General features: G+C 29.5%; 3 protein-coding genes across 3 annotated transcripts; 1 reads left to right on the forward strand and 2 right to left on the reverse strand.

Moving 5' to 3' along the window:
- Positions 1–377: 377 nt before the first annotated feature.
- LOC135950506 (uncharacterized) lies at positions 378–36,634 on the reverse strand. Its single transcript, XM_065500042.1, has 4 exons — positions 36,409–36,634; positions 30,474–30,625; positions 4,095–4,311; positions 378–2,331 (listed from the first exon to the last, which is right to left on the reverse strand). The coding sequence occupies exons 1-4, from the start codon at positions 36,495–36,497 to the stop codon at positions 378–380; spliced, it is 2,412 nt and encodes an 803-aa protein (XP_065356114.1). The 5' UTR covers positions 36,498–36,634.
- On the reverse strand, positions 9,315–10,332 carry Elba3 (Early boundary activity 3). Its single transcript, XM_065500860.1, has 3 exons — positions 9,838–10,332; positions 9,483–9,770; positions 9,315–9,380 (listed from the first exon to the last, which is right to left on the reverse strand). The coding sequence occupies exons 1-3, from the start codon at positions 10,330–10,332 to the stop codon at positions 9,315–9,317; spliced, it is 849 nt and encodes a 282-aa protein (XP_065356932.1).
- Positions 28,501–30,146, forward strand: Elba1 (Early boundary activity 1). The gene is made up of 2 exons (XM_065502562.1): positions 28,501–28,527; positions 28,605–30,146. Exons 1-2 carry the CDS (start codon positions 28,501–28,503, stop codon positions 30,144–30,146), a joined length of 1,569 nt encoding a protein of 522 aa, XP_065358634.1.
- Positions 36,635–72,089: the final 35,455 nt, after the last annotated feature.

Raw genomic sequence — 72,089 nt, forward strand, 5'->3', positions numbered from 1 at the left:
GAGCCTGAGAAAATGATCACTTTTTTGCAATAAAGACACCGAGACCCCAAATCTTTTGGGGGCCCATAAAAAAGTACATGACTTTGGGCAAAACTGGGAGACACGGGTATTTTTTGTCTTTTATCACGTACTGGTGTCCGTATATGGTTATATTTCCATGACTTAAAAAATTACACACAGTGTTAAAAGTAAAAGAGGACATTTGTATGGAGACTATGTAAAAATATGGACTGATTTAAAACGGGGCTTTGTCCTTACTAAATTTGTGTATTCTCGTGCATCTGAATATATCACTCTTACTAGTTTTTTATTATTTTCTTTACATTGAATAAATACATTATTTTACAATTATAATTCTATGTTACAAGTAAATATTATCAATCGCTTGTATTAATAAATTCAAACGAATGACCCAAAATTTTATTTCTTTGCTCCAAAGTGTTCTTTGAATTCAATACAAAAAATGTTAAAAACTTTTCAAAGAATCTATTCTTCTTTGCCTCTCTGAAAGCAGCTTCATTAGTATAAATACATTCCAAACATTGACCCGTTTGGGTAATAGAGACATTAATGTAATACAAATTATTCGTTTCCAAAAACACGGTTAATACAATATTTTCACATTCAATATTACCAATAATTTCCCATATGGCTTTACAGAGGTTGTTTGTGATTATTGGCAATTCGGAGTATGAGATTGCATCAGCAGAAGATAATGCAGTCGATGAGATGTCTCTACCAACAGAATTTCTAGTTTTAGTATTATATGATTTCGTTACTGAATGATTTTCTTTATGTAAAGATTTTTTAAGCTGCTTTCGTTTGTAATTATTGATGGAATCTCTCTTAAGTGGTGAAATCGTATTCAATTGTCGTGCATTATTAAAATATCGGACAGGGGAAGTTGCTTGAACAGTTTTAAACTTATTTGATTGTCGTTTTGTCATGTTGGTTTTATTCCATGGCATAGAATTAACTAGGGACGTATTTCCATCATCAAACACATATTTATCAGCTCCTTGTGCTGCTCGTTGAGAAGTCAAATTTCTAGCAAGCCCAATGTTATGAGAGACAGTTCTAGTAATATCAAATTCATTTATTGGCGGTATGGCTAGTGGAGTTTGAAGTCCAGATTGTTCATTAGTAGTTTGATCTGCTGAGGAATATTGTCCTTCACTATTAAATTCTGTATACAACTGACAGTTTTTGCAGCAGCTACACCGAACATTTGTTTGAGGATATTCAAAATCATCTATATTGTTTGGAATGTAGTGCATTGAAGATTCCTTGATATCTGGCATAAAATTATTACAATTCGGTCTTTGTGCACTAGGACGTTTTTTAAGACTATTTACGAGATCATGTTTAATTTTGTCACTTTCATAATAACCCGCTTGGGAGGTCTGGTATATACCACAGTTACATGTTTCCAAATACGGTCGTGAGCAAAGATATTCTTCAGAGTAGTCATTATATGAAATATCCATTAAGGGTTGATTATCATGTAGAGAAAACTCCTCATTTATATTCGGCTCTTTTTCCTCACCTCTTTGCAATTCCATATTTTGTAATTTTAAACAATTCAATTTAAGATCTGCTAACAGAGCATTAACTTCGTTAAATCGTTTTGAGAGAATACTAAATTTGGCTAAATCATCAGATGGCACTAGCTCTTTTTGTAGTTCTTTAAGGTCCAAGTGAATTATTTCTACTTGGTTTTCTAAATTATAAATTCTTTTACAGGTTTCTTCATCGCTTGGTAATATGCAAAATAACTCTGATGCTATTTTTGCATCATTTGAATTTATATCTAACAGATCACAGAGACTTTGAGTTGTAGTGGTTTCTTCACAAATTGGTAACAGATCTTTAAGTTCACATTTTAGAGATGGCGATGGCTGTGTCGATTTTTTGGGAATTTTAACAATTTCTTCAAGTAAATTTTCGACAAAGGATGATGTTACCAATGTTGTTGGGGATATAGCATTAAGTTCAGATTCTTTAGTGGGATTAGTTTGATTGTTATTTTCAAAACTGAATTCTTTATGCTCAAATTCACCTTCAAAATTTGGTAATGGTTTCAATAACTTAGTCCCATTAATAGAATCATTATTTGATGTTTGTTGAAACTCATTGTTGGATTTTGTTTCCTCAATTTTACCATCAACATCTTTTTGTATTTCCTTTAGAATCTTTTCCATTTTGTTATTGCCATTTACACTATTAGGATTCGCATTAGAAGAAGGCTCTACCTGACTTGACTCCTTAGTTAAGGATATTCCAGTGTCTTCTTTAGACATAATAGTTTGTTCAGGTTCTACTGTTGTTAGCCTTAAAGAAATTTTTAATTTGTTAATTGAATTCAGTTTTAAATATATTTACTAGACTTAATTAAACATTAAATAATATGAACAGTATTGCAAGGTTGTAGATACCGTAAGTCCTACAATATCCTTTCATCTCTACTTCCTCTACCACTAAAATATGATTACCGAAATAGCTGAGATTTACCGTTACCGCTAAAATATACGCTAAGAAACCAATTGCGGTTATTCTACAAATAACACAATAATACAAAAGTGAAAGAAAAAGATGGTTCTTATGTAGCAATTTTTTTTTGTACGGAAATTCTTAAAGTTTTTCTCGATCACTTCGCACAGTGCACGGTGGTCAATTCCATCAAATCCATAATTTCTTAATTTCTTCATAAAAATTATTGAAATTTGCTATTTGTATTAAGAATAAGATCGATCGATAAATATTTCGATGTTCAACTACAGGGTTTGAACAAAAATGCATGGACGTTCTAAAAGTATCAAAAAAAAAATAGCATGTAAGAAATCTAAGTGACTGAAATTTAGTCCAAAAATAAAGAATAACACAACTGATCGAAAAAATTGGCCATTAAAATGTCGGATACATATATGGGGTTTGGCCAAACAATAACGTACGATTTAAAAGTATCGTCAAAAATTATTTTATTCATGTAAATGACTGAAATTTTGTTTACACTTAACCTCTAACAGCCTCTTTTAATTTTTTCTAACTTTTCAAACATTTTTTATTTTGTTTAATTTTGCTCGATCCTTTTATGTTTTTTTTTTTTTTTTTTTTAAAAAAGAGAAACTCAGGCAATTAATATGCCTATATATAATTGTGTTACTTTCTTTGGAAAGGGGATAGAGAGTAGAAGAAAAGGTGGTGAAAGGAGAAGAAAAGCTTTTTAATTGACAACTCTGCAATTGCGCGTTATGTTTGTTATTAGTGCAGGTTGTAGCGCCTGTGGTGGTGAGATTGCGCATTAGTCAAGCCAACAACCTTTATTTAATTATTTTACTTCGGTGGCGTTTTAGTGTTATACCACCGAAGGAGGGCGCTGTGATAAATATTATTAGTTATTAGTAAACTAATAATTATTATAAACTGATGTTGTTGATTGGCAGCGGCTGGGAATCGAACCCAGGCCACAAATACCATATCATGCTTAATGATCAAACGCGCTAACCAATTAAGCCACAGCACCCTCTCAATGTATACGTATTTTTTGTAGATCTTCTCTAGGATTATTTATATTTTAAATATCAGCTCATTATAGATAAAGATTTTTTGTGATTTTTTTAAAAATTGTGAGACCCAAGGTGCTCGTTATTGCTAATTAAGCATAACGAGCTTTACAATTTTGGTATCTTTGTTGACCGCCACTGAAATTTTCCGTCAAACATTTTCGTAGAATATATGAATCCTTAAATGTCCTTTTTTGAAAGGACTTTTTTTGATTTCCTCAAATTGACCCCTAAAGAGAGGAGCTAGAGGGTTAAAATCTTCCACAAAAATTATCCCCATAAAATTCCATAATATAACTCTGACCATAAGAATTCTCTCAGATAATAACTTATAACATTTTTTCAGTTAGTATAATGCTCCCTTCGATAAAAAAAAAATTAAAACTTTGACCCACTTTTAAAAAAATTCAGACCAGCTAAGTTTATTCTACAAAAATTATCTACTCAACGTTGTCTTTCAGAATTATAGCGTCACTATTCTGTTCCAATCAAAAAGTCTCAATTTGTTGGACAGTGTTATTTTATACATACTCATTATCACTTTCATTATTGGATTCATTTTCATTAAGAGAGTTTTTCTTGCTGCTCCTTCTGTTAGCCAAACCCCAACCTCCTCTTAAACGATAAATATCTGTTATAGATTGAGTTAGATTTAGATCATAATTTTCAGTTTCTACAGACGATGCACTATTCTCCGATTCTTCTTCGATTTTTTCTAATATTGGTGACCTTGCAATGAAGTTTGTATCTAAAAATAAAATAATAGTAGAAAATATGAAGGTATTGTATAATTTATTAAATCAGGCAAACCAGATATATTCTTCATTAATCCTTTATTTTCTTCTAAATAAATATAGAAATAATATTTAAAATATATCCTGCACATATCTAAGAAATGCAGAAATCTTGGTACTTTTAGGAAACTTTAATTTTAAAGGGCTACAAATGTATAATTTGTTGCAACTTCTTAATAAAAACTTATACTTTCAATAGAAGGACCAAGAAATAATATTGTTACGTTTTAACCTTTTCAAAACGCTGGTTTATTTCCTTTAAATAAACCGGATACTTTTGATTGCAAATAAAATCCGTTTAGTAGTTTGAAAATTGTAACAACTCTTTATTTCTTTAAAATGTACAACAACAACAGAATTAAATAGCCACTCAATGTTTTTTATACACGTTTATAAATTCTCAGAAATACAGACACAATTTATAACATACACGAATTTACTTGAAAAACACAACACACTTTAAGGCACTTAGATGATGTTTATTCGAAAAGCGTCTCTGATAAACTCACTAACGACTGCAACCTCTGCCACTATTTATAACATTGAATTACCATCTAGAAAGCTCTTTAACTGTCTAGAGGTTTCTAATACATACGCCATCTGTGGTGTACTTTCTACAATGTTCTTTAACTGAATATTCGAATTCGAATACAGCGTTGCCAACTTACCATCAAATCAACTGAAAGCTTTTATTTAATAATGCCCACAGATATGTTACAGTTTGCTATTACAGCACTGTTATTTGAAAGCATTATGCTACTTTTAAATCAGCCGTTAAAATCGTTATATTTGAATTCAAGTACAATTTCGTAACAATATTGTCTACTTGTACGTATTACAGATAATTTTATTAAAAGGGGCTATTTAAAATTCAGTTATTATATATTATTTAACATTAAAATAATAGTAAAGACAATATTTGTAATAAAGAACACATAGGAACAAAATTTACATTTTGGTTTGGTGCAGGGAAATATGTTATTGATAAAACATATACACTTCACCTTAAAAACTATCTTTAGTTTTTTTCGCCAGCTCTTGTTTTTAAAATATCTCGGTCTTAATTTTCTTGGTAGCTTTGTTTTTTTTCTTATTGGTTGAATATTGCATAAATGGAGACTAAAATTAAAAAAGCTTTTTTGTACTGGTATTCTTCACAAAGCTATCTTTGCTTTGACATCAATTTTGTTTATCTAAGTTCCAGGATATATTGGTGATAACGCAAGGATGTTGAAAATTACCATTTTTCAGAGATTTATAGTAAAAGGGTTCAACATAATTTTCACGATATATGTATGTATTTTATATAAACTAAGTTACATAATTAGAGCCTTTAAAATTACGAGCTGCTTTTCTGATTGAAGTGTCGATGCTATTCGAAAGAGTTGTTCGGCTTTTTTTTTTGCTGTAAAAATATCTGTTAGACCGTGTTCAAGTTCAAGTCTCCCTTATACTTTTTTTTTTTTAAATTCCATATATTTTTTTGTTTGAAAGTTTTAATTACACTGTACAACACCAAAAAAATTACGAGGTCCCACCAATAAATTTTGATAGAGGAGACTAAAAAAAAAAGGACACGTGTATCGGCGTTTTGAAAGTTTACATCTGAAATTCATTTGAGGGGGGTTAAAGTTTCCCAATTCTGGCACATTCTTATTGTTAGCCGTCATAAGAAACCATGTGATCCTTACATTTTAGGTATAAAATGTGTTTAGCTAAGTTATATAAAATGTTACGGAGAATATTTCTGTAAAATATGTTAACACTCTAAATCCTCAAGGCAAGGGTCTTTTTTGTCCTTCTTTTAAAAATCAGCAAAAAACACCATTACAACAGGGATTTAAGGGGTTAAAATATTCCGCAAAAATATTATCCGTAAAATTTTACTATAAGTCCCTAAATACACCAAAACGGAAAATTCAGCCAGAAAGTCAGAAATAAGGCATAACAAAAGAAAGCCGAGGGTTAATTTCGCATTTATTAAGAATTTTATTTTAAAGAACATTTTAAGTCTAAAATGTATTCAGCAAATTTATGCAAAATGTTACGGAGAACATTTTTGTAGAATAGGTTAACCCTCTAAATCCTCAAGCATGGGTCTTTTTTGTCCTTCTTTTAAAAAAGATCAACAAACTCCATTAAAACAGCGATTTAAGGGGTTAAAATGTTCCGCAAAAATATTATCCGTTTAATTTTACTATAAGTCTCTGCACAGAAAAAAATTACGACAAATCAATTGTCATATTAATTACCATTTTCGTCAATACAATTATTTTTTTAATTGAAAAGGCACCAACAACCGATTTTGAAGATACAAAAAATATTTTTGTTACTTAAAATTGTTAACACTCAACAATATGTTTTAACAACGAGTTTGTCAAATTAAACAAAAAATTTGTTAATAGTCAACAGTAAAATTTTAACAATAGAGTTTGTAACATTGAATAATTATATTGTTACTAGTTAATAATAGATTTTTCTTATATTAATTAAAAATGCATTTGAAGGTTTTAATTGTTGTTTTTACTATTATAAACAAATTTACAATTTATTATAATAATGACATACATATGTATATAAATTTAAAATATAAAGTTAAAGCTTGTTATGTCCATTATCTCACCTTTTGAACTGGTACAAACTACAGGTCAGTATCATCTTCCACGAACGGTTATACAGATTGTTCCTGTAGTATTGTTCTTAAATGCGTTCCTTCAACATTGGATTTTATCATCAGCATTTTATGTTGAAAAGAGTCCACAAAAAAAAAAGTTTTGTATATAAAATCGATGTCCATTTTTTGCCTATTGCAGTTACCATCTGGAATACCATCTGGAATACACCAATTTCTTTATAATCCGCAAAAGAAAACATACATATTTTTTATGAAACAACAAAATGTTTATATTTTTCTTAAATTTTTATTTTTTGACACATTTATTTTTGTTACTTTCAATATAATATTCCTATTGAATTTTAACAACTGAAATTGTTAATAAATATCTAAAAGAAATTGCTGATATGAGTATTAAAAAAACATATTCAATTAAAAAATTATTGAAAATTAAAATCATATTTCAAACAAATTTTTTCAATTGCTTAATAACTGTTACCATTTTTTTCTGTGTGAATACACCAAAATGGAAAATTCAACCAGAAAGTCAGAAATAAGACATAACAAAAGAGAGCTTAGGGTTAATTTCGCATTTATTAAGAATTTTATTTTAAAGTAGAGCAAGTTCGGATAATGTGGTATAGGCGGGTAATGTGGTATAGCTGCTTTTCCCTAAAACTAAGAGCATAGGAGTAGCGGTACCAAGCTTAAGAGTTTTATGATCTCAGAAAAGTCACATTGGGTTTGGTATACAATATTAAAAGAACATGGTGTACCACATTACCAGCCAATTTTTTCAATGGCTTGTTTATGGGTGTTTTCTCTTTTTCCCAAATTTCTCTGAAAGTTGAACTTAAAAGACTTTTTTACTTTCATGGATGTAAACCTAACACTTGTAGTAAAACACCAGCTGAAAACTGTTCCAATCGAAGATTCCAAAAATATAGTCAAATAAAAAATAGGTTACCACATTACCCGAACTTACTCTACCCCAAAAATTTAACATACATATCTAAATTCTTAATGAATACGAAATTAACCGTAAGCTCTCTTTTGTTGTGTCTTATTTCTGACTTTTTGGTTGAATTTTCCGTTTTGGTGTATTTAAAATTTCACGGATAATATTTTTGCGGAACATTTTAATCCCTTAAATGCCTGTTTTAATGGTGTTTGTTGCTGTTTTTTAAAATAAGGACAAAAAAGACCCATGCCTTAACATATTGTACAAAAATGTTCTTCGTAACATTTTGCATAAATTTGCTGAATACATTTTATACCTAAAATGTTCTTTAAAATAAAATTCTTAATAAATGCGAAATTAACCATATGCTCTCTTTTGTTATGTCTTATTTCTGACTTTCTGGTTGAATTTTCCGTTTTGATGTATTCAGGGACTTATAGTAAAATTTCACGTTTAATTTTTTTGCAGAATATTTTAACCCCTTAAGTCCCTGTTTTAATGGTGATTTTGTTAAAAGAAGGACTAAATAGACCCTTGCCTTGAGGATTTAGAGTGTTAACATATTCTACAAAAATATTCTCCTTAACATTTTACATAACTTTGCTGAACAAATTTTATACCTAAAATGTAAGGATCATATGGGTTCTTATGAAGATTAACAATAAGAATGTGCCAGAGTTGGGAAATTTTAACCCCTTCCCAAATGAAATTCAGATGTAAACTTTTAAAACAGTGATACACGTGTCTTTTTTTGTCTCTTCTATCAAAATTTATTGGTCGGACCTTGTAATTTTGGGAAAATTTTGATTTTGTTGTATAGTGTTATTTTTTACGTACTTTTCTTAGTGTCCATTTTGTCCGAAATAACAGTTTAAAATTACTGATTTAGAGAATATAATATCTGATAAATTTTTAAAAGCTAACGTGATTAAAAAACTAATAATTTGTTGCTACAAGAAAAAGTTTTGGCTAGAATAGTGTGTATACGTTTTTTCTTACTCACTCTCATTCATAACTTGTAGTAGTGGAGGGATATTGTAAATTTTTTTTAAATATCTAACTAACCGGCATCTGATTAAGCGTTATATATGTTTGAGAAGAAATACGCATGACTTTCAAAAACCATTAGGTTACGCAATTGAAATTATGTTGTTTTTTAAACTAATTATTGTCCAACCATTAAAAAACGTAAATTTGCAAGGGATCTTTTAAAGATTTGTACATTTATTATAAATTTGTTTAAAAGATTTTTACATTTTTTTCTAAAATTTATCTATTTTCTATTGTCATACAATTTGTTTTAATATAAAATTAAATTTCCTTCATCACATTTCGTTTCCTTTTTTGATTATTTGCATTTCCTAATATTTTAGTGGCAATATTCAAACGGGTTTTGCACACAATACATTATTATTAGCGGGTGGTGGCAAAGTAACCTTTGTGGTAAACTGTAAAGAAAAGATTAACTTTATTAAAGTAAACTTTAAAAGTTATAATATTTGAGAACTAACAAATTAATGATGAGGTTTCTCATTTGCTGTAATACTTACACATGTTGCAATGGGAAATTGTATAGATAAACTGGATGATCCAATCTTTCGCAATTCAGCGTCTAATTCATTGCGGTCCCTTGATTTGCGTAAAATAATAGCCTGGAAGATCGTGTCTTTAATCAACGATAAATATGTTACAATATTAGGGAATTGATTTTGTGTATCCCAAATAGTTTTATCCAGATGGACAACGGTGTAGCAGATATTTGAGGGGCTGTTGCTGTATTGCACCAAAAGCCAAGGAGTTTCTTTAATGTCTATGTTATCATTGGGATCTATGAAAACCTAAGGAGAAAATGTTTATAAGTAAACTTAATGTTCTTTTTTATGGAATTAAAAAATAAAAACTTACCTCATCGAAACATTTCGCTTTCAATGCATCCAACTCTTTCTGCATTAAGTCGTCCGAGTCATTGACGTATAAAACTTTGGCCATTTTTCTGAATTCATCATCTCGTACTAAAACCTCTTCTATGTGTGGATTTTCCAAATCTGCTGGCCAAAAAACTTCCCTCTCATGGACAATTGTATGCACAATAGTGTTGGCGCCCTTGATAAATTGTACCAAGAAGCGTTTCGATTGATTCAGATTTCTCATGGCTATTGCATTATTCTTGGCCAAGTCTTTTAAGTGTTGCTCAACAAAGAGACGATCATCGGAAGCCACCTTCACTCTGCCCTCCAAGATGGCATGATTCCAGTTAAATCGCACCTTACGATTAAGGTACATGTATTTGGATTCATTATCAATTATATCCATGGAATGTATGATGCCAAAGACAACTCGTCCATTTATTTTGCCTCCTTTAGATTGGCCTTCGTCCATTTCGATTAGAAACCACGACATGCGGCATGCTTCTACTGATTTTACTTTTTCTTTACAAGACATATTTTTTGTAATACTTGCGATTCGATCACTTTCACTGTTAATTTGTAACTGTTTATCTAACACTCTAAATTCGCGTACTTATATGGATATTCGCCGAAGTTTCGTTTTACCTTTGCGCGGAGGATTAATATGTTACCTACCTGATTGCTGTAACCCTAACTATAAATAACACACAAATTTGCAAATTTTATTAGCGTCATAAAAGTACATTCTTGGAACACAAATTGAATTTTAGTCGTTGACAATTAGTTTGTACTTGAGCAACAAGTCAATTGGTACTTCTTTTAACATCTGCCTAAAAACCTATTTTAAAATTGGAAATTTTCTTCAAATACCAACTAAAGATAATGACTATTTAATTTTTGGGATTTCCCACAGCATGGCTAACGACTTATCTATACATACAGCTGCTGTCAAAATAATAGCACCACTAGTATACCTGATTTTAAAGAGGTAACAAAATTTTATTTATTCAAAAAAAATGTTTTGTAATTTTATTCAAAATGTTAAAAAATATGTATAAAGATCGATAAAAATAAAAAGAATTTAATTTAAATTCAAATTAATACAAAAAATTAAATTTTTTCCAAAAATCTGAAAAAATAATCTGTCAAAATAATAGCACTACTGATCTTGACCTGAGAGCAAAAATAGTGCTAATGTATTAATATTGTTTACTGTGGTGGTAGTGCTATTATTTTGACAGATTATTTTTTAAGATTTTTGGAAAAATTTAAATTTTGTGTATTAATTTGAATTTAAATGAAATTCTTTTTCTATTTGTCGTTCTTTATACATATTTTTTTTACATTTTGAATAAAATTTCAAAACCTTTTTTTTAATAAATAAGATTTTGTTACCTATTTAAAATCATGTATACATAGTGGTGCTATTATTTTGACAGTAACTGTATGAGTATTATTTGGTTTCAACAAGAAATTATAACTTTTAAAGGACTGACTATTTTTCAAACCTCTAAACATAAAAATTTTCTTTTAAACATTGTGTTTAACCTGGGTAATTTGTAGTGGTCATATGTGTGGAATTTAACTAGAATCTTACTTATGTTAACATTTTCAATCTGTGTTTATGTAGTTTTAATTCTCCAGTTTTTGTAGATTAAATCTGTATTAAATGGCATTGAGAATTTTAAATATGAAGCAGGTGTGAGATTTTTTTGTAGAACATAATTCGGCCATTTGAAACAAATATCATCAGCTTAGTGAGCAAATATCTTTATAAACACTTAGATTACAATACAAACAAGTTAGACAAATTAATTACTAAATAAAAATACATTATTTGCTTAAAAATCTATTACATTGCTTTTGTTGTTCTTGATTTGATACCTATACTGTGGTATGAAACTTAATAAGTCCATTTTTGTTTTTAATTGCTAATTTATTACCTCTGAAATATATAATCGCCACAAATTTGCAACAATTATTAGTTTATCCATTTAATTTGAATCAAAAAAACCTAAATCACAAATTGTTTAAGGAACTATTTTATCATTTTTAAATATATTGACTTCAGATACTAATAAAGTAACTCCATAGCAATTTAAATCATGGACTGTAACGGTTATAAGTGATATCAAAAAAGTTATTTTATAATAGATATTTTGTGACTTTAAAAATAAAAATTCATTTAAAACAGTTAATATTCAACGTAAAAATAAAAGTTCGCATGAAGCTCTTTAAAAGTAGTTTTAAATATCCGGCATAAAAAAAACTTATTTGAGGAGTTTTATTTTTTCGTACAAAAACTGATTTGAGGAGTTTTATTTTGTCGGTTATAAAATAAAAGTAAATTGAGGAGTTTTATTTTTCCCGCCAGAAAATAAAACTAATTTTATGTAAATTGAAACCTAAAGCTTGTCGCTGGTCAAATCGTTACAATTTATAAAGCACTTTGCCTTGCAATTAAATAGTCATTAAAATAAAATCAAGTGGGATTTTAATTTGTTATTGTTTAATTTCTATTATCAAATTGTTTTTGTTTTTTTTTTCTTAAACAAATAAATTACTACAAACATTATATCAGATAGATTCAATTAAGGAATATACTAAAAAAATGTAAAAAATGACGAAAAGAGTTTTATTTTCTGACGGCAAAAATAAAACTCCTCAAATGACTTTTACTTTCTGGCGGAAAAAATAAAACTCCTGAAATGAATTTTTTTTCTGACTGGAAAAATAAAACTCCTCAAATGATTTTTTTTATGACGGAAAAATAAAACTCCTCAAATGAGTTTTTTAAGAGTTTCATGCAAACTTTTATTTTTATGTTGAATAATAACTGTTAACTGTGGAGTTGAAATGTTGTCGACTAACTTCTTTCGATATCGAAAAACTGGCAGTTAGTATTTTTAATTTCTCTATTAGCAACTGAGAATAGTTATATCAAAAAATGTTGTTTTATAAACCTTTGGTAAATTTAAAAAGTTTTTATTTGTTCATTGTAACTTCACATAAACAATTAGCACTCTTCACAATAACTTATTAAGAGATGAACATTAAGGTGCAATGCTCCTTTAAATAACGATCAACATTTTGAACATTTTAAAAGGCAAGTGGCATGTTGGATGCTCTAAGGATTATGGCGTTAAACTAGTACTAATCCCAAGATATTATAATTAACATATTAATCTTTTTCTCAGAAGAACTATTATAATTTTAAAACTTTTACTGTTGGCAACGATGTTGTGTAATTTTTGGACACTGATCAATCTGTAACTAAATCATAGGCACAAACATATATATGCTTTACTTTTTAAATTTTTAGGACAATTTTTTTTTATTTTTTTTAAGCATATTTTCCAATAATGAGTGCATAAAATTGCGCCACCTAATAATAAGTAATATAAAATGTGCCAAGTCATATAAAATGACTTATAAGACGAAGGTAGAGGAATGTAGAGGAAAATAATTTAAAGCCCTTAAAATAAACCATAGATTATTTATGATGTTTCCCAACAACTTTTGGGTCAGGACCGTTTATTTACACGTCAAATCGAACATTTTAATACCCATATTAACCATATTTAAAATAGAGATGAGCGATCCCGTGATTTTTGAAGAATGTCGTTCTCAGTGATTATGATTTATAAATCACTGTTCTTTTAAACTGTGACCGTGATCACGTTTTGTCTATGTTTAGCAAAATAACAATTATGAAGAATGTATTCTTTTCATTCTTAAATCTGCTCTTATGTTAACCAAAAACTAATAATTGCCGATTTAAAAACGTCTGTTAAAAAAAATTTAAACAAAATTTAAAGATAACTAACTGACGTATTACTTAACATTTTATTTTATACGCTTATTTTATGTGTTGGAGGTTTATATAAAATTATGCGCCTAAAAATATGCAGTAACTGTTGTTATCTCTGAATGTTGAAAGATATAAAGGAACGACATTTAACAGTATGTATGCTGAAAAAAATGAAAGAACGACTTAAATGTACCTGTTACTTGCTATATTCAATAACAGTTGTTACCAGTGATTTTTCAATCACAATGATTAAATCACAGGTATTGAAATATCGCTCATCTCTAATTTAAAACATGATATTAAATAACATTTAACGTATTTTGATTTAATTTCAAAATATTAAACATTTTTATAAAAAACAGTTGCAGAATGCTAAAGTGAATCGAAAAAGGTTTTTAGTAACTTTAAAAATTTTTTTAATCTGTTTCTATACCATTTTTAATTGAAATTGAGAACAGTATACGTGATATCGAGTAGTGTTTTCAAGCCGGTTAACCGAAACCCCGGTTTTTCTTCGAAATATCGGTTTTTTGCAAACCGGTTAATTTAAAATGTTGATTTTTGGTTAACCGGTTTATCCGGTTTTTATCACTCGGTTAACTGTTTTTTAAAATTTGGGACTAAAATTAATAAATCTCATGTTTTGGTGCTTTTTTATATTCATTGTTTATACATTATACAAATCATTTGGTTTTATTTGAAACCTAACTGCTGATTTACAATATAAACCTCTTTAGATAAAACTTTTTAAGAATTACAATGATTCTAAATATTAGAGGACGATGAGATTACTTAAACATTTGTTCAGAATAAATTGCACATAATGAAACTATTAAAAATTAAATTCAGCATAATTCTAGAAGTTAAGCTAGATCAGACGCACATACCTTCTTTCAATAAATTTGACTTCATTAGTGTATTTTGTTCTTAAAATTTTGTTTTAGTAATCATTACAAAGTTCCTTTTCAGAAATAAACATTCTAAATACATTTTTAAAATTATTAAATATTTAATAAAAAAAATTGTGATTTACATTTTTTAGTTGATATTTAATGAATAACTCAATAATGAAAATAAGAATTATATAGTTAGTAACATATTTATACTCAATTCAATTTGACTGAGATAAAAATTTTAAAATTTTTACAAAATAAAATAGACTAGCACATTTTAATATTTATAGTTGTTTAATAATAACCATTCCTGACAACTAAAAACCAAAAATTGTAAAGCTATGTATACTTTATTTGACATTTTATGTTTTCTTCACATATATGTCGGTTAACCGGTTTTTTCGAAGTCGGTTAACCGAAAAACCGGTTTTCTAAAAATGGCCAATTTTCGGTTAACCGACAAACCGGGTTTTTATAAACACTAATATCGAGTAATTCCAAATGATATTGAGAATTTCCATTTTAAATTGAGAAAATTCCAGAAGATATTGAGAATTTCAATATTAAATTGAGAAAATTCCAAATGAAATAGAGAAATTCGATATGAAATTGAGAAAATTGCAAATTAAATTGAAACACGACAAACCAACCATGTTTCTTACGACAAAATAAATTAAAATGATATAATCGTTAATTTTGTTAACGATGGTTTTTTTAATTTAAAATAATTTATATAATGTTTCTCAATTTTATTCAAAATTTTCTCAATTTCATTTGGAATTTTCTAAATTTTAATTTGAAATTCTCAATTTCAAATCGAATTTGAAATTCTCGAAATTTAAAATGGAAATTCTCAGTTCTGTTTGGAATTTTCTCAATTTCATATTGAAATTCTCAATTTTAATTGGAATTTTCTCAATTTATAGTTGGAATTCTCAATTTTAATTGGAATTTTCTCAATTTCAATGAAAAATGCTGTAATAAATATGTATGTCTTATGGTACGATATGCTTCCTCTTAAAACAAATTTATATCTTTGTGAATTCTCTATTACCATTTGATAAACTTCATTGATCAGAAGTATCAGTAATATAAAGGGAAAACGGATTCATGGAACTTATTGTTTTTCCTGTCATTTTTATATAGCAGAGCATTTTAGAATATTTTAAGAAATTTGACATCGATTTGTTACTGCATATTTTTGCATAGGTTTTCCCATAAGAGCTTATTATTGAATTTATTAGTTTTTAGAGCATGCTTGACCATTATTATATTTTTTCTGTTATCTAATTTTTCAACATTTTTCTAATTTTATATTTATAAAAAAAACCTTTTTTTTCAGATAAAATCGTCCTTAACTCTTTTTTTCATAATGTCTTAATGTGTTTAAAATCGTTATGGAAATTTGTAGAAAAATACGAATATGTATATCAATAGCGACTACTTAATGTCATTGTTTGAATTTAAAGTCCAGCTGTCTTGAAAAAAACTAGTCATTCGAAAAATTCTAGACCATTCGAAAGAACTTTAAAAATGGAATATAAATTTTGGCTTTCAATAATGTACTGGTTAAAATTTGTCTGTACTTGAGTGACTTTGTATTATGTTTAAATCTAGAGACACGAAAACTTTTTATATTACTTTCAAATAAATTAACTTTACTATTTAAAATACATACATATCGAATGCAGTTTTAAAGAGAGCAGAAAAACTGTTTATTTGGCTAATTCATAAGGAATATTAAATTCTTTCTTGTATAAGAATTCATGTCAAGTGAAGCAACTTTTGAAATCGATGTCTTCCGATCGGGATGAAATTTGCACTTTTTCAACAAAATCAGTGGAGGTCTCCTGATTATACATTTTGGTCAAGCAAAGGTTTTTCATACCTAATTTTTCATCCTTAAACTGTGATATATTTTATAGATTATATAAGGTTAAGCTAATTTGTTATTAATTGTTGAAATACTTATGTAAAATCTCATAATTTGTAAATTGTAAACTTGAAAAATTTGAATAAAGGAAAAAAATATATAATATAATAATATACATTTTGGTCAAGCAGGTGTTTTTTTCCCCATATATATAGTTCTTAGCAAAATGTGCCCCAAATAGTTTAGATAGTTATTTCATTATCCCGATTGGAAGACATCGATTACCTCTTTGTACTTACGCTTAAAATCGGACATGTACGGGAATACCTTTCCTGTGTTCTTTAATTCTTTTTTTCCACTGGCCGAAGTTCTGGACAGTTGGATGGATTTGCCTCCCCTGGTACAAAACTGTCATTATTATTTGAATAATATTCAAGGGCCTTTTATCCATAGTGGCATAATGCAATATCGGGCCAAAAATATGAAGGTACTCTCTGCTGTTAAGAAAGGTAAAAGGCGTTTTTGTAGACACTCCGTAATACATATTCTGTACATATATCGTGCCTGATGTCACAAATGATTGGCTTCTTTTGCCACAACTGCAAATGGATTGCCACGCAAGAAACTTCTTAAAAACTTCGTTGGTTTTTTTGCTACATAAAAATCTTCACCCGGAAGTTTTGAAAAGTCTACCAGTACATAAGTTTATTCATCCATCACACAACAGTTGTATTTTTATATAAAATTTCAGCAACATTTTTTCGCTCGTTCTTTTGCTTCTAAGTTCTTCACTATATTGCGATATGTAACTTTCTGAAGTTTACACGACTTCAACCCATCAAAGTATCAGAGCCCTTAAAGTTGAACATTTTTTGTTCGGAACAATTTTTTTTTATATGTAGTTTGACATTCTATTTTTGAGAGAGACTTCAAACTACATATAAAAAAAAAAATTGTTCCGAACAAAAAATGTTTCTGAAACTCATGGGTGAATTCAGCTTAACTTTACGAGCTGCTTTTCTGATAGGAGTGTTCGGTGCTCTTCGAAAGAACTGTTCGACTTCTTTTGACTTGCCAATATCTTCCTGATCGAGGCTTTTTTTCAATGTTTAAGTCTTCCTTATGCTGTTTAATTATAATAATCTTTTGCTATTTTTTTTTTGAAGATCCATATGGGATTTGTTTGAAAAGTTTTAATTATTTGTTCACGTACTTTTTTTCTTTGAACATTATTAACGAAATGACAGTTGTAAATTAACATATTATTAAAAGCTAACTTGATTAAAAAATCATAATTTGTTAAACCAATGATAAGTTTTGGCTGGAGTAGTGTGTATAAGTTTTTTAGACTCACTCTTTATTGTTGTATTTTCGTAAAATATAAATCAAAATGCTATTTAGAAATACATGAGTTTGTCATGTATTTCATGTATCCCTACTGAGTTTATCAAGCCACCTAATGATATATCACTGGACGAAATTGAAAGTTTGATGGAAATTAAATATTATGAAAAAATGTAACTGCAAGTAAAGAAATTTCTCTACTAAAATTACTTAAAATCTAATTCTATTTTTCTGAACAATTGGAGATAGCCGCATTTGAACTATGAAAAAGCTGCTGCATAACCTTATAGAAATTAGGTTAGTTGCAATCTTTTTTTAGATGTCGTGCCTTTAAGCACACTTTTCATTACACAGTACAACACATGATTTTGGGACTCAATTCTGACAATTGCACGTGAAAGTAGCCCCAAAAATAAGAACTTCTGCATCATTAGTTTTGTCATGTTGGCTGCCATATTAATTTAATGGCCATACGATTTTTTTTTTCCTCAAGGTGGATTTTTATCACTTTTTCTATATTTTAGCATGGTTATATATCGTATACCGTACGGAATATCTCTTTTGTGGCTGAAGTAAAGTTGTAGATATTGAATAGTAGAAAAAAAGTACGGAACATACCTACCCGAAAAAGATGCATCCAGTGCCTTAAAAATCGCCAAAATGCCCATTTTTTAAATTTTTGAATCAATTTTTCTCCTTTTTTGCTCAATAACTGGATTACAAATCCAGTTATGGACCGATCACCATGAAATTAGGTCGTGTGATTTGTGTCTATATAAAAGTTATTTATTATGAATTTTTGTATGTATACCATAATTTTTTACAGATTTATGCACTTTAAAGTGATTTTCGTAAGCGTGTCTTATATGTGAGCTATGACTAATTATGGACCGAAAAATGAACTGAAAAATGTTGTACTGTGTTATACATCATGTTTTTCAATAGGAACAAATTAACGCCAAAATAGTATTATTCAAAAAAAGATACCACTTTTCGTGAAAAAAATCGACATACTGGTGAAAAACCGTACTTTAGTATAAAAAAGTGTTTATTTTAAATAGCTTCTTAAGAATACTATTGCATCTATTCATCTACCATTCTGGAACGAATTTTGTTTTCGACATATGGTGCTTCCGAAAAACATCTTTCACATCATTTTCATAACAAATCTGCAAGTATTTTCCTCTTGTTCCTTCAGAAATAAAATGATCTATTTCTTTTGCAAGTTGAAAATCTACATTATAATTTGGTTTCGTTATTGTTATTTGGGGTTTTTACATTTATTAATAATATCTTTTAGCCTTTTAGCAATCGAAATATTTTCATTTTGTTCGAGCTCCTCATCTGAGATAAAATCAATTTCATTTGAAGAGGATTTAAATTGAGTTTTGTTAGATAAATTACAAAAAATGTTGAAGAATTGATTTTCTAGAGCCCCACTCAAGAAAAACCAAAAATACCGTTTTCCTTTATTAACTATATTATAGCAGGAGTTGAGCTTAACAACTTTGCTGAACGTCACTTTGCGATATTCGGGTATGTAGAATTTCAAAATGAATAGTCACACAAAAATGACAATTTCCCCTATTTATTTATGAAAAACGGGATTTGGAAAATCCCGAAAACGCCGGGATTTAAAATTTAAAAATCCCGGGCTTCGGAATTTAGAAAATCCCGAAAACCCCGGGATTCCCCGTTTTGCATCTCTACTTGTGATACACATATGTATATAAATTATGTTTAGAATGACACTAATATCGACAAACGACGAACGCAGAAGACGGAGTTATGTCTAATGCCGAAAAGGCGAAAATTTTCAAATGTATGTATGTATGTTTTTACATTTGTTTTTAACAAATTTTCTTTGTTATGTGTATTGCATGAACAGCAAAAATGTGTACTCATATGTTTATTATAGTAAATTTATTTACACCAAAATGAAAATTATGTAGTGGAGTTTGGAAAAACCAAAATTTAAAACCCAGTACGTTAATACCTAATTTATCTGGTTTTTCTTGCCATATACTAACACACATATACATGCGCACATTTAAATTAGGTAAAAACTCACTGCAGTACGGAAATTTGGAATTGGATTAAAAAAGTATTCAAAATTAAACACTTCCAATATTTGACTTCATAATATGAGTTCTGAATTCACGAAGTCAGATTAATTAAAATTTTTTCAGAATAAGTGGAACTTCTTTAATATGCATGTTTAAATGCATGAACAATGCAAATGAAAAATTTGGCACAGATAATTTCCAACAATATGATGTTCGAAATGTGAATCGGATAGACCGAAAAAGTTACTTTGCTTAAGAGATAAATATCGTGTAACCAATACGTGACAACACTCCATGATTTTACTTAGCGCTCATACAAATGTACTCCAGTAAATGAGTTTTTCGCTCAACGATATCTTAAATATGTATGTCAAAATGAATATAAAATCCAACTAAAGTTAGCTCTATATATTCTTGTAAAAATTATGGTCCATAGATCTTATTTAGAATTATTTGTATTATAAGATTCTGTATAGGTTCTACTTAAAATTCATAACAGTAAGGAAATTGGGCTCATTCGTTAAAATATGGCCATAAAATTAGTTTTTCTCGAAAATCGCAAAATTTAAATCGCAGGTACGGAAAAACTGTTGATGGTATTGACATCATTTTTATATTCCCTATTGTAATCTCAATAAATCCCAATGTGATGATCAACAAACTCTGAAATATGTTTAACAACATTTTTTAACAATTTGAAAATGGAGATTTAAAACTGCGGTTAAAAAAATTAAATTTTTTTGGTCTTACCTGCGAATTGGTTAGCGGTATCCTACGAAGACAAATACTCATATACAAGTAATATAGATATATTTTAAGTAAAAATTGCCTTTTGTTTTAAAATTTCTTAAAATATGTTATTTTTTTTAATTTTTTCCGAATTTTAGCGATAATAAAGTTTGTGAGTCATTTTGACCCAAAGGAAATATATATTTAATCTCCAAAAGATTTTTTATTGTAATTTTCATTAATATAAATAAATCTACACATTTATGTAAAATAATACAGAATGTTAAGGAGTTTCACAAATTTATTTCATATAAATAGTAGTGGAGAGGGGTGCACGTTTGAACAGGGGCACCTTTGAACAATGTTAAAATAATCTCAGTTAATAATTTTTTAAATTTTGGTATAGGGTAAGAGTAGATAAAAATTAACCAACTAAGTTGTTTACTTTCATTTCATTGAGCGGTCAATTTTAGGAAATTATTTCTGTTTTTTAAAAAAGTGAAAAAATTGTTTTTTAAAAAAGTGAAAAAAATACATTTTTACAATTCAAGCCATTATTGTTAGTATTAAAAGCAAGGACCTAAAATAATTATCAAAATTTTAGGAATCGAAAAAATTGCCCCTTTTTAAGAAATATTTAAAAAAGTTTCACAGTAACAGTTATGAGCAACATAAAAAATAAAAGTTTGTCATAACTGTTATTCAATTTATATTTTTTCATTGTTTTGAAACACTTATATTTGAGAAATACATATTTTTTTCTTGTCAATAAAAATTATGTAGTAACAAATATTTTTTTATATCATTTAAAAATGTTGTCCAACAATTTCAATCAATAATTATCAATTTTTTTTTAATTTTAAGTAAAATTCATGGGTGCAAATATTACATATTTAAGAAGACGTATGGTATCTTCTCATTTTGATGCATACCAAGAGAATTAGAGCAAGATCAGAATAAAAAATTAAGAACAACAATATCGATGTTAGAAGTTGATTCGTCTTCGGATGACGATACAGAAAGTGACAGCATATGCGCTAATAGAAAACTACAGACCCCCAAAAGAGGATGTGGATATAAATTTACTGAATTACTGACATGCTTAAAAGTACAATACGCATTTTGTAAAACAATTTGCATATATTATCCACGATGTCACATCCACACAAGTAACTGTAGAGAGGGCATTTTCTGCTCTGCGGATTATTTTGGATGACCAACGGTGTAATTTATCTGATGAAAAATTAAGATCAATAATGTTTGTAAAGTTAAAATAAAGTTCATTTATTTAGAGCTTATATTTGGCCAAATGTTGATTTTTTTAAAGTTGTTGTTAATTAAAAATAAACCATGAATTAATAATATAATAATAAATATCAAATTTGTCTATTTTATTGTTTCATTCAGTTAAATTTTATAATAAATAAAAATATTTCTTAAATGACAACTGATTTTTTTATTTCTTATCAATAAGTATTACACAAAGAAAAATAAAATATTTATTGAAATTTAATAATTATGTATAAGAAATATTTTTTTTCGTTGCCTATAACTGTTACCAAACAAGGAAAAAATATTAATTGGAATTAAATAGTTATGGCTAAGAAAAAACATAAAAGTTGAACTGTAATAGTTTTTTTTAAGAAATATCGCATAAAAATTATAACTCTTATGTCCTTGATTAAAACTAAATCTTTTATAATGGAACCTTGAACATCAGGTATTAAATTATATAGTATATTTTTATATAAAAATTATATGTAAATATTTTTAATAGTTTTTTTAAAAAAGATCCAAAATAGGAATAATTTCCTCTTTAATGGGCCACAACTATTAAGTTAGTAAAAGTTGGAATTAGTTTAATGGATTTTAGAAAAGTATAGGAAATCATCTTATATCTAAAAAAAAGTCCAGACAATGCCCGGCCCTTTTTTATTTTAATTTTTGTGTAAAAACTCTAGTTGTGATTTATTGAACAAGACCAGTAAATGATAACAACGATGAAGATAGTAATGATGATAATGATGAAGAAGATAATAATAATAATGTTTAAGATAATGAAGGTTATGATAATTGGGATATTTGTGGTGAATTTGAGAATGTAGAATAATACAAATATTTTAATTTATTTTTTATTAAAAATGTAAAACGAAACCAAAAATTCCCCAAAAAGTTTTAATTTTTTTTATTTTTTCAGATTAATTTTTACATTTACCGAATTTAGTGAAAGCAAAAACTGGATACAAATTTATACTTATAGGAATATATATTACGTATTAACTTATTCTTTGAATTTATTTTGATTTCAAAGTTACAGCGAAAATTATGTTTTTCCGAAAAACAAAAAAACTGTTTTTATGTATTTATGATTATTCATTACAGAAATTTATAATGCTCTCTTTTGTGGATTCTTTGAAAAAATTGTGTGAAAATCTATAATTAGATTTTAAATTAAATTTATACTAATACTAGCTGTCCCGGCTGTCATAGCTCACACAAAGTTTGAAGACTCCCACTTAATAGTACTCCAGATATGCAATAATACATTTTTACTTTGTATGGGAGGTGCCATGCCCATTGTTCCTATATAGGTTACTAAACCAACCAGGAATCTAAACCATCCAGGGACCCACTCAAACACACACAACAAATTTCATCGAAATCGGCAAATTTCATGGAAGCAGTTAAGGAGGAGTTCAGTTATTAACACACGTACAGAAATTAAGTATGCTTTAATTTCCAATTTTATTTATTAATTTATCGCTTTTCATTCCAAAATTGCATCATAAATTGTGAACTAATGTCTTTTTTTCCATAAAACAATAATGCGTTTAACGGGTTAAACATTTTTTTTTAAATTTTTTTCTAAAATGCTTTGATATTATGTGCTTATAATAACTCATCAATTAAAAAATATAATATTTTAAAACTACGGCTTCTATGAATTAATCGCCACTTTGGGTATCATTGAACCCATTGTGCGTAGACCGACAGTACCATCGAATTACCAACTGTTTTGCCTAGATCGTTGCATTATTTATTTTAATTAATTATTGTTCAAATTGGGTCAAATCGAATTGAAATATTATTAAATAAAATAGTATGAGTAGTTTTAAGACAAATATCGCCAGCTTTGGTGTTGGGCGAAGTCCTCACGAGTATGGGGTTAAGATATGTAGGTCAACTGTAATCCAAAGATACTTTTTATAAAAGCTTTTTGAAATATAAAATATATAAAAATAGAAATACTTTCAGCACAGTTGCAGTTTGTTGTAAAACTCAACAAGAGCATGCAAAATTATTGAGAGCTACACAAGCAGCAATTTCAAAATATTTTCGAGCAGCAGGATTAATCTAAGAGCAGGAAAATTGGGTACCATACAAATTGAAGCCGATTTTGCATGTCCGAAAAGAAGCTTGAACGCTATAAAATAAATTAATTTGGCACCGAATTATTACTGGCGATAAAAAATGTTTCCATTACGATAACCCGAAGCTTAAGAGATCGTATGAAAAGCCCTGCCAACTAGTCAAATCGACACCAAAGCCAAAAATCCAAGGCCCTAAAGTAATGATCTGTATTTGGTGGGAGCAAAAGTGTGCTATCTATTATACAGTGCAACAGTACAAAAAACACACGATCATGACAGTATACGTTCGACTCCAATACCAAAGGGTAGTAAAATACTATACTCAGTTTGTTCATTTTGGTGACCAATTTTTTTATGGCCCCCAAAGATTTTGAAAATCAGTGGGCCCTAAAAAATGGTGTCATCAATGTTTTCCCCAAAAATAGCTTTTTCGTGCACTTTTTTGACGATAAAACAAGATTTAAAAAAATGTTAACAAAATTTGTCTGGCGGACTCTTAGCTATATTATTGCAATATAAAGTTAAGCGCTATCACCAAGTCTAAATTAGCTGTTGGCCAAAAACTGATGATACAATTTTTTGAGGGCCCACTGATTTTCAGAATCTTTGGGGACAAACTGAGTATAGGGTTTTACTACCCTTTGGTAGTAGAATCGAACCTATACTGTCATGATCGTGTGTTTTTCCAAAAGTCTTCATTTGTTGCATAGTGCTATGAGTGCTATGAGCTGCCATCACAGGGAACCTGTACCAAACGCAACTGATTCGTTTGAAGCACGCATTGACAAAAAAGCCTTCAATATGCAGCCAGACATGAAACCGTAATATTCCATCATGCCATCGCTCGGCTACATGGTGCAATATCTGTGAAAAAATATTTAGAATGAAGTGGTTGGGAAATTTTGCTTCACCCACTTATAGTCCAGACATTGCCCAGTCCGAATACTATTTATGTCGATCGATGGAGAATGCTCTCTCCGAGATATGCTTCACTTTGCAACAGAGAATCCGATATTGGCTTTATTCGTTCTTGGAGTCAAAAGATGAGCAGTTCTTTTGGCTCGGAATTAATATATTGACAGAAAGATGGAAAAATATTTCAAAATAAAAGCTAAAAACTTGAAAAAAATCCACAGTTTTAAGTCATACACCCACTAATTTAAGATGCGTTTGAAAGACAATTATGTACTCTTAAGACTACATAATTCAAAAAATATTAGTTTTCAAAAATGCATTAAATTTTCAGATGCGCTTTTGGAAATGTTCTCTAATTAATATTTTTAGTATAGTCTATTTTTAATAAAATTTGTGTTAAATCAATAAAATCCGACTACAGCTACTTAATATACCAATATTTAAATTTACAAAGAAAGTTAATTTTTTCGATATAAAAGAAATTAAGTCATGAGAATAATCGCGAGTTTTTCTATATTTAAAGGATTACAACTGGAAATATCAAAGGATGCGAACATGGTTAAAATTGGAAGACCCTAGGTTAAAAAAATGTGTTATTTATGTGTTCTTTATTGGAATTCATGATATAAATTTTGATATATGTATACTAGACCGTCTCACTTTTAATTTTTTTTCGAAATTCCTTCATGAACATCGATTTTCTTAATCTACTCTAAAAACCAAGAATTTTGGTGTATAACACTTAAATATGGATGAACGGGAAGTGGTCTCTCAAATCGCTTTTTCGTTTTTTTAGCCAAAATGCATTTTTTCCAAAAAATTAAAAAATCTTGCTTTAGTAATTTGCCTCTAATTTAAGCAGTTCATAACGGATTTGAACCTAATTACATGCATTAGAAAGCTAATTAAATTTCCTAAATGTTTCTTAAAGTAACATTGCCATTTTGTTCGATGGTCTTTTATTCATAGCATTACAAATTCAGATTTTCAAATACAAACTTATAATTTTTTTTAATTTTTGCTTACATTTTCTTTTATAAAAATTGAACGAGGAACAATTTTTATATTCTGGGAATGCAGTATGGTAGGAAATTTTAAAATGAAGATTTTGATGTAATTAACAGTAGCATTCTGTTAAGAAAAACTGCAGTTTTAGTTGAAATGATGAAATGACTAAAGTTGTTTATTTGTAAATTTGCTTAAATTTCATAATAAATTAAGAAGAGATTGATGTTGGTTTTTTATTTTTTCAAATTTGATAAAATTGTACTTTTGTTGGACGAAATGGCATCCACTTTAAAAGTGTAATATTTTTGAAGGACGGTTAAAGGGAATCCCACAATTCCTAAAAATTGGAGCGAAAATCCCAAAAATGGTATTTTTTACAATTTTGCCAATAGGGCCCCCCACATTTCCATCGGTGCTGGGAAAATACTTTATAGTTTAATAGGGAACACATCGAGGTTTCCAGGTCTGCTTTCCGTGTTTTGATCCCAGCAAAAATCTACTATTTTTTGAATTTTTAAATTGAAAATCGTTTATTTTTGGATCCATAATTGATATTGCTCTAGCATCTTTTGTATATTATTTGCGATTTAGTTGTCTAACTAACAAAAAAAATCGAGTCCATTCGGTCCAAAAGTACGACCTATATTTTTAAAAAAGCGGACCAAGGTATGGCAAAATTTTAAAATTTCAATTTTGAAATGCCTATACTTCGGAAATTATAAGAGATAAATAGCACACGTAAACACGTTTTTCAAGACCTAACCAAGCGCTTTCCAAAAATCAGATGGGAAACAAGAAATGGAACGTGTTTAAAAATTTTACAAGTCGACTACTACACTACTTTGAGCTCCCATAGCGCCGTCCCTGGAGCATTTGTAGGGCGCATTTTAAAATATTAAACTAGAATACTCCTTGGCTACCCTCATGTCAAATATTATCCCGATCGGACCAGCCGTTTAGAAATGCCAGATTTATTTCTAAACAATTTTGATTCTGCCCCACTGTGTAGTGATGGAAAACAGAGAGCAAAATGATTTGATTCAAGTCTTTTTAGCATTTTCCCAAAATTCATCCAAACTGCAACCAAAGTACAATTTTAACAAATTTGAAAAAATAAAAAACCAACATCAATCTCTTCTTACTTTATATTAATGTATTTATGAAATTGATGCAAATTTACAAATGAACAACTTTAGTAATTTCATCATTTTAACTAAAACTGAACAGAATGCTACTGTTATTTACATCAAAATCTTCATTTTAAAATTTCCTACCATACTGCATTTACAGAATATAAAAATTTTACCTTGTTCAATTTTTATATAAGAAAAGGTAAGCAAAAATTAAAAAAAAATGATAAGTTCTTATTTGAAAATCTGAATTTGTAATGCTATGAATAAAAAACCATCGAACAAAATTTGCTTTAAGAAACATTTAGGAAATTTAATTAGCTTTCTAATGAATGTAATTAAGTTCAAATCTGTTAAGAATTGCTTGAGTTAGAAGCAAATTACTAAATGAAGATTTTTTAATTTTTTTGAAAAAATGCATTTTGCCTAAAAAAACGAAAAAACGATTTGAGAGACCACTTCCCGTTCATCCATATTTAAGTGTTATACACCAAAATTCTTGGTTTTTAGAGTAGATTAAGAAAATCGATGTTCATGAAGGAATTTCGAAAAAAAGTATAAAAACTGAGACGGTCTAATGTATACTCTTATATTTTTAAAATATTTAAATTCAGACTGCTTCTCTTTTTATAATTCTAGCTTCTTGCAAACAATCCGTCTATAATTTCATGCCTTAAATTGAAAAAATTATTCAAATGTTTATCCAACATGATTAAATTTTAAAAAAAATATATCTTTGCTAGTACAGCCTCCAATAAAACAACAAAGGTACTTTAGAAAGGATTTCCCTACTTAAGTTTTTGCACACACTAGAATTATTATATTTTTGCAAGGTTAACAATGTGTTTATACCTGATTTGTTTTATAAACGGTTTTATATTTCTGCGTTTTACAACATAAAATAAAATCCATTGAAACAACAGCATTCCAATAAATGTGCGAGGGAATTTTAAAAGACGCTGTTATATGTGTGTAAGACAAGCATTAAGTACCTTGTTCACTTTTGCTTAAGTGTCCCATTGAAATACTAGTATAACAAAATGTGTGGTACGTATCAGTAAAGCCTCTTGGACAAACACAATTTAAGGACATGGAGTATAGAGTAGCATGAACAGATACTCGAAAGCATCTACGAACACACACACACTGATTGGACTAGTTGAATGGTATTAAAACTTAATCCTACAAGGATGTAATATATTTAGTAAATCTTATAACTGGGATTTTCCCACAATTATGGTTAGGCGAAATTTTATGAGCTGCCCTTAGATTAAGTAGTCGGTGCAGGTAGCCACACTATAGGCAGACTCTAGCACATGCACGAGATATTTAGCACGAGTCTCTCCCTCTTACCTGAAGACGCGTTTTGAAGGGTATGCAACTAGTGATTAGCACCTGCTAAGTAACCAATATGTGCAATTAATACAAGTTTAAGTATAAAACGACCATGTAAATCAGATAAATTACACATTCAGTCCACTACCAGCGAACAAGAAAAACGCTAAAGATAAATTTGACAAAATGACACAAGTAATAAAACAAAATATGGTAAGTTAAAATCTTTGTTTATTTTAGCACATACACAAAATCTATAAATATTTGTGTTACTTTTTTTCTCCATTTAGAATATACGCAAAAGACGTATTATGGAAGCTTTAAAAGAAGTGGAGACGGAAGCACCTACTATAAGCTTGGACTCAGCAGCAACCAAAAAAGATGAACCCACTACATCTGATGGGTTGAAGAAAAAGCTCATCTCAACAAACATAAGAGACAGAACTTCATTAGATGCGTTAAAGATCTCAACAGAAGAAGAACATATATTAGATGAGCTTATGCAACAGCTGATCTCATCAGACGATGAAGACGAACCCACACCAGATGACTTGAATAAAATGGTGATCGCAACAGATAAACATACACCAAATCAACTGAAAAATGAGCAGATCTCAACAGAGGAACCTACACAATATGATGTGCATAATGTTGAAATCTCAACAGAGGAACCTACACAATATGAAGTGCATACTGTTGAAATCTCTACAGAGGAACCTACACCAGATGAGGTGCATAATGTTGAACCCTCACCAAAGGAACCTACACCAGATGAGGTGCATAATGTTGAAATCTCAACAGAGGAACCTACACAATTTGATGTGCATAATGTTGAAATATCAACAGACGAACCTACACAATATGATGTGCATAATGTGGAAATCTCAACAGAGGAATCTACACCAGAGGTGGTAAAGAATGAGCCGATCTCAACAGGCGACCCAACACCAGATGTGCACAATAATGAGCCGACCTCAACAGATCAACCTACACTAGCTGTGGTGAAGAATGAGCCTACATTAGCAGACGAACCAAAATTAGACGATCTAGAGAAGCAAAAGCTATTAAAAGAAAGAGAACAACAAATAAAATTACTCGTAGAACAGTCGAAATTGGTCGACGAAAAATTAACAATGTTGGAAAATTGGGAAAGAAGCAAACGCGATGGTTTGGAAAAATTAGTAGTAGTAGTGGAAAAACTACAAGACTTGGAAGATGAAGCCGAAAAATTGGAAGACTTCCTTTGGTCACACAACATTGAAGTAGACGAAAAAGATTACGAAATATACTTTAATAAATGTGAGTCTGAAAATCCCATTGATAAATCTGCAAAGTCATTGAGACCTGAAACACCCAAGCCAGAAGAACAACAAATTAAAAGGATAAAAATATCGGCCACATCCACGCCTATTTCCAGAAAACCTAAGCAAAGCGATATTGCTGACAAATTTGAAGCTAACGAAGATGGCATGGTAGTGATAGGACCAAATGGCACTATGATTTCCAAAACAGCTTTACAAGCCATCAACTGGAACTTGTCGGGAGCAGCACTTACCCGCAAAATTCTAATGGAAGTTTTTGGCCGTGAAACTCTAGCCTTTCACACATTGACGGGAAAACCTTCACCGGCCTTTATGGACTGCGATAAGCCCATGAAAAATCAATTGGAACCATTAAAAGTAGCCGATATTATACATTTGGTGATGGAACACACCCAGCTAACGGCAAAGGAAGTGAGAAATGCTATTACCACCAAGTGTGCTGATGAGAATAAAATGTTTAGACAAAGAGAGAAGAAACGACAAAATGCTGCTTTGAAACTAAAAAAGTAGAAAGATGATCATTTATCTAAAAGTATTTTGTATATTTTTTTTAACTCCCTCCCTCGTTCTCATACAGATTGCATTTACCAGTGAAGTTTTTCTACAAATAATCCAAGATTATTAAAGTTTAGGAATGTGTTATTACAAACATTAACTATTGACAAATTTTAAATTAACCAAAAAAATTATGTATGATTTGTTTTAAAATTTAAATTTTATCTAAAATATTTTCACAGACAAAAAGTACTGAAATAAGAATTTGTATTCCTAAACTAAGCAAAAATAAATTTATTCGCATTACTGAAATACTCGTATTTGATTTGTTTATTTACTTACCCAACATTGATTTCCCCTTGACGAGATCTTCAGCATTAATAATAACTTTCTGAGTTTCTAATTTGGAAGAAGTTTGACTTTTTAAATCAGCTCCTCTTGGCTTCAATGTAACTATATATTTAGTGGGTTTTGTAGCGGTAAGTAAAATATTTCTGAAAAAGTAAATTTACAAAATAATTTTGGAGAAACACAAAATTTAATGCTGAAAAAAATAAAAAAAGAGTCGTTAAAAAAAAATTGGTGAAAAATTATTCTCCGTCATATTAAAATTTAAAAAAAACATTTAAAAGTTTATATAATTCAGGAATCTATATATCGTCACCTGAAATGCAAAAGCGCATAAAAACCAAAAACTTCAAAATTGAGGTTTCAATTGATATTTTTTTTTACAGCGCCCAAATCGATTTTTTTTTTGGCAAAAGTTAAAAAAAAAGAAAATAAAAATTGTTACAAAATAATTTATTTTCTTAAAGGCAACACTAAAAGCAATCAACAAAATTTAATTAAAAAAAACAGTTGACAACACTGCCGGTCTGCTAGGCTTTAAAAGTTGAAACTTTAAACACATGTTCTTAAATAAGTGTTAAAACAGTGTTACAATTGTATAACGATCAAACCTTATAAAATAAAGTTATAAAGTATTTAAAAAAACAAACGTAGCCCAAGGTAAGTAGTTTTATGGCATATTTTTGAATTTTATTTTTGTTGAGTCCTTGTCGTAATCCTTGATATTGTGATTGTGTAGGTTTGTAGTATCGCCATAGCCTATAAGTTCCGTGGACCAAAAGTTGTGTTTGGGCACGAACTTGCATGGAAGTTTAAATGTGGAAGTGTTCGCCAAAGTGTGTATTTTGAGTGTATATTCATATCTCGCCAGCATTTCAATTGCCATTTTATTTTAGCACAATTTTTGATTACACGTACCGAAATGCTTTCGGATTAAATAAAAAACTTGAGACCGTTTGTTGTCCAATCCGATATACTAATAGAGTGGGTTCTTCAAACAATCAATAAAAATCTGAATATTAACAAAAAAATCAAATAAAACAAAATGTATATAATTTTCTTTTACATATAAAAACAAGTAAGAAAGTATGGTCGGTCAAGCCCGACCATATAATACCCTACACTAAGTAAAAGAGCAAAAACATTTGTCTCTTAAAATTTCAATTATTTATATTTTTGAGAGATTTTCGGAAGTGGGCCTTATTTCGGGGCTACGACCAATTATGGACCGATCACCATGAACTTAGGTCGTGTGATTTATGTCTATATGAAAGTTTACTATGTTGAATTTTGTGAGTATACTAACATTTTTAAGAGATTTATGCACGTTAAAGTGATTTTCGAAAGCGAGTGTATATGGGAGCTACGACTTATTATGAACCGATCGTAACAAAGTTTGGTGACATGAATTTCGTATATATAAAACTTAGTTGGAGCGCAATTTGTGGAGATACATTTATAAATTAAATATTTATGACCGATAAAGTCCAATTTCTGAAGGACATTTGTTTGGACCGATAATGGACCGATTTCAGCCAGTTTCAATAGGCTTTGTCCTTATTGTGCAAAATTTTAATGAAATATCTTCAAAATTGCGACCTGTACTCTGCGCACAAGGTTTACATGGACATACAGCCAGCCAAACAGACGGACGGACATCGTTTAATCGACTCAGCAAGTGATTCTAAGTCGATCGGTATACTTTATGGTGGGTGTTAGACAAATATTTTTGGGCGTTACAAACATCTGCACAAACGCATAATACCCTCCCCACTATGGTGGTGTATGGTTTTATATATACAAAATTCATGTCACCAAATTTTGTTACGATCGGTCCATAACTAGTCATAGCTCCCATATACACCCGCTTTCGAAAATCACTTTAACGTGCATAAATCTCTTAAAAATGTCGGTATATACACCAAATTCAACATAAATAACTTTCATACAGACATAAATCACACGACCTAATTTCATGGTGATCAGTCCATAATTGGTCATAGCTCTCATATAAGGCCCACTTCGAAAATTACTTACGAATATAAATTATTGATATGTTAAAAGAAAAATCTTTTTGCTCATTTACTTGGTGTAATTTATTACATAGTCGGGCTTGACCGACCATACTTTCTTACTTGTTTTTGTTTAAATTTATTTATATGCCATGTACATTAAATGTGCTGAAATTAAAGGCTCTGACATGAAATTTAATTTGGAACCATAGTGCAGCGAGATACACATCTTCAAAAATATTTAGCTTTATATCTTTAGAAATAACGACTTTATTAAAAAAAGAAAATCATATTTGAAACCTCAACCCTTTTCAATTTATTTAGTTTTTTGTCTCTTCGGTAAAATTTTAAAAAGTGATGATAGGCCATTTTGCATTTTATCGAATCGAATATTTTTGACTAAATTTTCTGACCAGTCAACCGAAATATCAAAGTAACACTGAATTCGATGAACAATAAACAATAAACACTATGTGCTTTGTTTTTATTGAATGCGTGAAAGTCTCTTAAAAAAACTTATTTTTACAATATTTTCAAATTAATATATTTATCTAGCCAGAGCACACTGACGGCAAAGTTTTGCAAAAAATCCTAAACGATGACTTCAAAAAATATAATTGTTTAGCCAATTGGCAATATATGCCAATAAACTATGTTTTAAAGACTATAGAAAATGTGGTTAGTAAAGTAACCACCCAACCGCAAAGAGTTAAAAGAAGGTTTTGCTCATTTACTTAGTGTAGGGTATTATATGGCCGGGCTATGTTTGCACTCTATTTACCTATATCAATTAAGAAAATAATATTTTTTTATTCGGACTACATTTACCAGAAGCCGTAACGAATTTTATAGTCATCGGTCCATAACTGGTAATAGCTCTCATATAAGTACCACTGATGAAGAAACATTAATCTACCCAATAAATGTCGACATTGAACCAACATTTTACTCAGATTGCCATACGTTACTGCTGGATTTTGTGATGATCATTCCATGTCTTAAAACTCATGCAGATATCATTAATGAACTGATATCGTTAAGGAAACCAAAATGAGTCTCAAATAAATTCAAATAACGGTACAATATTTTATGACGATCGCCCCATAATACCGAACAATTTATTAAAGTATTTTATCATTCCGTTTGTAAAACATCGGTATATTGGTTGGATATGAGGAGCCGCAGAACACAAGGAACTTTTTCGTTTCTTTTCAAAAATTTGTTTTTTGTTAATTTTATAATATTTCAGCAAAACAATCAAGTCAGCAAGTTTTCTTTAACTTTCTTACTAAGTAAATGGGTTCTAAAAAATTTGTGTTTAACAAAACGTACAACATCAGTACAAAACGAAAAATTATTTAATTTCAATGTGTAATTTGTTTATATATTAGATCAGGATTAAAAACATTCATTTAAAATATTATTATTTAAAAAAACTCATAAAAACATACTTTTTAATTTTGTTTCTAACAAAACGTACTTTTTTCTTTATTTTTTAACAAAAGGTTCTTTTTCCGATATTAAAATGGTTATATATCTAACATCCTTAACATGATTAATGTGGTGACTTATGTCAGTTAGATGTATCTATTGATAAGTAAGAAACTTGTTACCATTTCCAGGTTCATGCAGTTTTTTATGGGGGCGAAATAAATAAAACTCAATTTCCCAAAAAGTTGAAATGTGCGAAAAAGTACCTTTTGTTCTGCGGCTCCTCATATATTCAGGGTCTTTATATAACTCTAAGACGATATAGCTATGTCCGTCTAGAGGAAGAACTTAAGGGAATGAAATTTTCCGCAAACTTTAGTGTCGAAACATGAACAAAAAGGTTGAACCTATTAAAAGTTTTGGATCAGAATATATGAAGAACGTTGTTTGGATTATCCACTTTTCCAATAATCTATCTTCTATATAAATAAAAATCAAATGTCGTTCGTTGGTTATATCAGTTGAGAACGGACAGTCCGATTTTTTAAAATGTTGGCCATAGTCCAACTTAGGTTTTTACGGAATTAAAAATTGGCCACTTTTACGCCCACTTTTTTCGATTTATCTAAAATCGGAAAACGGCTACACCGATTTGGCTATTTTTTTGTTTAAATGTTCGTAGTTATCCAATTTATATTTTTATTGAAAGAAAAATTGACCACGCCTACTTTTACGCACACTTTTTCCAATTTATCTAAAATCGGAATTGAAATTGTTCATGTTACCGATCTTCGAATTTCTTGAGAAAAATATAAAATTTTACAACATTAACCTGTGTTTTACACGCTTGAACGTGAAATTCATTTATTATTAACAGCTTTATTAAAATATAAAACTAAAATTATTAATTAAAATTCGAAAACGAGATAAAATTATATAGCAAATAAAATTACTCATACGTTGTCATACAAAAAAATTTATCTAGAGGATGCAAACACATTTTTTGTATAAGGGTATTCCCTAAACTTTACAAATATAATTAAAAGTATGTATTTCAGTGTTGTCTACATTCTAAATTCGCTAATAACTTGGGCAATACGCGTTTAATCAAGAAAATGAGCTCGGCCTGTGATCACTTATATTTCGGAACAAAAATTGAATTTTAATTTAAAAACTTAAAATTTCTAAATTCGCTAATAACTTAGCCAATAAGCGTTTAATCGAGAAAAGCAGCTCGATCTGTAATCACTCATATTTCAGACCAAAACTCGACTACGTATATAAAAACTCAAAATATCTTAATTCGCTAATAACTTGGCCAATAAGCGTTTAATCAAGAAAAGGAGCTCGATCTGTGATCACTCATATTTCTGAACAAAAACTCAAAATATCTAAATTCGCTAATAACTTGGCCAATATGCGTTTAATCAAGAAAAGGAGCTCGATCTGTGATCACTCATTTTTCCGACCAAAATTCGATTACTTATTTATAAAAACTCAAAATATGTGCATTGATTTACAGTATTCTTTTGTTGCAAGACTTTTCCATAACGAGCGAGTGCTTTGAGCGGACGTTGTACATATTTCCACTCAAAGTACTCGTTCGCTATAGAAAAACAGCACATTAGGTTTTTGACAACAAACTTAGGTTCTTTGTCTCTCAGTAGCGCTTCTATGTATTCTATGTCATTCAATAATACGTTTTTTTTTTCTTTTCAACTATTTTTACTCTTTTCAAACCGCTTCTCACAACATGTCGTGTCAGCTAGTATAAAATATAAGGTAATATCGGCTGAACCAGGTAAATGTTTTTTTACAAAGTGCGAAAATATCGTTGCGCTTATTATATTGGTGTTAGGTATAAATTCGGCACAGAAGTTTCAAACACTCCTCTTACTTGCGTCTGAGAGCACCAGTTGATATTTTAACTCTTGGTTAAAGTTGGATATTTCAGCAAGATAACGACTGGCTACTCTACCATGCCCACGACAATTGTACACACCACCTCAAAGCTCGGACTTAAACGTTATTGAGCGCGTGTGGGAAATTCTACAACGGAAGATTCGAAAACATCTTATTACTTATGCACCAATGTTAAAGGAGAACCTTCCAGAAGAATGGCAAAATATAACGTCCGCAGAATTGGAAAATTTAGTGACTTAGATGTCCAGACGTGTTGGCCCAACGAAATATTGAATTTAATGAAAATTTGTATTCGCTGAAAAATGTTTATTTAGTTTAAAGATAGTATGTAGACTTTTGTCAACATATTTTTTTTAATTTTTTGTGAATAGCAATTTAAGTCCGCTAGTTACGAAAATAATGGTCGTACGTAGACTTTTGTCGGTCATTGTATGTTTTCGCTAGTCTATGTTAGTCTATGCTTTCGTTATTATTGTTCATTTGGGAAAGGCAAAAGTACCCCAAGACAGGTCATACAATATGCATATGAAGAAACATTTATAAAGATTTTTCAAGACACTTACCTTAGTCCTTGAAGGTGTTTTAAATTTGCGGGTATTCCATTTCCGACAACTGTCATTCGTGATTTGGAGTTCTTTAATTTTGTATTCATTACGTTTTTAATTTAATAGTTAACATTGCGTTTACTAACATAACTTTGATATAATTTGCTTTAATATTTCACAAATTATAATTTTCAAAATTTTTATTTTTTTAAATTTTTTTAAGTTTTTTATGTTTAAAAAATAATAATTCTGACACAATTTAAAACCAGTGTTAGAAACGGATTTTGTTATAAATTTTTTGGGGTAGCTAACCCAAGAAACAATGTAATTTATTTTCCGTTTTATTTCAAATTTTCTAGTTTTTTCATTATAGTCACTTAATAATAAATATTTAGAACAATTAAGAAATTATAACAATGATAAACTATATCTTATATATAAAATCTCGTGTCACAATGTTTGTGTTTGAACTCCTTCGAAACGGCTAAACCGATTTTTATGAAATTTTGTATGTATATTTGGGAGCTATGAGAAAAGCGAGCTTTGACCGAAAGGCGCCCAGTATATGCCGACAGACATGAAACCGTAATATTCCATCAATACAACACTCGGCCACATATTGCAATACCTGTTAAAATGTATTTAGAATGAAGAGCTCGTAGAAAAGATAAAATCGGACATATCTTCAGATGCTAACGTTATTAAAAAAATACTAATTTGTTGGACCAATGATAAGTTTTGGCTGAAATAGTGTGTATAAGTTTTCAAAACAATATTTGTTTTAATTTCATTTCAAATGCTTTACTATGTTATCCCTAATGAGAACTAAACCAAAATCAACGAAAAGATACATTTCAAGATTAAATTCTTCAAAATATCGTACCTTTAGTAGAGAACGACTTAAATACAGGATGTATGGTCACGTTATTTATGAAACTACTAAAACTGTGTTTTCCTTATTGTTTTGTTGTTTTACTTCTTGTATTTATTACTTTATTTAATCAAATTATTTAATTTCTATGACTAGAATTTTCTGCTGATGTTTGCACCTTTTCAACTTCAATTTCATCTGCCAACTCAACCTATTTCAGTTTTGAAAAACATTAAATTGCTGGTTTCAGCAAATTGTACAATTACAAACATTTGACTTTGAATTCACATTTAGGAAACTTTGTCATTTCAATTAGAGGAACACAGCAACTTAGTCGTAAAAAAATCCACTGTTGCAACAAAATCTCTACTGAAAAGCTAAAAGGTGTTTGCTGCACTCAACTCACGAGCAGCACTTAACAATAAAAGAAAATCACTAATAGTAGAGGGGAGACACTGAATGTGCCAGCAACAATCCTCTATTGTAGTCTTACTGCCAACAACAGCAACAACGACTTTATCAACGAAACAATTGCATATACAAACAACCCGAGAATGGATACAATTCATAGATGTACAACATGGCATTGGATAAACACAGATAAGAATATAAACACAGGGGTGGTCCTTATTTTGACCTTTTTAAATTTTCGATACTCTCAAGTGCTCTCGGTCATTTAGACCTAGATACTGAAACTTTAGCAAGACCGAATAACGTTTAGAGGTTTCACATTTTATTTGAAGATTCGAATTTTGGGAAATATTTTCAAAAATGTTGAACAAAAAAGTGTAATTTTGTTGTGCAAATGGCAACTCCGAAATTTGACAGCTGCAACATTTATTTATTCTGATTATTAAAAATGGAGCGATTTACGAAAAAACAACGCGTTTAATTCTGAAAACTGACTACAATTTGGAAAGTTATACTGAGACAGCTCGTAAAATTCAAAGAATTTTCAGACGAGAAAATGCACATAATGTGTCAACCATTCGAAGAGTGGTTAAACAATTTTAAGAAACTGGGTCGGTTATGGACAGTAAGACTCCTGTGCGTCACTGTACCGTCAACGTAGAAAATTCAGCTTACTCAGGAGTTCAAACCAGTGGACCATGGAAAGCGCCGGCAACTCGTTCAATGGGTAATGGAGTGAAGTGAAGTCAATCGGCGTAATTGGAGAACAGAGTTTTTGTAGCCTCAACTGGATAGCATGGGTGACATGTGGTTTCAGCAACACGGCGCCACCTGCAAACCGCACACGCAACAATCGGTTTATTACAGCAACGTTTTCCAGAACAAATTATCTCAAGAAATTCTGATATCAACTGGCCACCAAGATCATGCGATTTTATGCCGTTCGATCTTTTCCTTGGTGTTTTGTGAAATCTCGGGTTTATGCGAATAAACCAGATACAATTCCTGAGCTCAAATCCATAATCCAACACTTCATCGGTGAGATACAGACACACACATCTCTCTGAAAAAGTCATGGACAATTTCATGAAAAGAATAATGGCCTGTCATCATAGCCGTGGGGCCATTTAACCCATATTTTATTCGTTACTTTATCGGAACATGTCTTCTTTACAATCCAATAAAAAATGTAATTTCTACATTTTTCATTTGCGAATAAAGTATATATATTCTGGATCGTTATAGATAGCGAAGTCGATATAGCCATGTCCGCCTGTCCGTCTGTATGTTGAAATCAACTTTCCGTAGCCCTCAAATAACTTACATACGTGAATCATACATCAATATATCGAGAATTCTTCAAAAAAATCGGACCACAAATGGCTGGGATATGAGGCAAAAACCCGGACAATCTCGATTTTTGGCCTATTTTTGTTCTATATCTGGATTACTAAGTCATTAATATAGACAATATGGATATATAATGATAGGTAATACAAAGTCCATTGCAACGATGTATATAAGACTATAGTAAGTTGGACCTACAATGGGTCAAAATCGGAATTTTTTGTCATAAATTCTTTTTCAAAAAAAAAAAAAAATTGGAAAAAAAAGTTTTTAAAAAATTAAAAAACTATTTAGAAAAAAATTAATTTAGTTTACCTAAAAATATTTAAACAAATTTATTTTAAAAAATTATTTGGTGAAGGGTAGGTTTTTTAAAAAATTTCAAGACATCATATTTTTGGATAAACTTAGTTGTGGAATCCGAAAAGTGCAGATTTAAGCCATTTTTTAGATTATTCTAACTATAATTTGTTATCAGGGACCCGAAATAACTGTTATTTTTTTTTAAATAAGCAATTGGTTACAGAAAAAATTTCTGCAAAAAAAAAGGTCCTATAATAACAATTATAAATAACTCAAACAAATTTTAGTCTATGACCATTACGAAAAATTTTAATTTTTTTGGTCTTTGATAACCATTATAAAAAAATTAATTTTTTTGGTCTTCGATAGACTACAGCTATTACAAATATTTATACCCTACACCACCATAGTGATATAGCATATAGTGTCCCAAGGGTATGACTTAAAAAATCGGTAGTTATTTGGAGCCAAAAGAACTGCTCATCTCTTGATTCCAAGAGCGAAACAAGCCAATATCGGATACTCTATTCTAAAGTGAAGCTTGTCCCAGAGAGAGCGTTCTGCATCCATCGAAACAAATAGTAGTTGAACGATGCACAGTGGGGGATTTGAAAAAAAAAATCTATTACTTCTAAACGAATAGCCCGAATTTAATAAAAACTGATCCATATCCAAAAGTGAAAAAGATATTTGTGAAAATTGGGATTTTTTAGATTTTTTGTTTTATTGAAGGCACCAAACTCGGGATTATGAAATCCCTTTGCACAATATTGAAGAACATATTATGATATACAAAACAGGTCTTAATTTTTTGAAAACAGCTACGCGATTTGAGAAAATGTTGTCTAAAGTTGAAATTTATATAAAAAATACGTCTATTTCGAATGGCTCTGAACCACGCAATAATATGAATTTTGATATTATTTTGCTTTTATAATATTTCCCGAAATGTCGTCTTTCAGAAAACTATAAACACACTATTTATCTTTTTCTTATTTTCTGGATAATTTAAAATTAATGTAAGTACTTTTTTCGAAAAAAAATGGCGCAAAAACGACTTTTTTATTTTTTTTAAGTTCGAATGCACATAACTTTTGACGCAGTAGAGGTTTTTCAACAATTCTTTCTTACTATTATTAATACATGTCTTGTTAATTCAAAAAATTATATTTCAAGAAAATCGGATCCGTTATTAACAAAAAAGGTGGGTAAATAAAATAAAATTTTACTATAAATATATGTTTTTTGTAGATCTCGTCTAGTAGATTCCGTGTGTATAAAGATCGTTCAAATCGGATTGCAAACAATTTGGCATCATTTTTAATTTTTGATATACCCGAGGTGCCCCACTTGGGGCATTGTGGCTCGTCCTTCCCTTGTTTTTATGCGCCAAATTCAAAGTTAAAACTTACCAACACCTCCTCTATATCCTTGGGAAATTTTATTAAAATCAGACTATCGGTTTTGAAGTTACAGATTTATTTCCACTTTTTTCAGATCCCCCACTGTGCGATGCATAGCCTGGACCATATAGCGGGTAAGAGAAAACTTACCAACCACTTCATTCTAAATAGTTTTTAACAGGTATTGCAACATTGAGCGTTGTAATGGTAGAATTGCAGTTTCATGTTCTGGGCGTTTTGCTCCCAATACTCATTCCAAACGAATTAGTTGCGTTCGGTATAGATTCCCTGTGATTATCTGGTCAGATTTTAGCAGCTTATAATAGATAGAACCCTTTTGCTTCCACCAATTACAGAGAGTTACCTTAGCGCCATGGATATTTTGATTTGGTGTCGATTCCTGCTGCTCGCAAACGTTTTGTAATTGTTGCTTGAGTAGGAGCATCGAAAATCCCAAAAGTACCAAATGTAGGACACCCTAATACACACTCATACACCTTCTCTACTTAAGACAGACACACCCGACTGCCTTCACATATGGAGGGAATCTGAACATGTTGCTTAATACTAACAACATATTGTTGTTGTCACATTGTTGATGTTATTGTTATTTCTTGTTTCGCTGTTGATACAGGATTTCAGGTAGTTGCATGTAAGCGAGTGCTACATGTTTTGAGGTAAGTAAAAATATATTGTGTGTGCCTGTGTGTATCCCTTTTCAGTGATATTGTAAGTTTTATTTTTCACTATCTGTCCTTAAGAAATTGAATATTGTTTGTGCAAGGAAGTATTTTCAAAATGCATGTTGTTCACTTTTTCACTTAAATTCCATTTCTGCCTTAATATATTTTTCCAGGAATTTCATAGCATATGTACAAATGACCTTCTGTTTGTAACATATTGTATTTTGTGGAAAATCCCGGAAATTCCATTAAATCCTAAATTTCGCTGATGACATTCTCATATGTATATTTGCAAAATTTTTTGAAAGATAAAGGCAGATGTTTGCACATAGCACTTAAATATGCAAATTCACAGGACCTTCAACCAATAACAAATATTAATATATAGAACCAAGCAACTGCCATATTTTCACATAATCACATTTAAATACCATTGGCAAAATTATGTGTCTGTCCTGCAGAATTGAACGATAACGTCTTGAAGTGTCATTAGTTTTTTTTATCTGTAGGGTATTGGAAATTCGTCATACAGGCTGACAATAGTTCGAGTTGATTTTATTTTAAAACATTTCCTTTGCACATACCAATATCGTAGAATAATACATACTGTCAAGTGGTTTGTAAAAGCCACTGATATTTTATTGCATTAGATGAACAAAAATAATAGTAAAAAGTTCGTTAAGTATTTATTTGATGAAAAGTAAATATTGTTCCCTCTTACTGCAATTTAGAATAAATACATTTTTTATGCGGAATAGTTTATACAACATAAAAGTCATGTGAGTGTAAAGTAAATTTAATCGAATTTTTTTTTTTTTAAGAAAACTGCTAAGATTTACAATTTTAATATATATTTGGAAAACATTGTATGTAACTTTTGCATTACAATTTATACATAAAATATTTTGGAAATCTATAAGTCCAAATATTAAATAAATTGTATGAAATGTAATCTTCAAGTTAAAGAGATTCCATATAAAAGCGGATAGTACACAGTGGTGTCAATAGTAATATAGTAAGTGGTTCATAAACAATTTTGAAGAAAAAAAATTAAATTTTGTTTGCCTAAGAATATTTAGAATTTCGTCACAGCCGAATATAGCCAAAAATTTATCGCCAAAAATTTATGATCCGAATGAGCTGAAAAATTGAATATAAATAGTCCTTGATCAGGTCTACAAAAAATACGCTTAGAAGTGTAGGTTATTAGTTGAAGAGATATTCAGGTTTATTGATTTTTTTTTTTTTAAGTTTGATCGATCTGTTTATGCTTTTTTAGATATGGAGGGCCTACGGAGGGTCGGAATTTATTTTTAAAACATCAGCTATATTGGTGATGAAATTCTAAATAAAATAAATACCGAAATTCCTAAAACAGGGGAAATGTGTTCCTTAAGTGAGGCAAAATTTTCTTTACACGCTTTTGCATTAAGTTATCTTTCCGGATAATATAAAATTTCTATATAGTCCCAAAGAAATTTTTTTTTACAAGAGAAAAAATATATGGGCTTTTTTAGAAAAAAACATTAAAAATACGGCCCTTTTTACAAGTTCCAACTTTGGATGCGTATAACTTTTTATAGGGAAGAGATAACTGTTAGCAAGTTTTTTTATTTTATTTAGAATTTTATCGCCAATATAGCGGATATTTTAAAAATAAATTTCAAAATTTTCATTATAAATTTTACCAAATAATTAATAAAACTCCATTATCAAATTTCAAAATCATTTATAATCATAGATTTTAGAATGTTTATTTCTGAAAAGGAACTTTGTACGCTAATGATTAATAAAACAACATTTTAAGAACAAAATACACTAATGAAGTCAAATTTATTGAAAGAAGGTATGTGCATCAAATTCAATTTAATGGTAAAATCATCACTACGTTTATAATGAATCAGTAGTAAGATTTAGCTTAACTTCTTGAATTATGCGGAATTTAATTTTAATTTTTATTAAAATGTGCGATTTATTTTAAAAAAAAATTATAAATAAACTCATCGTCCTCTACAATTTAGAACATTGTAATTCTTGAAAATTTATATCTAAATTTGAAAAGCTGCCTCTAGTGTTAATTAATCCAGTATGTGTGCTTCGCATTGTAATCATCACATGCCAGGAAACGATATCGAATTGTCTCCAAATAAACAATCCATTCGAATGGAATTTGCTTGCATATATTCTTTTGAAAATTCATCTAGGGCATAATATTTTAAACGCCTTTTAACCCTAGTTAGATAACGTTATTTTTTTGTAACATCTTCTGAAAAGATAACGATACGTCTGAAAGACGTATGCTAGTTTATACCCTTTAAAGGATATCACCGAAAATAATATTGATAATTTTTTTGGTTGAAATCATTTCTGTATTCATTTTATTTTATGCATTCACGAGTTGGTTTTCTTTCCCTACAATCTACATTCATTGCAGAAATTCGCCCAGCGTTTGAACCTTTGGTGTAGTCCAGCAGTGCTTACTTTTACTTTAAAATTATCAGGTTCTTAAGGATTTTCCTGAATCGGTGATATATTCTCATCAGGCTCAAGGATGTCAACAAGCTCATCATTTACATCACTTTAAACATCATCTCAATTAATTCATCATTCGATTCGCTCACATTTTCCAGTGGATCCGAGAATAGCAAATTCGTTTATTTCTCAAAAACTAAATAACTCACAGCTCCAAAACAATCACCACCAGTGTTGCCGTTTTGATTATTTATAACCAAAATTGGTTATTTTTTTTCCTGATGTGTAGATGTGCATTTATTTTTCATTTTGGTTACTTTTTATACCCTTCACCTTCGTGAGAAGGGTATATATAAGTTTGTCATTCCGTTTGTAATTTCTACATTTTTCATTTCCGACCCTATAAAGTATATATATTCTGGATCCTTATAGATAGCGGAGTCGATTAAGCCATGTCCGTCTGTCTGTCTGTCTGTCTGTCTGTCTGTCTGTCTGTCTGTCTGTCTGTCTGTCTGTCTGTCTGTCTGTCTGTCTGTCTGTCTGTCTGTCTGTCTGTCTGTCTGTCTGTCTGTCTGTCTGTCTGTCTGTCTGTCTGTCTGTCTGTCTGTCTGTCTGTCTGTCTGTCTGTCTGTCTGTCTGTCTGTCTGTCTGTCTGTCTGTATGTATGTCTGTCTGTCTGTCTGTCTGTCTGTCTGTCTGTCTGTCTGTCTGTCTGTCTGTCTGTCTGTCTGTCTGTCTGTCTGTCTGTCTGTCTGTCTGTCTGTCTGTCTGTCTGTCTGTCTGTCTGTCTGTCTGTCTGTCTGTCTGTCTGTCTGTCTGTCTGTCTGTCTGTCTGTCTGTCTGTCTGTCTGTCTGTCTGTCTGTCTGTATGTATGTCTGTCTGTCTGTCTGTCTGTCTGTCTGTCTGTCTGTCTGTCTGTCTGTCTGTCTGTCCGTCTGTCTGTCTGTCTGTCTGTCTGTTGAAATCAGTTTTCTGAAGACCCCAGATATCTTCGGGATCCAAATCTTCAATAATTCTGTCAGACATGCTTTCGAGAATTTTGCTATTTAAAATCAGCAAAATCGGTCGACAAATGGCTGAGATATGAGGAAAAAACCAAGACAACCTCGATTTTTGACCTATTTTTTTTACCTATATCTGGATTACTAAGACATTAATATAGACAATATGGATATCTAATGATAGATAATTCAAAGACATTTGCAACGACGTATATAAGACCATAGAAAGTTGGACCTACAATGGGTCAAAATCGGGGAAAAAAATTTTGAACAAGATTTTTTTTTTAAAAAAAAAAAAAAAATTAAAAAACAAAAAAAAAAATTTTTTTAAATTTAAAAAAAAAAAATTTAAATTTAAAAAAAAAAAATTTTAAATTAAAAAAAAATAAAATTAAAATAATCGAAAAAAATTTTTTTCCAAAAAATTCAAAAAACAACTGGAAAAAAAATTAAATTTTGTTTACCTAAAAATATTTAAAATTTTGAAGTATAATTTGGTGAAGGGTATTTAAGATTCGGCACAGCCGAATATAGCACTCTTACTTGTTTCTAAACATTTTGTTATAGACAGATTTTTCAATATTTAAATTGTATAACGAGATCGAAAATTAAAATTTTATACGTTTTTCATATATTGCATGCAAAACATACTGACTTAACAGAAAGTTAGGTGTAAACTTTCTGTTAAGTCATTATGTTTTTGAATTTAAAATTTACATTTGATATTAACTAGCAACATTTTGCATGAAATATGTATGTATATGAAAAAAGCGTACAAATTTTTCAAATGGGGCAAGGTTTGTGGAACTTCTGAGGAGTAAATAAAGACTTTTTATATAAGTATTTGATATTGTTGAAAACGTTAGGACTTGAAGATTATTATTTTAGTAAAATTAAATAATTTTATAAATTTTTGGAACGTCATTTACCTTAAAAACTTTAAAAATTATAACATGGTGATTTTCCAAAAAAAAAAAAAAATATAAAATTTGAATTAATGTAAAATTTTAACGGTTAAAGATATCATAACGACATTACAAATTTTGAAATTTTTTATTTTCAAATACCGAAATTCCTAAACCGGGAAAATGTGTTCCAAAAACTGAGTTTTTTTAGAAAAGTGCCTACTTGAACATTATTTACCGTGTGCTAGTAAACAAATTTTGTAGATATTTAAGAAGAATATAGAATAGGTGTTTTATAGGTGCTTTGCATTTTTAGAATTTTTTACTCAAATATAAATTTTTTTTAAAAAAAATGGTCAAGTTTGGATAGGTCTGGGGTGTGTTGTGTCCGCTTAAGTGAGCCAAAATTTATTTACACGCTTTTGCATTAAATTCTATTTACGGATCATATAAAAATTGTATATAGTCCCGAAGAAAATTTTTTTACGAAAGAAAAAATATATAGGCCTTCTTGGGAAAAAACCTAGAAAATACGGCACTTTTTACATGTTCCAAATTTCCAAGTTTTTATACCCTTCACCTTCGTGAGAAGGGTATATATAAGTTTGTCATTCCGTTTGTAATTTCTACATTTTTCATTTCCGACCCTATAAAGTATATATATTCTGGATCCTTATAGATAGCGGAGTCGATTAAGCCATGTCCGTCCGTCTGTCTGTCTGTCTGTCTGTCTGTCTGTCTGTCTGTCTGTCTGTCTGTCTGTCTGTCTGTCTGTCTGTCTGTCTGTCTGTCTGTCTGTCTGTCTGTCTGTCTGTCTGTCTGTCTGTCTGTCTGTCTGTCTGTCTGTCTGTCTGTCTGTCTGTCTGTCTGTCTGTCTGTCTGTCTGTCTGTCTGTCTGTCTGTCTGTCTGTCTGTCTGTCTGTCTGTCTGTCTGTCTGTCTGTCTGTCTGTCTGTCTGTCTGTCTGTCTGTCTGTCTGTCTGTCTGTCTGTCTGTCTGTCTGTCTGTCTGTCTGTCTGTCTGTCTGTCTGTCTGTCTGTCTGTCTGTCTGTCTGTCTGTCTGTCTGTCTGTCTGTCTGTCTGTCTGTCTGTCTGTCTGTCTGTCTGTCTGTCTGTCTGTCTGTCTGTCTGTCTGTCTGTCTGTCTGTCTGTCTGTCTGTCTGTCTGTCCGTCTGTCTGTCTGTCTGTCTGTTGAAATCAGTTTTCTGAAGACCCCAGATATCTTCGGGATCCAAATCTTCAATAATTCTGTCAGACATGCTTTCGAGAATTTTGCTATTTAAAATCAGCAAAATCGGTCCACAAATGGCTGAGATATGAGGAAAAAACCAAGACAACCTCGATTTTTGACCTATTTTTATACCCTTCAGCTTCGTGAGAAGGGTATATATAAGTTTGTCATTCCGTTTGTAATTTCTACATTTTTCATTTCCGACCCTATAAAGTATATATATTCTGGATCCTTATAGATAGCGGAGTCGATTAAGCCATGTCCGTCTGTCTGTCTGTCTGTCTGTCCGTCTGTCTGTCTGTTGAAATCAATTTTCTGAAGGCCCCAGATATCTCCGGGATCCAAATCTTCAACAATTCTGTCAGACATACTTTCGAGAATTTTGCTATTTAAAATCAGCAAAATCCGTCCATAAATAACGGAGATATGAGCAAAAATCCGAGACAACCTCTGAAAATTTCATCAAAAAACACAATGTATTGCATGCTTTGACAAAAAAACAACAAAACGTATGCTTGGGTGTGCAAGCTTTGTGTATTTGGTTTTTTTTTGTTTTTTGTTTCTTTTGGCGTTGTTGTTGTTTTTTATACAACTAAACGTTTGTTTGGTTGTGTGTTGGTTTTTTTGACAAAAAAGCAACAAAACGTATGTTTTTGGATGTGCATGCTTTGCGTATTTTGTTTTTTTTTTGTGTTTTGTTTCTTTTGGCGTTGTTGTTGTTTTTTATACAACTAAACGTTTGTTTGGTTGTGTGTTGGTTTTTTTGACAAAAAATCAACAAATTGTATGTTTGAATGTGCATGCTTTGCGTATTTTGTTTCTTTTGGCGTTGTTGTTGTTTTTTATACAATTAAACGTATGTTTGGATGTGTGTTGGTTTCATTGCCTTGCGTATTTTGTTTTTTCTTTTGGTGTTTTGTTTCGTTTGGCGTTGTTGTTGTTTTTTGTGTTCTTGATAAATTTAGGATGCTGTACGCTGAAAGTGGGCAATGTACATACATACCTATATACTAATTATAAAAAATAATAATGCATCCACAACAAAGGTGAAGGGTATATAAGATTCGGCATAGCCATTAATATAGACAATATGGATATCTAATGATAGATATTTCAAAGACATTTGCAACGACGTATATAAGACCATAGTAAGTTGGACCTACAATGGGTCAAAATCGGTAAAAAAATTTTGAACCCGAATTTTTTTTTTAAAAAAAAAAATTTAAAAAAAAAAAAAAAATTTTAAAATTTAAAAAAAAAAAATTTTTTTAAATTTAAAAAAAAAAAATTTTAAAATTTAAAAAAAAAAAAAATTTTAAAATTTAAAAAAAAAAAATTTTTTAAATTTAAAAAAAAAAAAATTTTAAAATTTAAAATTTAAAAAAAAAAAATTTTTTAAATTTAAAAAAAAAAAAATTTTAAAATTTAAAAAAAAAAAAAAATTTAAAATTTAAAAAAAAAATTTAAAATAACAATCGAAAAATTTTTTTTTCCAAAAAATTCAAAAAACAACTGGAAAAAAAGTTAAATTTTGTTTACCTAAAAATATTTAAAATTTTGAAGTATAATTTGGTGAAGGGTATATAAGATTCGGCACGGCCGAATATAGCACTCTTACTTGTTTATTTTATTTATATAGGTGATATTTAAAAAAAAAATCTTGACATAAAATTTATATTGAAGTATAAAAACCTGTGTAAAATGTATTAAAAAAAATAAAAATTCATACCTCTGTTCATACTTTTTTAAAAAAAGTTATAAACATGACGTCTGCAATAAACTTTTTTTTGGTTACTTTTTAGCATTTTGGTTATTTTTTTAATCAAACTTGGTTACAAATATTTTGAGGTTGTGGCAACACTGATCACCACCAATAAGCTGCTGCTAACGCCTGAGATAATTGAGCGTGAGAAAGTTGTAAGTTAACAAATGTAAGAGTAATAGCACAAAATTGAAAAGGCCTACGTCTCGTAGACGTACCTTATCTAACTAGGGTTAACTGAGATACCAGTACCACCATGAACTTTTCTGCCGGTATGATTTGTGTTATGAAATGAAAATCCTGGGATATTAAAGTATCTACTTGTAAGATGAGTCTCAGAAATTTTCACAAAATTAGAAATCTCAAACTTTCAAAAAACTCATTTTTTAGAAAGGAGGATTTGAATCATTTGAAGGTAGCTGGCTGGAATTTTCCACAAATAAAATTTTGTACAAATTAATTCTAAGTACAGTAAAATTATACGGTAATGTATGGCAAAAATCGGGTAATATTTGTACCTAGTCCCCTTACAAAGTCGCCCTCAGAAAATGAATTGTGCATTCATAATTAGCTTATAACAATTAATATCATGATGAAATTTGACATTGACAAGTTTTATGCGGTCCAAAATCGTTCTACCATATAAACTATTTTGTGAGGGTCGGGTCATATAACCTCAATATCAGAAAAACATTTTATTGTCACAAATTGGGTATACAAGATTCGGCACAGAGGAATATAACACTCTACTTTTTATTATCCAAAACAATGCAAAACTTGGAAAAGTTATGTCAACTTACCAAAATGATAGAGTTTTAAAATTATTTAAATAAATGTTTGTAAGCGGAAACCAATATACTTTTTCAAAACTGAACGCAATAGTAAGCTTTAGACAATCTGCATCTTAAAATTGTAAATCTTTTATCCATTTAATCTCTAGGCTTATTGAAATATATTTTGGAAATTAATCAGGCATTTCTAACCAACTAATCCAATTGACATGCAAGTTCACACAGACCTATGTGATGGATATTAGTATTTATTTGTTGATGACGGACCCCACATCTCAAAGTCCAAAAAAGTTTTTTTAAATATTCGCTAACGATTTGGTATAAATCAGTGCAGCATCGTTTTTGCTGCCATACAGCTTCTCACAATATTTAGCTTTCAAAATCGTTAAAAATGCTGTAAAGTATGGCGAAGAACTGATTATTGCTACTGCAAGTAATAAGGCGAGGAATCTTGAACAAAAGTATAATACTAAAGGGTGGGCCATTTGAAATTTTAAATTGGAATCGGCTATGAAAAAAGAAGTTCTGATTATTTTTTCAAATTTCTGGTTTTATTCGAAAGGTTGGACTTTGTCATTTAAGAATGGAATAGAATATCATTACTATGACAACCACGACTGTTGATTTATCTATAAATCAATTTAAATTTCTTATTAAATACTCTAAAACACCATGTATATTTCATAAATAATTTCTAGCTTAGAACTTTTTTCAATTTCAAGCAGACACCTAAAATACAAACAGTGCCAAATGTGAGCTCTATCACCACCACTACCACCAGCTACAACAAAAGCATTAACTATAACTATAACACCAATGAAAATTGAATTTCGATTGATTGCTTTCATAGTTGACGACATCGACATCAATAAATCAAGTTGGTGACTTGTATTTTGTAGCATTATATTTGTTGCAACAACCAAAATGAAATGAAATAAAACTGAAAGGAAAAAGTTTAAAATGTTGCTGAATCACACTCATTGATCCCGATATACCCACTCCTACTTATACATGCATATGTACATTAGACCAGCCCTTAAAAAATATATATTTTCTTTAAATGGGCAGTGTTTTGTTCTTTAGTATCTAAAAGTAACTGATGCAAAATTTAAGGAAATCTATTAAAGGTTTTGACATTGTGTAAACAATCGTTTTTTCCAATTTATTAAAATAAGTTTATTTAAAAGAACGCATTACAAATATATTGTTACAAAATTGCACTATCAATTAGAATTTAACGGTCTCTAACGAGTGCTTGCAACATTCATCATGTTTATAAACATTCCCAGAGCTCGTAACATCTACTTATCAACAATGTTGATAACACGCTGTTATTAAAATTGTTTATACGAATAACAATATTGACTGTTAAAGCTGCTAATATTAACATTTAATCTGCTAAAAGCTCTAGAAAGAGAACATTCTAGTTTTGTCCGTTAGATAATTCATGAAATTACTAGAAAATGGCACTGTGATAAAAAAGTATCAATATTATTTAAATAGAAAAATGTATGAAGAATCAAAAACATTATTATATGTATATCATATAACGGGTTCGCCTCTAATTTTACAGCAGCTAGGTTTAGCTACTAAAGAACGATGTAAGACTCATCCAAGGCAAATATGTTTTTTAAGGTCCTGTCTAATGTACATTAATACATATGTGTATGTATACAATACACTCAAGCTTATATTATTTTGTTTGCACAATTCATGATCTGAAGTATGTTGCTGTGAATGCTCACGGAGTACATGGTGTTGAGTATTTCCCAACTTAAGTAACAAAAATATCAAATATTGCTGTTTTTCAGAAAAACATACACACATCACATGTCGTACAAGCATATTCTTTCTCCTTTTGTGGATTTTTTTTATTATTCACACATAAAAAATTATTATCGTATATTGGGAAGTTTAAATTGAAAGGATTTTATTTTTCATTTTATTCCACTAAATATTTATTTAAAAATTTAAGATTTTATATGGATTGAAATGAAAAACATATGTGTGGAGTTTGAACAAAACATCTTAAGTCGAGATAAGAAAATATCTTAGTTTTTTTTATAATAAAGCTAACTTCTCAAAACGCTCCGTTTACACTAATCTGCTTCTTCTTACGAAAATTAGTTTCTGAGATATCACACAAAAACTAATCAACTTACTTGGATTTCTTGTTGATTTGTTTTTGACAAAACAACTTAATTCGTAAATGTTTTAAAATTCTATAAATTTTTAAATAAAATGTAAGAAAAAAACTTTACAAAATATCTTATTTCTTCTTAAGGGTTTTCTATAATTTACTTTTAGCAAAACAACCTACATAAGTTTCTACGTGAAATGTAACATTTACAAAAATAATTTTCTATATCGAAATAAGATTATTTTTCATCTTAGTTTATATACATAAGTGCTTTAGTCTAAATTAAAAATAGAAGTTCTATATTTTATTTCCACTTAAAAGCTTTTGTCGGGGGTATGTCAAAAGAACAAGAAGAGTTGTAAAATATTTTGTATTATCTTTATTTTATCCTGTAAGGATCAAAAAATGTCCTTTAAAATGTTTATCCTTTAAGATTGCCAATAAATTCCTTTTAAAAAAATAGTGCGTTAAAGACCCAAATATTCTATACTAAATGTCAAAATTTCATCCTTTATATACATATGTATATAAAGTCCAAATTAAAATATAAAAAAAAATTTATTAGTATACAAAAAGTTTTATTAAGAAAAGTGCATGTTTATAAACTACACCATCATAGTGGGGGAGGTATAATGGGTTAGGGCTGTTGTTTTCAACATACAAAAATATTGTCCCAACACCCACCTTAAAGTATATCAATCTGCTCAGGATCACTTTCTGAGTCAACTAAGCGATATCCGTCCGTCCATCCATGTAAACCTTGTAATCAAACTACAGGTTGCAGGTTTAAAGATAATTCGACAAAATTTGGCACAAACCTTTATATTGCCCCAGGGACAAAGGCTATTGAATTTGGTTAGAATCAGTCCATTATTTATCCTAGCCCCCATACAATTGGCCTATTTGAAAATAGTTAAGCTCTCATAAATATCTTAATTATAAACATATTCAAACCAAATTCAGCACAGTTAAGTTTTCTGTAAGCCGAACGACCAAATTTCGTGACGATCGGTCAACAATATTCCATAGCCCCAATATAAGCAACATTCTAAAAATGTCATTAATATACATAAATCTCTGAAATATGTCAGTATCCAAACAAAATTCAACACAAATATGTTTCATATATTCGAAATTCATCCCACCAAATTTTGTGACCATATAAGGCCCACTACCGAAAATGTGTCAAATAAGATTCAACACAAATAAGTTTCATATCAAAAGAAAACTCTTTATAATCATATACCCGGTGTAGGGTATCATACCATTACTAAACCATATTACTTGTTTATTAAAAAGTCTTCTTTTTTCGAATGAAATACATATTAAAATAAAATATAAAAAATCAAATAATTCAAATTTTAAATATTGAATGAAGGTATATATAAATTTGTCATTCCGTGTGTAACATTGAGAAATATTCATATGAGACCCAACAAAGTATATATATTATTGATCCTTATGAAATTCTAAGTCGATTGAGCCATGTCCGTCTGTCTGTCCGTCTGTGTAAAACACGCTCACGTCCAAAATACGCAAACAAACTTAGTAGAGTTGCAAGCAAAATGTTTATTATTGCCCTAAGCAGTTTGGTATTGAAAATCAGCGAAATCGGTACAGTGGAACCAAATTTATGAATTAAAATGTGGGACAATCTCAAAAAAAATTTATAATTTTCACATATTTTTGGTCATTTTTGTAAATATATTGCAGCTAATATCATAAAATTTTGCACTCATCACTTTTATGATAAAGGGAGTAACTCTGGTGAAAATTATAAGAATCATGATTTATCCTAGCCCCCATACAAATTTCTTCCCGAAATATGGTTCTATGGTCTATAAATGAATACAGAATAGGAATATTCATAGAAAATTCAGCAAAAATAAGTTTCGTGGTAAAAAAAATTATATTACAAAATTTTTCGTGGATCGGCCTATATTTGACCATAGCCCCCATATAAAGTACACTTCCGAAAATCTCTTAAATAAGCATAAATGTCTTATAAATGTCGCTATCATGTTGAAATTCGACATAAATAATTCCAATATATACCAAAATCGCTATACCTAATTCTATGAAGATCGGCCTATAATTGGTTATAGCTCCCATATAAGGACCACTTCCGAAAAACACAATAACCTACATAAATATCTAAAAAATATCAATATCAAAATGAAATTACGCACAGATCAGTAATTTGTATCCAGTAATCATACTTCTGGATTTTGTGAATATCGGTCCATATTTAACCATAGCTCCCATATAAGGTCCACTCCCGAAAATCACTAAAATCCTCATAAATTTCTTACAAATACAGTTATCAGGTTGAAATTCGAAACAAATTTATTCAATATATGTATACAAAAATCGATGTACAAAATTTTATGATGATAGGCCCATAATTGGTCATAGCCATTAACCTGCAGAAATATCCAAAAAAAATCTATACTGAACCAAAATTTTACACAGAACAGTAATTTGTATCCAAGAATCGTATTACAAGATTTTTTTAAATATTGGTCCATAATTCGGCATAGCTCCCATATAAGGTCCACTATTGTTAATAGCGTTGTTTATATGAAATTCTACAAAAATAGCCCTCAAATACTTAGGACCATAATAGGTCATAGCATCCATATATTGAACCAAAATAGTACACAGAAAAAAATTACGACAAATCAATTGTCATATTAATTACCATTTTCGTCAATACAATTATTTTTTTAATTGAAAGGCACCAACAACCGATTTTGTAGATACAAAAAATATTTTTGTTACTTAAAATTGTTAACACTCAACAATATGTTTTAACAACGAGTTTGTCAAATTAAACAAAAAATTTGTTAATAGTCAACAGTAAAATTTTAACAATAGAGTTTGTAACATTGAATAATTATATTGTTACTAGTTAATTATAGATTTTTCTTATATTAATTAAAAATGCATTTGAAGGTTTTAATTGTTGTTTTTATTATTACACTATGCAACAAATGAAGACTTTTGGAAAAACACAAGATCATTATAGTATAGGTTCGACTCTACTACCAAAGGGTAGTAAAACCCTATACTCAGTTTGTCCATTTTGGTGACCGATTTTTTTTTATGGGCCCCCAAAGTTTCTGAAAATCAGTGGGCCCTCTAAAAAAGGTGTCATCAGTTTTGGGTTAACAGCTAATTCAGACTTTGTGTTACGGCTTAACTTTATATGCCAATAATATAGCTAAGAGTCCGCCAAATAAATTTTGTTAAAATCTGTTTCCAAAAAATAGCTTTTTCGTGCACTTTTGTTGAAAAAATATAGGAAGAAAAATTTTTTTTTTACTTTTTTTAGAATAACTTCCAGGGACTATTAATTTTTCAATAACAATATTTTGCAAAGTTGTAGCTCTGGTAAATCTGAATAACTCTTGTGAACATATCAATGCAATCCGAACATATCTAGGCATTCTAAATAGCTGTCAAAAATCACTTTGTAGCTTAAAAATTTTAGTTTTTTACTATTTTTCGACTCTAAAACTAAAATTTTTTGTTAAAAATGTATGCTCGAGTGTATACTTCTCTATTGTGCTGGAATAACGAAGAATGGGTAAATCATTATCGGTATAATTCGGGCGCATCACTTTATCCAATCTTGATCACGCAAGACCGGCTTGATACAAGATATGAAAAAACATTAAACATTTTTAAAGTGGGCATGGTTTGTGGAGCTTCTGAAGAGTAATTATATGCTTTTTATATAAGTTTTTGATATCGGTGGAAACCTTGTGACTTGGAGATTGACATTTTAGTGAAATGAATTAAGTTTGAGTTTTTTCGGACGTATTTTACCTTAAAAACTAACTATATTATAAAATAGTGATTTTCCATCAAGAAAAATAAAAACATTGAATTAATGTAAAATTTGAACAGTTACAGACATCACAATAAAATTTGGAAGTAATGTAGATCTAAATGATCTTAAGTCAATGGCATCACTACTGTTGCCATTCTTTGTTTTCAAACATCGAAATTACCAAAACGGGGAAATGTGTTCCAAAAACTGAGTTTTTTTTAAAAATAGCCCACTTTGACGTTATTTACAGTAAGATAGTAAAAACGTTTTGTAAGTATATAAACAATATATATGGCTATACAAATATGACGAGCTTTTGAGGATCGGTGCTATGCGTTTTTAGAATTTTTTACTCAAACCTAAAATTTTGTTTCAAAATTTGCCAAGTTTGGATAGGGCTGGGGGGTACAATGTCCGCTTAAGTTAGTCAAATTTTACTTTATACGTTTTTGCATTAAGTTCTCTTTCCAGATCATAAAAAAATGTGTATAGCCACGAAGAAAATTAGTTTTTTATAAAAGAAAAAATATGGGGACTTTTTTGGGAAAAAACTTAAAAAACACACGCCTACAAAGTTGAAATATATAAAAAGATGCTTCAACTTTGGATGCGTGTAACTTTTTATAGGGACGAAATAATTGTTATCAGGTTGATTTTATTTTCTTTAGAATTTTATCGCAAATATACGTCGTATATAAAAAACAAATTTCGACCTTTCGTAGGCCCATCATATATAAAATACAAAAAAAAAGATCGAGCAAAATTTAAAAAAAAAATTAAACTTAAATATCTCTTGAACTAAAAGAGATACCTACAGCTAAAAGCATATTTTTGAAGATCTTCTCAAGGACTATCTACATTTTAAATTTCAGCTCATTCAGATCATAAATGGCTTTTTGGCGATTTTTTTTTAAATGTGTGACATTGAGGGTCCACTCACTGATCCCCATTCCGAACACCTCAGCCGAGAAAATAATACAGCACAACATAGAAGTGTGGACTTGATCATACTATTTTAATAAAAAATCTTTGTTTTAGCGTAAAAAAATAGTAAAAACGAAAATTGTTAAGGTACAAAGTGATCTTTATGTGCTATTTAGAGTAACTAGACACGTTCAGAATGCATTGATATGTTCTCAAGTGTTGTTCAACTTTACCGTAGCTACAACTTTCCTAAATAGTGTTAATGAAAAATTAGGAGAACCTGGAAGTAATTCTAAAAAAAGTAAAAAAAAAAATTTTTTTTCCTATATTTTTTCAACAAAAGTGCACGAAAAAGCTATTTTTTGGAAGAAAATTGTAACAAAAATTATTTGGCGGAATCTTAGTTATATTATTGCCATATAAAGTTAAGCCGTATCACAAAGTCTGAATTAGCTGTTAACCAAAAACTGATGACACCTTTTTTAGAGGCCCAACTGATTTTCAGAAACTTTGTGGGCCCATAAAAAAAAATCGGTCACCAAAATGGACAAACTGAGTATAGGGTTTTACTACCCTTTGGTAGTAGAGTCGAACCTATATAGTCATGATCGTGTGTTTTTTTCACTGTTGCACTGTGTTATAAACAAATTTACAATTTATTATAATAATGACATACATATGTATATAAATTTAAAATATAAAGTTAAAGCTTGTTATGTCCATTATCTCACCTTTTGAACTGGTACAAAGTACAGGTCAGTATCACCTTCCACGAACGGTTATACAGATTGTTCCTCTAGTATTGTTCTTAAATGCGTTCCTTCTACATTCGACGCATTTTATGTTGAAAAGAGTCCACTAAAAAAAAGTTTTGTATATAAAATCGATGTCCATTTTTTTCCTATTGCAGTATTATATTTACATATTCAACTTACCATCTGGAATACACCAATTTCTTTATAATCCGCAAAAAAACATACATATTTTTTATGAAACAACAAAATGTTTATATTTTTTTCAATTTTTATTTTCTTGACACATTTATTTTTGTTACTTTCAATATAATATTCCTATTGAATTTTAACAACTGAAATTGTTAATAAATATCTAAAAGAAATTGCTGATATGAGTATTAAAAAAACATATTCAATTAAAAAATTATTGAACATTAAAATCATATTTCAAACAAATTTTTTCAATTGCTTAATAACTGTTACCATTTTTTTCTGTGTACATTTGTATTCAAAAATCATAATACTGAATTTTGTGAATATTGGTCCATAATTGGCCACAGCTCTCATATAAATACATAAAAATCACGTTAAAATATTTTATGACAATCGAATCATAATAGGTCATAGCTCCCACATAAGTCCCACAACCAAATATTTTGAAATTTGTCTAAATATATTTGTATACCCTTTTTTATTCTCTGTTTCTTCACTTGAGGTTAAAAGGGAAAAATGTTGATCCAAACGTATTAACTAATTATTAAGTATATAAATAGTTAAATTTCATACGATCGAATAGGAATTTCAGTTATAAATTGTAGAATTAGATACAATTTTTTGTACATTTGAAATAAAATATGTTCTGCGTAAACTAATCTTTCTAACAATTGTTATATTATTTCAGTTGTTATACCATCATATTTAGGTGGAGGGTATTTAAGATTCGGCACGGCCGAATATAGTACTCTTATTTGTTTAACACTTAAGTAGTTAAGAGAAGGATGAAATTTTGGTATTAGTATTCAATATTTGGATCTTTAACTCACTATCTTTCTAAAAAAAAATTATTGGAAATCTAAAAGGATATTCAAGGATAAAAATTTGAAAGGACATTTTTGACATATTTTGATCCTTAGAGGATAAAATAAAAATAATACGAAATATTTTAGAACTCTTCTTGATCATTTGATACCAAATTTGACATAGTAGGATGATCAGAAGTATTTGAAAACATTTTTTTTTAAATGTACTCCTTTGAAAATTTGAAGTCTTTTAAAAGGAAACAGGATCACGAAATTAAAAACTGAAAACGTAATTTTTCTATATTTAATTTATTGTTTCAGACGTATATCATCCGGTTCGTGTCTAATATTGAGTGTCGTACGGTGTTATGAATGAATAAGATTATGCCGTTCGCGATCCATCTGTAAGAATTTATACTTTTGAATTTTTGAAGCAATGCCTGTCAACTCCATTTTGAAATACGTCGATATATTTTTTATAAACGACCTTTACTTTTACGATGTATGATGGCCCGATGAAAATAGCGTATTTTTATATATTGTACGAATCCATTGAAAAGCGTGAACCAAATTCATAATTTCCTGATTCAGTGAATCATATAATTTTATATTGTGTTTCATTCCCTGGACAAAGTCGGAATTCTTTCATATGTGCTATGTTTACGAAAGTTTTACAGGATCACCCAAGTATTGAGACAGTCGATCACAAATTTCTTGTGGTTCTGGGTCATACTCATCTTGAATGCGATACAGTTCATGCACAGATTGAGTAAAAGAAGAAAAATTCTTCGGCCTCTATACATCGTCCGCATGATTGGGAAAATTTAAACGAGATGACTTCTAAAATTTTAATGGAAGTATATCCTTTGGATGTGATATGCGCAAACCAGGAATACTATTGTACAATATAAATTATCCCATATATTGTACGAAGCTTTCAAAGTGTGATTTGATTGAAATGTTTGCGCTTATAAATTTAAATGTTTTACCAGAATCTAAAAGCAGAAGGTGAATGTGAAGTTGAATTGGACTCAGATTTAGATAAAATTGAAAATGTGGAATAATAAATTTTTAATTATTTACATTAGTATAATTAGCAGTATTGTAAAAAATTCCGCTATTTTGACCTTTAAAACAAAAAAAGAAATTGTCTTGACAATGTTCCGCAACTTTTTCCAGTCTACATTTTTTCTGAATGTATCAACATCGAAAAAAATCCAAATAAGAAGTATTTTAAATTAAATTTATAAGAAAAATGTCATTACCGCCATTTTTTGCAACAATTGGTGAAACAGAAAATTAGATCATTTCAAAACCTTTCAAAAGAGGTATCGTGATGAAATTCTGACAAAAAAAATAAGTAATCTAGACGTAAATGGCACAAAAGCGTCTAAAGAGTTTTACTCGAAATTTTACATACTACTCAAGAACTTCAATATGTAAAATTTCTCCGTTCCGCTTAACAATAAAATGCTTAGTTTTTGAGATAGTTATAGCAAAATGTCAAAGAACTAAAAATTTGGTATTTTTTTAGATTTTTTCAATTTATGTCCAAACAAAACATTCTATCATCAAGCGGTATGGAGGAATTTTAGATATCGAAGTTTCGTTTTCAACGAGTAATTTTAGCATAAAGCCTTTAGACATTTTAGTGCCATTTGAAATATAAAGTTGTGATTTTTCCATTTTCAACTAATTCATTCAGCTATTTTTTTCAGTGTACTGATAAATTTTTTATCTTAAACGAAATATTGCTATTCCAGCTAAGTATCTCAAAATTAAAAACAATTGTTTTATTTCATATAAACAAATGTTACTCCACAACATTATGTATGCATGGGTCTAAAATTCCCATTATGTTACTGCCTTTCTTTCAAAATACTTACAATAATAACAAATAAATCTTAAAATATTTGGGATAAATCCTTATTTATAAATATGCATTTAGCTAGCAAATTATTTACTTTAGTAAATAATTACTTACAAGTGTTAACTAAACATGTGTTAAAATAATTTTGTTTATTGCATCATTTAAATTTCCTAGTTCCTGGTTTGCTAATAGACTAGATTCCGAAATGTAAAATTTGCGGAGCACTAAATGCCTGTTTATTACCTGTAAATCTTAGCAATTAACAAAATACTCGTAAATTTATCTGCTACCAATAACATGTCTGCAAAAAGTAAGTAATAAGACAGCATTTTCTTCTTGTATATTGGCATTGTATCCTATAATTGTGGAAATACATACATAGATGTTAAATAACTTATAGAGGAGCTTCTCCTTTAGAGAACTATTGTTATAAGTAAGTAAATATTATATTTTTGAGTGTGTGTGTTATTTAGATCCTTGGATAGATTAATGGAAATAGATGTAGAAAGTAAATAGGATACTGTTTCCTATAGATTTATGCACATAATTGTTGAAATTATTTTAAACAACAAAGTGGTGAATTTAAACAGAACGATTATTCAAGTTGGTGTTTTAGAACTTGGTAACGCCAAGTAGAAAATATTATTAAGACCCATTCCAAAAATTAATTGAAAAGAACTTTGAAATTTTGACGTAAATATTTTTATACTCGAGGATTTTTAATTCGTTGACATACATACGTTAGGTAATCATGTTTGAATTTACAATTTTCTTCAAAATATAATGCAACTTTTTATGCTTCCTGTTAAACTATAAGTATGTCAATTTATATTTTGCAAATTTCAATTATAACAATGAATTTTTGAATTTTAAGAATTTGAGAATTTTTAACATTGCGTTTAAACTTTGAAAGGATTTGAACTAAGTGTCCAGCAGTGCCATCATCTATTACGTACATTATATACATATAAAAAATTTAGCTGGGAGTAAACGAAAATATATTCCCCAAACACTAGCTCTGGCTATATGTAAATCTACATAAATTTGTAAAATAAGCTTCAGGGACAGCAAATTATGCATCAAAAAATTATGCATCGATATCTTTTTGAAGATGCTCAAAAGTCATAAAGGCCACAGACGATATCATAGAAATCTCTCAAGAAAATATACACAAAAAAGGTGTTTCAGATCCATACAGTGTACGCTGGCTTCACTTTAGGTAGCTAACTAACAGGCGCATATTGAACTCAGCGCTTAAGTTTAATTGTATCGATCTCATTGTATTTAGAAATAAATGATTGCCACTTTTGTCGAGCGACAGGCTTTATATTATCATCCCAGTCTATTGTATCAACATAATGCATTTTAAAATGGATTTCAAGGGACCACCTTCACAATACAAACATTCTATGTTACTGTTGCCGTATGTAATCAAATCAATTTTAATTATATTTCTATAATTATTTGGATCTGCAATTGTTTCCAACGATTTTTTGACTAGTCTCCATTAATTCTGTACATATAATTCCACAGTTGTACGAGTCCTGCTGTATATAGTGGTTAACAATGTTCAATGTTCAATTTCCATTTATTTTTTTCCTTTATGTCGTTGTATTTTAAGAATTTGTTGCATTTTAATAATATTTCTTTTCGCATTCATTTTTGGAAGATTTCATTGGATCTATGTACATAAATTCTTTTTCATCCACATTTACAAATACGAACGTGAAATGGTTTAGTTTATGAATTGGTATGATTATATGTTTTGTTGTTTTTTTATAAAATTGTTTAATTCTTTTACATATTTTGTGTTGAAAATTCCAATACCAACTTCACAAGAAAGACATTCACAGTCATTTATATTATATTTTAAAAATATTTGGGGCATTCAAACGGTCTCCTATTAGGTCGTATTGTCATAATGTCGTAAAATATTTTTTTAGTTTAAACAGATTTTTGTTGGGTTTCAAACAAAAAAGTTATAAACTAATAAGAATTTTTGAACTATGTTTATTGGTTTGTCATAAAATAACACTTTTTTTGTTTGCAGCACAACAAGAATTTGTTTAAACTAAAAAAATATTTTACGACATTATGACAATACGACCTAATAGGAGACCATTTGAATTCCCCAATTATATGGCTGTAGAGTTCTATACTATTATTAAAAATTTATTTTCTTGGATTGAGGGTTTGAAACTAGTGGAGATAAATGTTTTGAGCAAAATGGTGTGGTTCTTTTTGAAGTTTGTGGTATATATGATCATAATTATATAAAATTACTTTTATTCTGGGGATCTTAATTTGGCTCAGTTGGGTTTGAAGATCGTTTTCCAATTTTTTAGCAACGCTATGCTTTATTGTTGTAGGTGTAGTAGCTATTAAAAGCTCCGGAGAATGAATTTTTTCTAATTTTTTAAAAATTTTTCAACATTCATTTGATTGCCGTTTACCAATCTCATGATCAAATGAATGTTGGAGTTTTTTTCCAATAGTCTACAAGTAATTGCTCAGCACTTCTTTTTGATACACCTTGATTTTCAAATGACCCGCACATGCTTTTTATGTCCTTAATTTTGGCTTGGACGTATTTCTTAGATGTTCGGGCGTAAAAACTGGGCCTTACAAATCTTTTTGTTTTTAATGTTACGTTTTTATTGATGTTAAAATAACTCTCAATAGGACTATTTGCAATTCTGGTTTGGTTTGTTGTTTCAACCATAACCCCCCACAAATTTGTCCAAAATACGGCATAAATTATATATTTTTAATACCAAACTCAAAAATATTAAGCTTTTGAAATTGTATTGAAAGTATTCCTTTGCTATTTCAAATCTTTCATCAATATTAGAAGAGAGCAATGTAACACACATATTTTTTACTTGAAGGAAAGTATGGATTCGACATTGTTAAATGTTTTTATTGAAGCATTTATCATAGCCCAACTCCAGTCCATGCAGAGGCGCTTACTTAAAGGCCATTTATTCTTATTTTCAATGCAGAAAACTTTTATATCGATTAAAAATTTTCTTATGTCATCTTCATAATGACGTGCAATTAAAGCTTCAACTATTGGTACCACAATTCCTTTCTTTATGGGATTCGATATATGCATATATGCATTATACTGTACAAGAACACCCTTTTTGAATTGACATTCATTTTCAAAATTTTTACAACTCCTCCGGTGGCATCTATAAATAGGGTATTTCTGCTGCATTTCAAAAGCTGGCCTTTGTTAAATGTTGGTAAATTTAATTGTTCTTTAGAAAACAAATAAATTTCCTGGGGAATGGATACTCTCTGAATGAAATTGTTCCAATTTTAACACTAAGGGAAAAACGTGCTAAAATCAAGATTTTACGTCCAAAATCAAAGCATTTCAATCTTAATAGTATGTTAAATGCGAAAATTTTTAATTCAAGAATAAAATCTTATTGTTTTATTATTGCTTATTTTAAGATCGTATTTAAGATTGTGTTATTATTTACAATCTTAAATTAAGAATACCTTTTGCAAAATTTAAGAATGTAATCTTAACGAAGTTCTTGATTTGAGATCGGTTTTAAGAACATAGTCTTTTTAAAAATCTTAATTTAAGATTGTATTCTTAAATTGTTAAGAATGTAATCTTAATATTTCGACAGAATTTGTTGCTTTTTTTAAAAATTTGGGTGGACTATAATTATTTTATTTAATGAGGCTTTTGCAGAAAATGGTACATCAGTTAAATCTACAACAAATTTATATTTTCTGCAGCCCTGCTTTTCATATAAGCATTTCCCGTAGATACGTATATTGCTTATTTTCTTTCCATACGCGAAACTTGTTATGTTTATGGGGCAAACGTTATTAATTATTTTAAAATTTTCACGAACAAGATCTTCACGTACTTTTTTTTTGAATTTCCCCATTTTTCATAAAATATTCTAAAAGATACCTATGTTGCTGATCTTTAGAGAAAAAAATACCTTCCTCATAGGAATAAACCTTATCTTTTCTTTGGGGAATATTTGTTTTAACAAATATGCAATAATTTTATTTTTTTTTTTTGGGTTTGGTATTGCTGGGATTTTTTTTCTTAGTATACTATATTCCTCTATCTGAATTTCATTTTCTACAACATTGTTGTCAATTGTCTTTGCATTGTTGTCGATTGAACCAGTGGAATTTAAATTTGTTAAAATCCAATAAGCAGGGATGTATTTCGATGAAATTTGTAAATTTATTAAAAATCTTTGAAAACATGTTTTTTTAATTTATATTGAACCCGCGAGAGCCTATATTCAAACTATTTTTACGATATTTCACATGGTTGTAGCTGAAGTGTTTTCGAACTGATTTACAGTTGCTCAGCTTCCTAGGGTTTATTGGGGCCAGTACATGGCCCCTCAAATTTGATCACTTCGGGTCTCCATTTTTTTTAAAAGAATCGCCAAAAATCCATTTATGATCCGAATGAACTGAAATTTGAAATATAAATAGTCCTTGAGAAGGTACATTATCTCTTTTAGTTGAAGAGATATTTAGGTTTATTTATTTTTTTAATTTTGCTAGATCTTTTTTTGATTTTTTAGAAATGATGGGCCTACGGAGGGTCGAAATTTTGATGCATGTAACTTTTTATAGGGACAAGATAACTGTTTCCAACTTCTTTTTATTTTATTTAGTATTTTATCGTCAATATAGCAGATTTTTCCAATGAAAGAGATCAACCCATATCTAAAAAACCAAAAAAAGATCGAGCAAAATTAAAAAAAAAAATAAATAAACCTAAAAATCTCTTCAAATAAAAGAGATAATGTACACATGTAAGCATATTATTTGTAGACCTTCTCAAGGACTATTTATATTTTAAATTTCATTCTGATTATTAATCTCCATTTGGAGCCTTTTTATTTCACTGGCAGATTCTTGTTGGCAGGGAGCCAAATTAAAAATGGATTTAAGCTGAATATTGATCAGAACTCTTTAATTTTCATACTGTGATTTTAAATTGTTCCAAGCAATTTCAAAATTTTCACTAAGTAAAATAATTTTTCCATAGGGCTAAGTCTGGTATTATTTATGTAAATCGCTTGAACATGTCCCTAAATGTAGGCCATGATATGTAATCGCCATGAAAAACACCAGTATCATACGGAGTTACTGAAAAAGAACTACAAAAGTTGGGAACTGCTGATTCTACATTTACATTCTTGTCTTCGGTTGATTCCTGTCTAGAATTTGCTAGTATATTAATACAATGCACATATGTTTTCCGAACCTGTGGGTGCCTTGTCTGAACTACTACCAACTCCTTTTTCTTCTCTACTGTGTCTGCTGAACACTCATCATAAAGTTTTTGATATCTTATATATTATTTAATTAAATTTTTTCAAACTCAAAAGCTTCATTAGTGTATCCCGAAAAATCCTCTTCATTAAACATAGCCTCAAAGCTAATCAATTCTTCAGCCGCACGTACATATATATTTTTCAAAAATCTATATTTATTGTATTTTATTTAAAAAAAAACTTTCCAAAAACTTAAGAGTTTAAAAAAGAGACAAAAGTAAAATGCGCCAAAATTATCAAGTTTTCCAATAACTTTCCAAAAACAAAACTAGAAAAAAACAAGTAAGAGATCTATATTCGGCTGTGCCGAATAAGTTTTTTCAAAATTTTTAAATCTTTTTATTTTTAAATAAATTTTTTTTTTTTTTAAATAATTTTTTTTTTATTTAAAATAAATTTTTTTTTATTTTTTTTTTAAATAAATTTATGACACAAAAATTTTTTGATGAAAAAAAATTCGGGTTAAAAAATATTTTTCCCGATTTTGACCCATTGTAGGTCCAACTTACTATAGCCTTATCTACATCGTTGCAATGGACTTTGAAATATCTATCATTAGATATCCATATTGTCTATATTAATGACTTAGTAATCCATATATAGATCAATAATAGGTCAAAAATCGAGGTTGTCCCGGTTTTTTGCTCATATCTCCGTTATTTATGGACCGATTTTGCTGATTTACAATAGCAAACTTCTTGAAAGCATTTCTAACAGAATTATTGAAGATTTGGATCCCGAAGATATCTGGGGTCTTCAGAAAATTGATTTCAACAGACAGACGGACATGGCTTAATCGACTCCACTATCTATAAGGATCCAGAATATATATACTTTATAGGGTCGGAAATGAAAAATGTAGAAATTACAAACGGAATGACAAACTTATATACCCTTCTCACGAAGGTGAAGGGTATAAAAAGATGGAAGACAAAATTTATTTGGGAAAAATATCGAACATAATTACAAGAACAACGTAAAATGGCACCTTAATATAATAAAGTCACGTTAAAATTTTACAAAGCAACACAACCTCACTTTTTCCGAACCATAAATTATATACCACAATGAGACACTTTACAATTCAAATGTACGCAACTTTTTCCAAATTTACGGAAGAAGGACCAAATGTTAAGTAATGTTACCTGTTGCACTGGTTGTAGATGGGCACGCAGTCTCCGGCAGCTTCCTCAGTTGGTTGTGGCAGGTCATGGCTAATGTTGTGCGCACACTCATTCAGCTCTCACACATAAGAAAAACCACCCTTTTTTTTGTTTCTTTAATAAAACGGCTTTGATGTTTTTATTTTCCACTTTTGTTTTCTTTAATTTATTATTTAAAAAGCTTGTTTTATTTTATTTATCTTTAATTTTTAATTTAATATTTTCTGGCGTCTGTCGGCTGCTTGTAAAATGTTTGAGTAGTAGTTTTAGAGTGAAAAGGTCGTGCCACAAATTATTAGATCTAGCAGAAACTCACCACACTTGCAAGAAGTTGCCATATGTATTTGGAAAATGGAATGTGTTTACACAAGACACAATATTATAGTTATTACCCGGACAGACGCCAACAATTTGAATTTTTTTTGGGATCAAAAATTAACTTATCAAAACCAAAAAAATTAGTTCGGAATAAATGTGAATCAAATTGATCCTAATATTTGCAATCCTATTAACATTTTGATACAAATTTTATATTTAGAAACTCAATAAATATGTAACATGTGATAAAATCTTTATTTAAAAATTAAAAATTTGCAATGTTTTTTTAAATAATTCATTATAAATAACAGAGAGTAAAAAAACTTGTGAAAATATAAAAAGGAATCCCGTAAGAGAAAATACCAAAAATGGTATTTTTTACAATTTTGCTCATAGGGTCCATATTTCCTTTGGGGCTGGGAAAATACTTTGAGGATAAATAGGGAACATATCAAGCTTTTCAAGTCTGCTTTCCGTTTTCTGATCCGAGCTTTGGGATTTTAGAACATGTGGCCCAAATTTGAAATTTTGATAAAAAATGGGTCAAATTCCGTTTAGTTCTGTTCGGAAAATAGGACATGTTTTTTATACCAGAATGTTCTCCGAAAATATACCTTACAGAAAAACATAAAGAAAATTTTGTTTTAATAAATAAAGAGTTAAGCCATGATATAAAAAAATTACAAGGTAGTTTCATTTATAATTTTTTGACAAGAAAGGGGATTTTTGAAGTCTATTTTAATTGCAAATATTCAGGAAGCGTTGCCACATTTAGAGAAAGGTTACAATACTCCGAGAAATTTTCAACAAAATATGTGTAGTATGTAACAATTCTCAATACTGTATAATTTATCTTTAAAATAAATAATAAACTGATTAATCTAAGAAGTTTGGCTTTATATCACATAGGCCATTAAAATGAAGAGCTTCCCGAAAATAATGAAAATAAAACTAGCCTGTGCTACAAACTTGTCACTGCAGTCTTTGCTGAAACTACGCTAGAGATTTACGAGAAGATTTTTATCTATAATGTGTCCCGGATAGATTAATATGTTTGCTCAATACCCACGATGAATTGGAGTGGGCTTTTAGTGTGTTTGGCTTATCTATTTAAGGTTCTAAATTTGGAATCTAAAGCCTTATTTGAAACGCAATATAGGCGCTGTCTTCAATTGTATACTACCCTTGCTGGGCGAAAGACGTTATACAATTGCTAGTAATTCCATTCCATTGCCGTAGACTTTTTGCAGTTTATTTTCGAATCTTTGGTGGAGGATAAGAAAAAATCACAACAGAGCCAGCTGATGAATGATATAGGTTTGTGTCCGCAAATACCTGTGATATTTAGTTGCCGATATAACCAAAATCAAGCATATACAAAATCCTTCTGCTAACGATACTCAGCAATTTGTGTCAGGCCAGAATTGTGTCGAGGATCAATATTTTTTTTTTTAATACAATTGTATTATTTTATTTATGTTTGAAGCAAAGTATAACAAGTAGTCCAACTCTTTGACAGCAGTACCTAACTCTATACATGTGTTAGTGAAAAAGTACCTAAGTCTAAATATGTGTTAGTAACAAAAATGTACATGTGTTGGTTCCTTTTTAATTTTCACCAGACACACAGAGTTCTATAAAAATGTTTAAATTTTAATTTATTTAAATTTTGTTCTATTTTCAATACCAAAAATTGAAACTCTGTTCTATATTTTAAACCTACCACAAACAAAATAAAACGTCAAAAATAATAAAAAAAAATATTTTTTAGTTTGTGCGAAATGGACGTGATTCGGAAAAGAAAAAGTGCTAAATGTGTTGAAAAAAATTATAAAATAGTGTGTGTTAGTGAATTTACGTGTATCAAACTATATTTATTCGACAATTTATAGTTAAAATCTCGAGACTTTTGATGTGTATAATTCTCTCACAAGGGTGTTGAATTTACACCGTACCCGTATATGTGAGAGAGTAATTTTAAAAAATAGAGAGTTGGACTACTTGTTATACTTTGGTTTGAAGTATCTTTACTTCAATAAAGGCAAAAATGGGATTAATTTTTAGGAATATGGTAGCTTTATTTTATACATAAACTTCAAATTTCCTTTATTGTCAAATGCTTAATAAGGCTGACATAAAGAAAAAATTAAACTACCTTGTGTTTTTTATATCATGAGCAGTGTTGCCAGGAGCTGGCGAAAAAAGAAGCTATATTGGCTTCAAAAAAAGGCCAGAAAAAGCTAAACCGCTTTAGAAAAAAAGCCCAAAAAATGCTAAAATATTATAAATTAAGAATTTTGGTTTATATTTATTTTTAAATAAAAAATTAGAAAATATGTTCATAAAATTCATCTGCTTTACTTAAAGGAAGTACTAAAAAGTTAAATACTAGATTAACCATGTCAGAAAATGCACATTGTTGGTTCTATATTTGTCCATTTGTAGTTTAATATATTCTGCCCCTGAGCCTTAAGCTTCGTAATTTTATTAGCACTTTAATTTTTCACTATCAATATGACATAATATATTTTTTTTTGGTTTTACTACTTTATTATCAACGGGAAAAAAATTGATTTTGCGTAGAGTTTTCATATGGTAATCTTTGTCGCAATTGCTCAATTAGTTTAATTTGACGTATTATTTTTGTCATAATCTTCACTAATTAAAACGTTCTTTATTTTATCTCTCATTCATCAAACTAGTATGAAAAATGTGTCAAAAACATTAAACAATTTTCAATTGGCGACAATAATGGATCAAATTCCTTGAATTTTAAATCAGAAAACAGCAAATGATTTATTTATTTTTTGTACTTTGTGCAATACTGGTTTTAAAAAAAGATGGTACGCCAAATTATAATCAGTGTATTAATTACTTAAAAGTTTGGCTTTTTAGAATTGCTGGTTTGACGAAATTAAAACAAAATGGGTTTTAACTCGAAGCATAGATCCACAAGACGTTTAACGGCTATTGATCGCCATCGAGTATCACAAGCCTTCAAGAGTTTGTGGGGCTCTTGTCCATTATATAATGATGAATATAATGTGTAATAACAATTTTGTCTTGAAAGAGAATTTGCTAGACATTTAAGCTTTCAGATATAAAATACTCTATTTCATTTTGAACCAGTTGATATTTGCAATTGTTATTTGTTCTTTTAATACTGCACAATTCTTGAGTATGTTGAAAAGCTAAATGAAAATCAGTAATGAATTAAAATGAAAATGGTTCACAAATATAAATTTAGCCTTTTTATTTACTCTTTAGTCTCGAAATTTTTAGCCTTTTTTAATTTCAAAAAAGGCTATTTTGAAATTAAGAAAAGGCTAAAAAAAGCCACGAAGCTAAAACCAAAATTTCGAGGCTAAAGAGTAAATAAAAAGGCTAAATTTAGCCTCAAAAAGGCTAAACTGGCAACACTGATCATGAGTTAAACTATCTTTTTCGCCAAAAAAAAAAAACAAAAATCTATTATTTTTTGAATTTTTAAATTGAAAATCCTTTATTTTTGGATACGTAATTGATATTGCTCTAAAATCTATTCTATATTATCATACATTTAGTTGTCTAACTAACAAAAAAATTCGAGTCCATTGGGTCCAAAATTATGCCCAAATTTCAAGAGATTTATAAGAGCTAAATAGCACCTAATAGACATAGCTTTCCAAAAATATAAAAATCTTTGGAATCGGAGGGGAAATTCTGCCTAATAGCAGATTTTAATTTAGTTATAATTACCGAATTAATATAAACAAATTTGTAAAGTCATAAATTGGAAACATCAACTGATATAACAATAGTCTGAACCTTAATTCATTTATAATAATGTTTTAACATTTCTAATCCCCTTAGAGTTGTCAACCCGGTTTTCGAATTATTCGAAAACCCGGTTTTTTTCCCAATTTTCCGGTTTTAACAAAAGGACGGTTTTCAAGTTATTCAACAAACCGGTTTTTTTGTCTCGAATTATTCGACAAAATCGAATATTTTTCAAAATTTATTTTAAGATTTTATGCGATTACTTTTAATAATTATCTATTCCCCTTCTTAATTTTAAACAAATTTTAATACAAAAATGTTATATTTAAATTAACAAACCAATGTAAGCTAAGTTTAACTGATAGAAGTTAGAAAACATATCGAGCAAAAAATAATCAGATGGTTTTTTAACGTCACCTGTAATAAATTCGCCTTGTTATACCCTATGCAGTAACACTTTGTAATAGAGTATTTGGTCAGAACTAAATGAAAGTTCATCAAGCTCTGATTTAGAATATATTGAAAGTGACTCGCAAAATTTAGAAGCTCAGCTCAACAACGAACAAACAGAATTTTAATTATTTGGACAAATTTTTAAAAATATCGAATTAAATCTTTTATACAATGCAATTCTAACAGTTATATAAGGAAAAAAATATAATTAACTCTTATCTATATATATAAAAGAGTAACGTTACTGACTGACTGACTGACTGATTCATCATCGCACAGCCCAAACGGCTGAAGCTAGAATCACGAAATTTTAACTGTGGGTTCCTCCCTCCCCAAAACGATCCGATAAGAAGGGATTTTTGGAAATTCGAACGTTTAGGGGGTAAAAAAGGGTAAAAACGGGTAAATTCGGTAACCTTATATCTTCAAAACTAATAAAGATATAAAAAAACTTAAAATAGCATGTTACTCCTTTTAAAAAATAAGCTGACAGGTGTTTCGTACTTTTTGGAAATTCGAAACTTTTAGGGGAGAAAACGGGTAAAAACTGTATTTTGGTACTTTTTTTGCACCCTATGTATCTTTTAAACCAATAAACATAGAAACAAATTTTAAATCGTATTCTTTAATTAACAAAAAATAAAAAATATAAGTTTGGTACTTTTTGGAAATTCGAACCTTTAAGGGATAAAAATTGTGTTAATTTTTGGTACTTTTTCATAAAATATGTTTTTCTATAATTTGACATAGACATACGAATATTTTATTATGAGCTCCCACCACGTTACAGAAATTTATTTCAATGAAATTGTACCACCTCAATGGGGATAAAAAAGGTACCAAAAAGGGGATAAAATCGGGAAAATACATTATATTTGAAATTATTAAGCCAATTTTGATAATTTTTTTTAACGTTGGTTCCTGGATTCATACAAAAATTAACTAACAGGGTGTTATTTGGAACTCGA

Source organism: Calliphora vicina, chromosome 2 (genome assembly GCF_958450345.1).
Source record: "Calliphora vicina chromosome 2, idCalVici1.1, whole genome shotgun sequence".
NCBI lineage: Eukaryota > Metazoa > Arthropoda > Insecta > Diptera > Calliphoridae > Calliphora > Calliphora vicina.

Coding starts and splice junctions, on each gene's coding strand:
- Elba3 (XM_065500860.1), bottom strand. CDS start 10,332: ATGTCGTGGTTTCTAATCGAAATGGACGAAGGCCAATCTAAAGGAGGC. Junction 9,771..9,837: donor AAGCGAAATGTTTCGATGAG/GTAAGTTTTTAT, acceptor TTTTCTCCTTAG/GTTTTCATAGATCCCAATGA. Junction 9,381..9,482: donor AATTTCCCATTGCAACATGT/GTAAGTATTACA, acceptor TTTTCTTTACAG/TTTACCACAAAGGTTACTTT.
- Elba1 (XM_065502562.1), top strand. CDS start 28,501: ATGACACAAGTAATAAAACAAAATATG. Junction 28,528..28,604: donor AAGTAATAAAACAAAATATG/GTAAGTTAAAAT, acceptor TTCTCCATTTAG/AATATACGCAAAAGACGTAT.
- LOC135950506 (XM_065500042.1), bottom strand. CDS start 36,497: ATGAATACAAAATTAAAGAACTCCAAATCACGAATGACAGTTGTCGGA. Junction 4,312..30,473: donor CAAGGGGAAATCAATGTTGG/GTAAGTAAATAA, acceptor TTTTATTTTTAG/ATACAAACTTCATTGCAAGG. Junction 2,332..4,094: donor AATAATGAAAGTGATAATGA/GTATGTATAAAA, acceptor AATTTCTTTAAG/GCTAACAACAGTAGAACCTG.